The sequence below is a fragment of the Octopus sinensis genome, linkage group LG1 (assembly GCF_006345805.1).
Source record: "Octopus sinensis linkage group LG1, ASM634580v1, whole genome shotgun sequence".
NCBI lineage: Eukaryota > Metazoa > Mollusca > Cephalopoda > Octopoda > Octopodidae > Octopus > Octopus sinensis.
In genome coordinates, this window is record NC_042997.1 from 119,870,728 (window position 1) to 119,942,816 (window position 72,089).

General features: G+C 34.9%; 2 protein-coding genes across 2 annotated transcripts; both read right to left on the bottom strand.

Moving 5' to 3' along the window:
• Positions 1 to 5,530: 5,530 nt before the first annotated feature.
• On the bottom strand, positions 5,531 to 34,430 carry LOC115215406 (beta-1,3-galactosyltransferase 5-like). The gene is made up of 3 exons (XM_036504319.1): positions 34,119 to 34,430; positions 6,149 to 7,456; positions 5,531 to 6,053 (listed from the first exon to the last, which is right to left on the bottom strand). Exon 2 carries the CDS (start codon positions 7,389 to 7,391, stop codon positions 6,177 to 6,179), a length of 1,215 nt encoding a protein of 404 aa, XP_036360212.1. The 5' UTR covers positions 7,392 to 7,456; positions 34,119 to 34,430; the 3' UTR covers positions 5,531 to 6,053; positions 6,149 to 6,176.
• Positions 34,431 to 63,668: 29,238 nt separating this feature from the next.
• On the bottom strand, positions 63,669 to 71,477 carry LOC115221433 (beta-1,3-galactosyltransferase 1-like). Its single transcript, XM_029791649.2, has 2 exons — positions 71,293 to 71,477; positions 63,669 to 65,393 (listed from the first exon to the last, which is right to left on the bottom strand). Exon 2 carries the CDS (start codon positions 65,324 to 65,326, stop codon positions 64,145 to 64,147), a length of 1,182 nt encoding a protein of 393 aa, XP_029647509.1. The 5' UTR covers positions 65,327 to 65,393; positions 71,293 to 71,477; the 3' UTR covers positions 63,669 to 64,144.
• Between the last annotated feature and the right edge of the window lie 612 nt (positions 71,478 to 72,089).

Consider the following 72,089-nt stretch of genomic DNA (forward strand, 5'->3'; position numbering starts at 1 on the left):
AAATAATAATAATAATAATGACAACAACCATGAAATTTGAGTAAGAAAATGCACTAACGCAACCTGGAAAAATAGAAAAACTAGGTATGAATAGCAATATGACACTAGATAAAGTTAATAAAATGATAGACTTAGACCAAAGCCAGACGTACAAATATTTAGGCATCAATGAGCTTAGTACGGTAACCACACACAGAAATGAAAGATACGATCAGGAAGAAATACTATAGACAAGTTAGATTGATATTTAACCAGGTCTCAATGCGATAACCAGCTGATAAGTATCAACTCTCTAGTTGTCTCATCCGTAATTTACAGTTACAATATTCTTAACTGGGCACTAAATTAACAAATTAAACTCGTCAGGAAAGTAACAAAATATCATGATATCATTTAGGATGCTCCATGCAATGGCTGCCATAGAAAGTTTATATATACAACGAATTGAAGATAGTAGAGGTCTTATACGACTTGGAAACTACCATAACCACCATAGGCTTACGATATACGTAATTGATAAGCAAGGAAGAAAATTAGCACAAATAATAAGACACGAGCACAATAAACTGTTCTCTGTCTTTAAGGAAGCCGAAAAATACAAGCAAGAAGTCATAATACTTAACAATTATGTTGAAAAATATCAAGCAACTGATATCTAAACTAAAACTGGTAAAATTCCGAAACTTTCTGAGAAGCTAAATATTTAAAGTAGAGATTAATGATTTTGATTTGTGCCCCAAATTCAAAGCATCCCTACCAGAAACCACTAGAAATACATAATGAAGAAACGTGCGCGTAACTGTAAAATATGTGGTGATAGGAATAAACAATAAATCGTATTGTCTCTGTCTTCCCAGTCAGGGTTAAGGAGGAATATATTCACAGACATGACAGGTTGGGACCTTTAAACATCGAAAGCTATACCAACAATGGATCTACGACTGAAAAAAAGGTGGTATAGACATAATGCAGAAATTGTGTCAGAAAAGATCAAGCAGCCAAACTGTGGGATATTCCAATTTACACAGATTTAAATATGACTCTTGCTGTATATATGCTTCGAAACAATCATGAACTTTGAAAATCTATAAAACCTTCTTTCGTAAAATCATTACTCATGTCCAGAATAGCTTTGGTGTCGACCGAAGTATACCTGGATATCAGAAGTGTTTTGTCGTTTGTTGGTGGTGTTTGTCTTAGCGTTTTTAAATGTTATTAGTTAATTTGTTTCAGAATAATTCTCTATAATTTTGAATAAATCATTACTAATTCTACCAAGAAAATTTTTTCTTTCATTGTTGCCTGGTTTTGAAATTTCGATTGTTACAGTTGATGTATGTTTGGCGAAGAGTATTTTGTCTTATTTTGACACAAATATCCCAATATCTAGTGCATATGATTTTAATTTGACAGCTATATCCTAACATATCTTGTTCTTTTTGGATGAATATTTTCATGAAGTGACAGCGCGAAGGGGAAATTGCATCTCTGTCACCATCACCAATGTCGTTGATTATACTTTAGTGTAATTTAAAACTCATTTCTTTAGTGTTTTCCACGATATAAATATACTTTTATGCAAATAATTATGCGATGTGTTGACAAAACTACAGCCAGATGTGCACTATTCATGACAAAGTTTCCTGCCAATCAACATTCCATTTGCCTTCCACGAAATATATAGTATGTTTTTGCAACGTTTATGGTGTGGTCGTCTCAGTTACATTCTATGATCGAATCGAGTTACTTAAGAGCGCTACTGAAATCCTCTTCTGAAGAATTAAAAATGTTATGGGAGTAATGCAAAGGCCTATTATATGCAGTCACTGTTACTGAGAATAATCCATGTTGGAGCGGATTTAAGATAATTCAGCTCTATAGAATGTCAGTTATCGGTTATCTCACCAGCAACTTGAATAGTTTAATGATTAGAATTTTACACATATGGATAGTGTGTCCATTCCTTGTTATGAATTTGAAATCATAGTGTAGAAGTATTGCTGCTAACGTGCTAATAGCTTGAATGCGGTTCTTGAATTTGAATTCTATTTTCAGCTCCAGCATTTTCTCTTCGTTAGCATATCTTTCGAGTGTTCACATTCATCTCTGCGTCCTAATTACCAGTAACTTCATTAATGCAAAAATTATTTTAGGTTTCTTCAGGATGCAGGTCATCTAGATTGATTTTTGAGTCAGAATGAATACATGATGTTATTATCAGATTTCTCCTCAAAAATATGCGCCTATAATTACTGTGATAAATTTTACCCGCACTTTCCATTGTCTTTGTAATTCGATAGCTACGTCCTGGTACTTTGCTATTTTTTCTATTCCTCTCATATTGAATTTCTCATCATTTAAGATGTAAAGTCAATTATCTGGCACTTTCTATTCTTTTTCTTTACTACTACTGGATCAGCATTTATCATATATTTTCCTCACAGAATAAATATAAAATAAGTTGATGTTATTTTCTTTATCTTAACTGTTCAGCTTTCACAAAAACTCTTACACAGAGAATAAGCATATGAGTAGTTCAAATGCATCATCTTCATAAATTTTTATCTCAAACAACTGTAACATCTATCATAGCAATTTATCTTTTTATGGCATAAATAATATCTGGTTTAATGTGTTCAGTTGGTATGTTTCACACCGGGCATACTATTATGGTCTTTTCCTACGGTTTACCAGAAATCCACCCCCACGTCCTCTGCTCTAATTTTTTCCTTCTGAGTGAAGATCTGCATTATTTCTTTCGCTGTTGTTTTCTAATGCACCTCCTTAGATATCTTGCAGCCCCACTACTGCCAGATAGCGTTTTATTATTAATATATTCTTACTTGTATCACGTACTTTCACTGTACTACAGAGCGCAGCTCTAAGTGCCATGGGTATGAGCTGTGGATTGTTTTGATATTAATTTTACTATACTGAAAAGCTTACCGTAAGATGTGTGCGTTCCTAATAGTGCTGCTTTCTGTATGCTATATATATTGCAAGGTTCTGTATACGCGATATATATTCGTACGCCGTGACGTATGTTTTTTAACCATACCTCATGCACTTATTACAGGAAATGTTTCTTTTTTCAGGATGAATGTTCGGGTTGTCTCTATTTCCAAATATTTGTATTTTGAGAGCTTCTCCGTTTCTTTTAAATATACATTGTCTTCTGTTGGGATTAATATATCGATTAGGCAGTACTTTTTCATTCATGATCTCTGACACCTATATCAGATCTACTAGCCTTGATTTAACTATTTGTGCATATTGGAATACACAGAATTTTACGGAAATAACCAACCTTTTCTTCCTTCATCTTCAGTTTTGTAATGTGTATTTAAGGGATTGTTGCTATTTTTAGAAATAGTGTCGGAGATTGGTTGGTGGGGGAGAGCATTATGGTGGGGAGAGTATATTGGAATATTGTATATTCCAATATACACATAAAAAATTCTTTTGATTCCACAATGCTCTCCCCCACCAAACAACGTCGCACACTATTTCTAAAAATAGCAGCCATCCCTTAAATACATGACTGAAGATAAAGGAAGAAAAGCTTGTTCATTCCCCTAAAATTCTCTATGAATGCTTAAATATGATTCTTTCTGCATATATGTTTCTATACAATCGTGATTTTTGATGAACTTAAAGTAATTATAAATTTATTTTACAACCTATTTTGAACACATTCATGTAAACTGTTTAAACAAATCTGTTTAAACATTTCCTTTTCTTATCATTTTAAAAGATTCTGTTTCTTAACATTTTTTTATCATTATTAAAGACTGTATAACTGCATTTTAATACATCTATGATAACCATATTTTTAACACAACAAAGGTTACACAAAGCATTACATTTTACTTTTGATAATCATTTGTTTTAAGAAAAAGTGAAACCGGTGAAGTCAATAAACATATTTAAAATACCTCTGCATTTTCAAATCTTCTTTCCTATACATTTTTACTCGTGCGGTACCTTGCATGTTCACTTTGTTATATATATATATATATATATATGTGTGTGTGTGTATGTGTGTATGTATGTGTATGTGTTTGAGTGCGTGTGTGTGTGTGCGTATGTGTATATAAATATATAATTTTTAAAAGGCACAGTACACGTATTTAAGCGCTACTAATATTTTCATATGTTGAGAAATCCTCCAACATATTCTTCATGCGCAAACCTCATAACTTAACGAACTAAAAAGAATTGAATAATAGACGTAACGCGAAAAAAGTCTGAGAAGGCAGCATATTGAAAGCGTAGAAAGTAAAAACGGAAGAGGAAAAACCGAAAACAAAGCGAAAATCGGAAAACGGAAAGCGAAAACACAAAAGCTAATATGTAAAAAGAAATAATAAGTAAAGAGATAAAAGAACTATCTTCCTTTGACCTGAAATGATTAGGCCGGAAAAACATCAAGTTCTCGAGAATAGGGAGAATTTCCAATTCACCAAAATATATTTATACATATGCATGCACTTAAAATTTCTGTCCTAGATTTCAATAGAGTCGGGGATCTTAGACTTGAACAGAATGTACGCTTTTACAGCCAAAGAAGCTTACATTTATTCGAGCCATTCATAGAAGGTGTAGATTCTTCAATAACTTTCCATTTAATCACTTGCTGTGTTTCGTTATCTTTCAGAGTCCATATGTATCTAGCCAACTGAGTCGAATTAATTTTGTCTGTATGTCGGAAGGTGTTTATGTGATTGGCATAGCGATTTTTAAATTCACCTTCACAGAATCCAGTATAGTTCTTCTTTTCAGTTGTATTACTATTTAGAGTTGCCTCATATGTGATAGATTTAAACATACATCGTCGGTGCCAGGGACAGGATCATGGGGCGAGACAGTGGCAACTGGATTTAGGCTCTTGGTATTGATACTTTTCATATTGAGGCATTCTGTTCATATTTCAGAGAACAGCTATTGATTATTTTCTTGTATCTGTGAGCGGCTGGAAAGTGTTTCTTTAGGAGAGACAAGAATATTTTACGTATATTAGTTTTTATATTAAGAGCAAAGGGAAGGATGGACCAAATTATTTTACTTCGCCTATTTTTAGGTTTCTTATTATTATTCTGATTAATACTAGAGTGGTATTACGTCATCTTTATGCCACTAGATCTCTTATTAATATTTTGATTATCATTAGAGTATTTTTACATTAATGTATCTTTAGAGAAAATGTTGGCGAGGGCATTGTTATAATAGGGAGCAGCTTTCTCGAAAATTTCTTTAGAAATGAGGTTAAATACTTTTTTATTGATATTAGCATTCAGGTATTTGTTTTACATATTACATGAGTGTGGGAAGGGACTTTATGTATATATGTGAGTTTCGTATTGTGTTTCTGGAAAGTTTTGTGCGAGGAGGAACTTAGATCTAATTTTTTTATTCGTTAGGATATGTGGTTTGCTCTTGAAAATTATGTCTGAGTATTCCTCAACATATGAAAGTATTACTAGCACTTAAATAAATGCATTGGTTTCAAATTAGGGAAAGGATAGAAGTATTGGGATTGACAAACAGGTTATTACATGTAACTTTATTTTCTCGATCAAACATATCAGAGCGAATATATTCCCAACAAGTAGATTCGTTTTAATCAACAACTGGTGTATGCAACATGATAGTCGTTGTGCAATATTAAAAGAGGATGAAAATTAACCTAAACAACTGAATTAGAAAACCAAAATGGTTACACGTTTATTGGAATTTCTCTATAGGTATTATACCGAAAGGAACAGTAAGTATTCTTTGTATATCTTCATTAATCAATCCATTGTAAATTTGAAATGTTGTATTCATCGTTAATATATTCAAATTATTATTAACAAGTTAACGCGGCATTTTGTCCGTCTTTACGTTCAGCGTTCACACTCTGCCACAGTCTACTTTACTTACCTTCTTCTCAGGGACGATGAAATAACTACCAGTTAAGCACTGGAATCGGTATAATCCACAAACACTAAACCAGAAAATTTCAGGCCTTATTTTAATAAATGATTGTATCTGACGAGGCGTATATAAAATAATAACTAACACCCTGCCATTAAATTTCAGGTATTATTCTTGAAATTGGTACTAATCGTATGTACTAATAATTGTCTCACGTGGTCTATATAAAATAAAATTTTCAACGAAATCCAAAAGTTTTGTTATTTCAAAATATTTCTCGTTGCACCGGAATGATTCATGCGTTCATTTAATATGTTCCAGAGTTTGTACATAGTTTCGGTATGAGGTATGTGGTAAATAGCAGTCTTTCTTTTGTTGTCCTTCAAAATCTCATCCAATGAATCACTAACGATAAATGTATAGGCCGAATTATAATAGGTATGCTTTATACCTAATGCATTGACTAGCATACCAGTTACATAAACATCATCGACCCAAAAACGAGGAATTTTTAACGAAATTTTGAGTAACCGGACAGGCATGTCAGAGCTCAAGATATAAGCAGAACCCGAGCAATAAACTTCATAAGTTTTATTAGGATATTCTTCAGGTGAAACATACCACTTACTCTTTTTGTTTCTGATGATTAACATTAAATCCCATACATTACACAATATAAACTTTTCCCGAGCATACTTGTACAGTTGTAGATATCTCAAATATTTTACCACTTGAAAAATGTCGACTAATATATCATCATCTGTTTTCATTATATATGAGATATTTTGGCAGTTTGTTGCGATCCAGCGCAACGCTGCCATTGCTTTGGAATTTAAGTTCCGATATGTGTCGTTGAATTCAGTCTGTAATATGTCATTGTAACGGGCAGATTCTACTTTGACCATATCCATAACATGACGGTTGTTGACGACACCCATCACAAATAGTAACTTGATTTTAAGTTTGCCCAACACTTTCTTGTCGCCCCATGTTTGCCGTATTGCCATACGTCGCTTAGAGTTCTCTGGTGCTGCGTGAATATAAGCAATCATAAAATCATCTGGGGCGCAGAGTAAAGAAGGGTTAATGATGTGACGTGTATAATAAGGCAGCTCTTCTGACAACAACGGCAATGATGAGCTGCCCAAAAGTGAATTTTTAACTTCCAAAATTTCATTTTGTTTTGACTGTAAACCACCATTGACTCTTAGCGATAAACCATGTACTAATGAATTATCTTTGTTTTTCTTATTAATATTTATATTCATTGTACTATTGTTATCTAGTGTATTATTCTTCATATTTTTCCTTTCAAACTCCTGTAGATCCTGCCACGAGAACCATGAAAGTATTGCCGGTTTCATAACTTGTTTCGTCCTAGAAGATAGGTGAATTTGAACGAAAAGTAAACAAAAGGTCAGGAAGACGAGAAATCTGGACAACGTGCGGTATATTTTGCGTCGGCACAGCAACATTGCTGCCGTTAGTCATAATATGTGCAACCGATTTTAGAAAGATTCACTTCAAATACCAGTCTGATCTGTAATAACGAAATAAGAATATTAGAAAAAAACTAAATCAATATTTTCGGGTGTACGTATAAATAGATATATACTTACATATATACGTATAGTTACATAGAAGAATCCATACATGCATATATACACGCACGCATACATATATATTTGTTAAAATATATATGTCAATCATATTCTTGTTTAAGAAAAGTAAAAATAGATATGCGTATACGAGGTGGTATCAAAAATTTTCCACACTACTTAATTTTCATGAAGAATATATTATTTCGGTAACTTTTAACATCATCTTTTTCGAAATAGTCAACTTCGAAATAATCACACGGGCCTCGGCGTTCCTTCCACTTTTGGAATTCGGCCTTGATTTTCTGTAAGCGAATCGAGTACCTGCTGCGATTCAGTCTGCATCACAATAAATTTGCTGAAATGGCAACCTTTGGGCTGCATTTTTATATTGTGGGGAGAGATGGAAATTGGCAAAGTGCTAAATCTGGTGAATAAGTCGGTGTTGAATTGATACCGTGTTGTTTTTCGCGAGAAACGCACGAGGGAGGAGAATTCGTGACAGGGTGAATTATCGTCGTGAAGAATCCGATTCTTCACGCTCCACGGATCCGTTCGCTTTTGCCGAATGTCCTCTCTAAAACGCTTCAAAATGTCGAGGTAGAACTCTCGATTTTCAGTCTGATACTAGGAGACGGATTCTCGAAGCACAATATCACATTTCCGGGAGCAACGCTCGTTGCTGGTCTTCCATAGTGCTCATCATCTTCCAGGGATGTTCTTCCACTTCTAATACGCCAGTGCCGCACGAAACATGACGTACGATGAATTATTTCGTCACCGTAAACTTGGCGACGCACGCTCAATGTCTTTGTAGCAGACGTACCAAGTTCAATTAAAATTTCACGTTGGCTCTTTGTTCCAGCTTCTTGTCCATGATAAACTCGCAAACTACAGCAAAAACGTGATTACAAAAAAGAAAACATTAATTTCACAACTCGGGAAAACAGCGATGTAACTCGGTATACTTTTTTAGGAGGGTCACTGCTAACTCTCACTCGCGCGCACAATCATGTACTGCCGTCTGTTGCCGTGCTATAGAACTAGTCCGGGAAATTTTTGATACCGGCTCGTGTGTGTGTGTATATATATATATATATATGTGTGTGTGTGTGTGTGTGTGTGGTGTGTGTGTGTGTGTGTGTGTGTGTGCGCGCGCGTGTGTGTGTGTGTATGTATATTTATATATGTATAAGGTGAAGAAATTGTGGAGTTGTGTACCGTAGTGGCTCTTAGTCAGATTTCATGTTGCGTCTAACCATATCAAGTAATATTAAACATCAGTAATCGCTTGGCATGAGTAATCCCGATGTAATACTCCAGTTTCGATTCGCTGGATTATGAATAATATAAGAATGCAATTTTCAGTCAATTATAAACAATGCAGAGATTAGTACATCGTTAAATTTTTATTTTCAATTTTACCATCAGTCATAGAGCAGAATTAGTTTGTTAGATTGACCAACACGAAGTTCTGTTGCACAGGACATATGCAGTTGTACAAGCAACTCAGCACAGTCCCCCATGCACCTTCTTTCAGAATCTTTCAGAATCTTTAACAAGTCTGAATCAAGGTGCACAGCACACTATGGTATGTTGTCTGCGCTACTGCACCAAAACTAGGGGGTGGGTGGCAGAAAGAATTTAGAAACCGGAAACATTCTGGGGAGGAGAAACACGTGGCGGTCAATCATTTATGTTGCATGACCAACAGTAAAGGTAAAAAAAACTGACGAATACAAGCTCCGTATTTTTTGTAATTGTTTTATATGTATATATATATATGTATATATATATATATATATATATATATATATATATATATATATATATATATATATATCCATCCATTCATGCATGGATGCATATAACTATCTATCTTGTATCTATCTATCTTTCTATCTCTCTCTCTCTCTCTCTCTCCTCATGAATATATATATATATATATATATATATATATATATATATATATATATAGTGATAATTTACAAAAAAAACAAAAGCCGAAGACGGTGCGTAAACAACAAACAGACATAGTAGTTTAATGCTCGGGAATTAAGAAAGTCTTTTACACTTCGCGCCTACGCTCTTCGACGGAAAGGATCACAGAAATAAACAGGGAGAGAAAGTAGAAATAGGTTTAATGGCTAACGAGCTATCATGGCAAATATATATATATATATATATATATATATATAAACAAGAAAAAATCAACAAAATTGGATCAATATTTCGGTACAATTGTTTCGTACGAAGACCAGCTTTATTAAGGCTGCAAATATTGCAGCAAATACAGGTGACCCGTACTTATCAGCCGAAAAAAAAAAACATCTGAGTTCTCCAAACATCTAAGGGGTGAGGCTACACTCCTGAAACATCAGGGATAGTTCTATAAAAATCAGATTTAGATAATAAATGGACTTCCAAAGTTCTTTAATGTTGCACAATCATACAACAGGTTTTAAAAAAGGATTTTAAAAAACCTCTTATTTTCACCGAAAATGAAAATATAAAACCATCCATAATGAAGTAGGTTTGATTTCTGGAGATATGAGGAGAGATTTCATACTCACAGACGATGTATTTATCCATAATTAGTCCATAATAAAGTGGGTTTCCTTATGTATGATGATATACTGGTTACATTTCTGATTATTTCTCAAAACTGCTATGTTAGAATTCTATTAGTTGAAGGAACATTAGTGGAACGTAGAGACAATCACTCACATAGGGTATAATGGGGTAACTGAGAGGAGAAGGGGTTGTAAATATCCAACTACGCAGATTAGTTTATTTCAGTGGAGACAAACTGACTGGTACAGAATTTGCAAGAATCTAAGAGTTTTAAAGAGAAATGCTATTCTTGACCAGTATACCGTTGTTAATTGCTATATAAAGAGGACACGGGAAGGTAATGTCGAGTCAAAGGTTTATTGTCTAAATCTGATTTTTATTGAACTATCCCTGATGTTTCAGGAGTGTAGCCTCAGCCCCTTAGATGTTTGGAGAACTCAGATGTTTTTTTTTCGGCTGATGAGTACGGGTCACCTGTATTTGCTGCAATATTTGCAGCCTTAATAAAGCTGGTCTTCGTGCGAAACAATTGTACCGAAATATTGATCCATTTTTGTTGCTTTTTTCTTGTTTATAATCACCCCGCATTATCTTATGGTTAATACCATATAGATTTCTGGTGCATCTAAGTTAAGTACCGCATTCATGTGAATTCAACAGAACTCACTTGAATCTTAATTGCTTTTACTATATATATATATATATATATATATATATATATATATATATATATATAATATATATATATATATTTATATATGTGTATGAAAAAGAAAGTCAAGATAGAAAATGCTAAAACAAGTTTATAAGAAACATTTCAGTACGCTTTCAGTCATTGAGACTCTTTCAACTGTAAGTATGGAATATATATATATATATATATAGAGAGAGAGAGAGAGAGAGAGAGACTGAGAGAGAGAGAGTAGGATCAGATGGGCACAATCTATAAGAAAAACAGTACAATGTCACAACTCACCAGAAATATGGAAACGATATGTTATACTGCTTGGCAGTTGCACCAGAAACCCCAATACGAACATTTCAGAGTGTATGGGTGTTAGTCTGAGGACAGTGCAGAGAATTTAGAAAGAGTTGGATGAGTCTAATGGTGATTACTAAGGTGCGGCATCTCGGAAAAGCGACTCAGATTGTTCTGAATAGAAAAGTACTCGTGAATTTGTTGGTGTGACCCAGGCCATGATTGACAACAATTCCTCCACGATAATAAGGTCTATCGCCACGAACATGGGAGTTTCTGAGTTCCTTATCAAAGAGGTTATGCATGAAGACATTCGGTATTCCTCATACAAGTTGAGAAAGGGTCAATTCTTATCGCACGTCATCAAGTACAAGAGGAAATACCACGCTACAAAGCTTTTGAAGAAACATCAATGCAAGCCTTTGGTTTTTTCTTGGAAGAGAAGAATTTCCGCCAGGATCAGATGGTGAACAGCAGAACAAACGTTAGCTTACCGTGACCGCAAAACATGTACCGAGACTGATAAATATCAAATATCCAGTCGTCATCATGCTGTTTGGAGTGATCAGTAGTGATGGAGATGTTATGCCTCCATTGAACACCCCCACACGGCCTCACACTTAACATGGAGGCATGTATGAAATGCCTGGAGGAGGTCGAGCTGGTCTTGGTCAAGAGGGTGGCTGCTGGATGACTCTATATCTACCAAAAGAATTCTGCACCATGACACACAAGTAAGTGAAGCTCGTCATGCCTGTCAGACAATTCCAGCGACCACATCACCCCTAACACTTGGCCACATAACTTACCAGACTTCAACGCCCCTTGATTATTATATGAGCGGTGCAGCTGAGTGTGAGACAAACAAAACTCCTTGTAACACCAAAGATGAATTGAAGGAATATATTACGGGCCGATTCACCAACGTAGACAAGAAGAGCGTCCATAAGAACAACAGGAGATTCCGAAGTCCTTTGGAGACAATGGTCAAAACTAAGGGTGATTTTATTAAATAGATTTACTCTTTAGTACTTCAATATATTTTATGTAATTTTTGTAAATATACGAGGGGCGTTCAATAAGTAATGCCTGACCCACTTGCAGTTGTTTGATCTAGCTGAAAGTTTGCATGTGCAATTATTTATATCTCTATAGATTAAGTGACAAATTACAGCTCTGAATTAATTGTGGTGTCCGATTTACAGGTGTTTGAACTGAGTCAAGTGTGAAATGGAGCATGTTGAGTGTCGAGCAGTGATCCGGTTTTTGTATTTGAAAGGACGCACACCATGGGAGACTTTTGATGAAATGAAAGTAACTTACGGGGACGATGCCCCATCATATGACCTTGTAAAACGCTGGCATCGTGAATTCAAGCATGGTCGGAACTCTGTGGAAACAGCTCCCAGATCTGGTCGCCCCTTCTGCCATTGATGAGGCATCTGTCCGTCAAGTTGAGGCTGACATTTTGGAAGATCGACGCATAACTATTCGCCAAATAGCCCATGAGGTCAAGATTAGTACCGGGTCTGTGGAAACTATCATTCATGACCATTTGCATATGCAAAAGGTGTCTGCCAGATGGATTCCCAGGTTGCTCACGCATTTCCAGAAGCAAGAACGCGTCGATTGCTCCAGGATGAATTTGGAGATGTGCCAAGAAGATGAGTCAAAATTTTTCAAAAGACTGATTGCATAGGATAAAACCTGGGTCCATCACTATGACCCAGAGACCAAAGCTCATTCAATGCAGTAGAAGCACCGTGACTCACCTCCTCCAAAGAAGGCAAGAGTGCAGCCCTCCACTGGCAAGGTCATGCTTACAGTCTTCTGGGACCAGGACGGCGTAGTGAAGACAGATTTCCTGGCAAAGGGTGCCACAATTACAGGAGTCTATTATGCTTCAATTTTGAGGAAATTAAGAGAAACTATAAAAATCAAGAGGCGGGGCAAGATCAGCAAAGGCATCCTCCTCCTGCAGGACAACGCTCCGATCCACAACTCGCGTGTCGCCAGATCAGAAGCACAGGCGTGCGGCTATGAACTCATCTCCCATCCCCCCTATTCTCCTGACCTTGCACCCTCTGATTTTCACCTCTTCCCAGCCATGAAGTTGTTTTTGAAAGGAAAACGTTTCCCAGATGATGCAGCCTTGATTTCTGAAGTCACGTCGTGGTTGGAGAACCAAGCTGGGTTCTTCTACAAAAACGGTCTTCAGAGCTGCATCAAACGATGGGAGAAATGCGTAACTCTGTGTGGTTCCTATGTAGAAAATGACTAATAACTGTTCCAAGTTTCGTTGCTCTACTGCTATGGGAAGTGGGTCAGGGGCATTACTTATTGAACGCCCCTCGTATCTATTAAAATAAGATGTCTAAATTATTATAAGTTTTGCATAATGTAGACGACAATTTATTCACCGTAACCTATCTATCTTTATTTATATATATGTTGTGTGTGTGCATGCGTGTGTATATGGAGGTGCGTATGTGTGTGTAAGCATGTATGTATGTATATAAGTACTTATATGTATGTATGTATGTATGTATGTATGTATGTATGTATGTATGTATGTATGTATGTATGCATATGTACGTGTGTGTATGAGTGTGCCCTGAAAATATGAGAAGCAGAATTTGTAGTTGGTCAGGCACTTTCTTGAGAACGATCGTTTCCACACTCATGCATCCATACCTGACAAGTGCGATGGTTTACAACTAATTACAATACATCTCCACAGATGACGCTTCAAAAAACTAACCTGCTTTAACGGGCGCTTCCCTTACTTATATATAAACATTACATTTTGATTAGTGTAGCATATTCTCCGTCGCCAACGTAAACTGAGATATAATGAAAGTATCAATGAATCACAAGACATAAAATTAGTAAACATGGATAAAAGAAACAAAGAATGATGAAAATAGAATGATAAAAGAAAATAGAATCGTATACACCGATTACATTGATATATCTTTTGAATGACCATATAATGTGTCTATGTTTCACAAACTTCCAAAATATTGATATCTATCTATCTATCTATCTATCTATCTATCTATCTATCTATCTATCTATCTATCTATCTATCTATCTATCTATCTTTCTATCTATCTATCTAGCTCTCTCTCTCTCTCTCTCTCTCTCTCTCTCTGTATATATATATATATATATATATATTTGTTGAAATGGAAAGATGAATTATCTCGTTACGGATTATTCAAAAGTTTAACCGATACCTGGGTAGCAAAAATCACAGCAGAGAAAACACGGTTGGAGTTATGACCATAGGGTGTTGCAACCGTGCGTTGGCGCGGATAATTGAAGTTTAATATAATTAGTGAATGGAAGAAATGGAGCTGAACGAAGATTCTACAGAATTCCTTTTATTACATTCTACACATGTTTCAAAGGCCACAAATTTCCAAATTCTGATTGAATAAGGATACCATATTGCAGCTTTCTCTTCAGGAAAATCCAGGAATTACGATGTCCAAACAAAACAAAACAAAGGCGCTGCAAGCAACTCGAACAAGAACGCTCCCTAGGAGCCCATGGGGTAAACTGTTTCTTAATGTACGTTGAAATCGGGGTGGAGGCCGACAAAAAAGTCCGTTGGAATAAATCAAGGTCAGGCCGCGGTCAAATCTGGTAGGTGAGGAAATAATGAAAACAAGGGGTGTGAAGATATTCTGTGTAACCAAAATTAATGCTCTGAATATTTTAAGAATTCAGGGTGTCTTATTTAGGTGCGAGAAATAAGCCGTATGGTGGCCGTATGGTGGCGAGGGGCGCGAGATAGTGAGCACTGCTGAAAGAAGCCGGTCAGGCGGCTGAAATAATTCTGTGCTCGTGTGTCCGTCAGTGGCCTGCTTGTCTAAATTAACCTCGTCAAAAATCAGGGGGGTATAATTCCTGCCCTTGCTTCTGAAAAACCGACCAATCGCCCAAGGGGAGTAATATCCCCTTGCAAACTTTATTCAGAGATTTTTTTCCCAAAACTTTTTTCAAAAGTTTTTTTCTTTTATTAGGATATCAAGGTGTTAATTGTCTTAGGTGTCATTTATATGTAAGAAACGTATGACGCCGCCAATGGGGACATTGAAAAGCAGTCTGTAAAAGCCCGTTTACCAAACGGCCTCTGGCGAACAATATGTGGAAAAGTTCAGAGTTACAAAGATTACATATCCTTCTGCCTCTATCAAACGGAAGAGACACCGATAAAATCGACCATTCCAGTCTAAATGCTGAATTCGCGTTCTTCAAACGCCAGATAAGTTTACTAAGTCCTGTCGCTTGATGTTTATTAACGTCGCGAAATGTTGTGAAGTGGTTCGATATTCTCACGGCCAATTTTGACGATGAAGCTCCGACATACAAGTAGACATCCGAATCCGCGTAAACCTTGCATTGGTAAATGGCATTTCTAATCTTGGAATACTAGACAAAAACCTTATTCTATCGGGATTTGCTTCTGATATTAATACTGCGTTCTTATTACTATAATGACTGTGAGAACTGCAGCAGCCTACTACATTAAACTCCTCGTTATCAATACTATTTAACGGACTATCCCCTGTGTATTCCCTATCACTGAGAACGCTTCCATTCACTAATTATATACATATATATATATATATATATATATATATATATATATATATATATATATATATGTATTTATGTATATACCTCTTATGTGTTTAAATGTACGCTGTATTTATTTGTATAAGATATAGTATATTGACTAATTTTTCTACACGCTAGGCGATTGGTAGTTAAAATTTCAAAAATTATTTATTACCCTGATATTATTAATTATATGTATCTATAGAGCAAATAAGAAAATTGAGAGGATATACAATCGACAAATTTCTCACCATTAAACATTCATTTATATCTATTTATTAATTGATTAAACACATGTGTGAGTGGTACAAATTAACGAATGGAATAAGTCAATAATTGCATAAACATATACATATACACACACACACACATATATATATATATATATATATATATATATATATACATATATATATATATAATATATATATATATATATATATGTATATATGTATATATATATATATATATATATATATATATATATATATATATAATTTATGTGAAATAGAAAGATGAATAATCTTGTAGCAGATTAATCAAAAGTTTAACCGATACCTTGGTAGCAAAAATCACAGCAGAAGACAGCCGGTTGGAGGTACAACCATATGGTGTTGCAACCGTGCGTTGGTGCGGATAATTGAATTTTAATATTATTGGTGAATTGAAGAAATGGAGCTGAACGAAGATTGAACAGAAATCGTTTTATTTCATTCTACACGTGTTTCGAAAGGCACAATTTACCAAAATCCGATTGAATAATGAGACCATATTGTGTCTTTCTCTTCAGGAAGAAATAGGAAATCCGTTGGAAAAAACAAAAACAGAACAGAGGCGGAGCAAAATAAATCGAACTAGGCTCCTAAGAGCCCATGGCAAAACTATTTATCAGTGTATGTTGAGAACCGGTTGTTGAAGATTTTAACGGGTCAGGCAGCGGTCATTCCTGTGGGTGAGGGTGTGTAGATGTTCTTTGTGACCGAGAATAAAGTTCTGACTATTTAAGGAATATTGGATGTATTATAAGGGGCGAGAAAAAATCTACTTAGAGACATGTGTGTGTTTACTGTTCTATATATGTGTGCTGGCGCAGGTTGGCAAGAACTCCGTCAAGAGGTAGAGAACATTTTTTGTGTACTTGTGTGCGTTTGATCGTTCGGCTGTCAGTTGTTAAGCAGCTCTACACAATGGCTACTGCAGTAAAAACCGTTGGGTGGCAGAAAAATATTTTATGTTTTATGTGTGCGTGTGTTCGTCTAATCATGCCTTGTCAAAGAAACCCCCCGTCGTCAAAAACAAAACCCCTTTTATTTTACAGGAGTAATTCCCCTTGCAGTGGTTAATCGTAATTATCTTAAAGGCTATTTCAGAATTTATTACCAAGGGCTATGGGTGCAGGTATTATTTATAAGCGTTATTTATAAGCCAGATAAGTGTAACGCCGCCAATGGGGGCATCGAAAAGCCGACTGTAAAAGTCCGTTTACCATCCGGTCTCTGGCGAACAATATATGGAAGAGTTCGGAGACACAAAGGTTGCACTTCCTTCTGCCCCTATCAAATGGGAGGGACACCGACAAAATTGACCATTCCAGCCTGTAGCTTGAGTTCGTATCCTTCAATCGCCATATTAGCTTGCTGAGTCCCGTGGTCTGGCGTTTATTCATGTCTCGAAAAGTTGCGTAATGATTGGAGATTCGCAAAGCCAATCTTGACGATGAGGCCCCTACATAAGCGTGTTAATAAAGCAAAGGCATCCTCCTCCTGCAGGACAACTCTCCGATCCACAACTCGCGTGTCGCCAGATCAGAAGCACAGGCGTGCGGCTATGAACTCATCTCCCATCCCCCCTATTCTCCTGACCTTGCACCCTCTGATTTTCACCTCTTCCCAGCCATGAAGTTGTTTTTTAAAGGAAAACGTTTCCCAGATGATGCAGCCTTTATTTCTGAAGTCACGTCGAGGTTGGAGGACCAAGCTGGGTTCTTCTACATAAACGGTCTCCAGAGCCGCATCAAACGATGGGAGAAATGCCTAACTCTGTGTGGTTCCTATGTAGAAAAATACTAATAACTGTGCCAAGTTTCGTTGCTCTACTGCTATGGGAAGTGGGTCAGGGACATTACTTATTGAACGCCCCTCGTATATATATATATTCAGGAACAAATATAGGCAATTTTGTTTCTATAAATGAATTTATATTTGGAAAACTTGTAATTGTTTAAAATATATTTATTTACATCTTTACCAAACTAGTTTCACCAATATGTTTTGTTTATCAATAGTAAAGATTTAGAATTATGAATTAGAAAAACATCTTTAATAATTTCAATCTTGACAAGTTTAAATGTTCATAACAGACAAATGTAATTTAGAATTATGAATTACAAAGTCATGTTTAAAAATTATGATGTAGACAAGTTTAAATGTTCATAACAGTCTATAATATTAAAACTGTGCATCATATTGTTTGAATGTACAAAGGACATTGATGTTAGTAGTGGTGGTCAAGAAAGGAATATCATCAAAATTTTAGTCATAGTGGGGGGAAAAAAACAAGGGAGAAGTGAAGATAGTAAAAAAAGAAGGGATTTGGTTTACAATTTCTCTGATCCTCTTTCGGTCGTGTGTAGGAATCTTTGCTTGTTATGGTGTGCTCTGAAATGTGGAGTGTGGTTAAGACTACATAGGTCAAACTAGCTTAACCTTGACGGACAGACTAACGATCTTCAGGCACCAAATCCAGGACACGATGGCTAAGAAAATTCCCGTAAACAAACACTTAGACCAATGCCCTGTAAACATAAGCCCGAAATATCAAATCTTCCCTCACTATCAATGCACCGGAAAAACTTCAACACATTTCCGCTTAAATAAGGAAAGCATACTCACAGATGGACCTTGCACTATGTGCATCATGTTTTAACTTTCTAGCTCACTTCTGCTGTTTATAGCACTGCTTTGAAGGAATGTTTGTAGCTCGTGATCGTCGCAGCTAACATGCAAGTTGAGCAGACAATCCGCATGAAATTTGACGAAAATCTTGGTGATACCTGCTCAGATGTCTGTGCAAATATTTCAAAAATTTTTCATATTTTGTGACAAAATGAAGATCTTGCGCAACTGAAAACTGAGTGCCTTTTTGGTCAGCTGAAAGCAGTTTTCGCACAAACTTGGCAGACATGCGTCACATACACAAATCTTCAGTGATGATGGACTGAACTGAACCGTAACTAAACTGCACATCCTCTGATACCTCATGGATGGTGATTCGACGATTTGCTCTCATAGCTGCAGGCAAATTAGCGATGCTATTGTCAATTCTGCTGGTTGCGCGTCTCCGCAAACCTTCGTCAATGTCGACATATTTCGGCTATCTTAGAAACGTTTGAACACCTCCTATACATGTGTGCGGCTCATACACCCCTCTCCATATATTTTCTCCAAGTTTGTGTAGGCTTTTGAACTGGTATCGCCAAGAAAACGTTCTCTATCATGGTCAATGCGACGATCACACGCAACACACCTTCCTTCCAAGCTCTGATGTAAACAGCGGAAGTGAGCTAGAAAGCTCACTTAGTGCACGTGCTCGGCAGAGATCAAAGTTAGATCTCAAAATTTAACTATTCTATCTTTGAACGTAACTGCATTAATATCTGAGATATAAGATCCACCCTGATGATGTTGATGTACATATCACGGCCATATATTGTGATGAACCACATCTACCAATCTAACGATGTATGTGATCTCTGAGACCACAGGAGCAACTGTTGGACTTATAGCACCTTTCTTCGAGCCTTTTAGTTTTCTCTGTCATTTGTACACTGTGTATGTTGGACATATTAATATTTATAACTATATATCTATACCTAAAACATCATCTGAAAGTCTACACATTTTGCTGTGTCTTGTTTTGCGTGTATGCTTATCATATATCCATATTTTCTACTTCTTACCCAAACTGTTATATTTGATTTATTTAATACATTTGATATATCTAATGTTTCTAATTTGTTTATCTGCATAATTACATATATATATATATATTCATGCGCACATACATATATGCGCGCGCGTGTGTGAATATGGTTATATGCTAAATTACGTCTGTCCGACTGTTGTGTTTTGTTTATTCTATTCTGATCACATATTTATCGTATGTTTTATTCTCACTATATCTTATCAGTGTATTCCATTTCCTTCTATTTAATTTTTTTTCCCTTACGCTCTACTGCTTGGCGCGAAATTTTCTGCTACACTAACAAAAACATTGTTAATAAAATAAGAAAAACAAAAGAAAAGGAGATCAATATTCCTTTTGAAAAGTTACCTGCTACAATGCTTCTACGATGAATGAAAATGGATTGTACATCATCTCACCTGTGCATGATGAGTTGAAATTATCACAGTGCTTCTAAATTGAAAGTCTTGGGAATTCCATTCTCTCTCATACTTCTTTTTATATAAACTCCGCGGACAGAAAGGAATCGTGAAGTAAATCAAGTGTTATATAACTTACTAACGCTTTTGAATTCACCTCGCTGTATATTTATTTCTTTATTGTACGCAAAGGACTAAACACAGAGGGGACAAACAAGGAGAGACAAACGGTTAAAGTTGATTACATTGACCCCACTGCATAACTGGTACTTAATTTATCGACGCTTAAGGGATGAATGGCAAAGTCGACCTCGGTGGAATTTGAACTCAGAGCGTAGCGGCAGACGAAATACCTATTTCTTTACAACCCACAAGAGGCTACACACAGAGAGGACAAAGAAGGAAACAAACTGATTAAGTCGATTATATCGACCCCAGTGCGTAACTGGTACTTATTTAATCGACCCCGAAAGGATATATATATATATATATATACACACACACACATACACACACATATATATATATATAATATATATATATATATATGTGTGTGTGTGTGTGGTGTGTGTGTGTGTAATTATGCAGATAAACAAATTAGCGCCCTATACCTCACTGTATACTGTATATGTGTTGTAAACGGCATAGTACAAGTTGTGCAAATGAATATAAATCTATTACTATCCATGTATGTGTGTGTGGGGGGGGGTCTTAGACGAAATACCGCACTGGTCACCAATACACAAATATGTTCATTGAAAATCTTATAATATATATGTATGTGTATACATGTGCTCCCGTGTGTGCATGTACGTATTTGATCTACCATTTTCAGTGGTTACTGGATGTTACATATACGTTTGTGTGCGTTTGTGCGTAGGTGTGTGCATGTCTAAACTTGTGCCTAAGTGTGCCTGTGTGCTCGTATAATTGCTGTGAAAGAGTCGGACGGAGGAAGGACCACTTGCTTATTTAGAGAATTTCTTGACTCCTGCAAAAATGCTAATACCTGTGCGTTTCTCCACATATATTACATATCTCAGACATAGGTGAATAGACACATGAATATGTGCATTCCAAGGAAAGTAGTGATTTGTTTAGTAACGTCAAAAACTAAATATCTCTAGAGATATGTTATAAAATATATACGAATAATGTTACAGAATGATTAATCACATCGAATTTGAAACAATATTTGAATGAAAAATATTTTCTTCATAAACTGAAAATATTTCGCCCTGTAGCCATACGTCGTCACATGAATATCGTCTGAATTTATAAATGTTTTATAACCCTATCCATACAATCATTGTTCTTGCAGTTAATTGAAAGGAAACGTAGGGCTTCATAGGGTTTCTCTTTCCCCTCTTTTAATTCTGCATTTTGTGCACAATCTTTCCAAATGGTTACCACTCAGTTTGCTATAATCAAACTATAAATACTCTTTCCATTGATTTTGATTTTTGATTTTTCCAGTTTCAGCTTATGAGCTGTGGCCATGCTGGGGCACCGCCATTCTTCGTATAAAATTAAATACTCTTTATTCCTCATTTATTTAAGATAATGGCGCCCATTTGCGAATTATGCTTCAGCCTTACGAATGATATGAACATTGTATGTAGAAAAATGTGCACTCCCAGTATTTCCACTTGCATCGTAGTATTCATGGTTTATATCCTTAAAAACATAGCATTGTAAAGTAATTACTGTCTGATACAGAATTTCAATCGCTTCTACGTCATCTCTGCATTGATGTCTACAGATGCTTTGAGTCTATAAAAGAAGATTATCACATTCAGTATTTTCAACGTACACAAGTAAGTCGTCGGAGAGGCGAATATTAAATCGTACAAGAAACAACCTGCTGGAAAGCAACATGCAATACATAATTTCTCATTATAACACTTACGTTCATATCCCACAGGTACCAATAAAATATATAATTTATGATAATTTATTTAAGCTACGCGGAGAAATTACTCAACAAAGGCTTCTTTTCATATTGCGTTACATTTGCTACACCTTGACAATGTCATTATGCGTATTTCATTGAAACCAAACTTTATAATTAGCATTTAAAGATGACAACACTACTTCCTTGTTGAATTTCAAATTGAATTTGTAATAGACCGTGGATAGAACTGAAATAGCCGCTCGTGTAGAAGAATTTATTAAGTTAACGCTTTTACTAGTATAACGAATCAATGATGAACATCAGTGTTAATGTGCACATATAGGTTTCTCCATACATTTTATAGTATGTATTCAGAGTAAGATTATCTTCAACCATCCTCCTTTCAGTATATTACAACTGGTGCAGTGCCGATACTGTACTGGTGATTAGCTGACTCTAAAACATTAAAGAAAGAGACGTTTCTATAAAAAAAAAGACTGAGCATCAACAGGCATTATAACGCAAAACTTCATATGAATAAAATAAATTTGTAAATATAATTATTGCTGAAGTCCCTTCCGTAACTAAGTAGAACGTTTCATCAAGCAGAACCATGTTGAATTACCCCGCCATTTAGTAATTAAAAGACGCATGAGTGTAATTATTTTATAGTATAGCATTTAAATAATTAATTATTTGACAATTTTTGTTCATGACCCCAGTTTTCAAGAAACATCACGATTTCCATTACGAATCCGATATAAATCAATTACGGTTTTCAATTTTACACATCAACACTATGCACAATCCTTAACGGATCCAAAGCTATTGTTTTATCGATCGGAAATTGTGTACATTCACACATGGCTTATATTACAGGCGGTAATTTATGACATCTTTCCCATAGAAAATGGTGATACGAGATATTCATTGAAAATTGATGGAACTTTTGTTGCAAATATTTCAATGACCTCTTAAATTTAGGAGCATTGAATGATCATAGAATACAAAACAGTATCAATAATAAACATAATAGTCGGAAGTTTCATCTAATAGCACGCTGCATGAAAATGTTGTGACTTAAGAGCGATTTTTATCTAATCGGTGGGACGGCAACATATCTTATGAGAAATCTTGACACAATCCTTGAAGATATTTTTTTGCATCAATGATAGGAGAGTCATTTTATTTTAAAATTGGTGAAATACGGATTTGTAGGTGTAAAGAATATTCGAGATTTATAGTGAAACTGTGTATCACGGAAAACAAACATGCAGTTGATATTTGTTAGCTGCTTTTACATGTAAAAATTCCTTCGTCGTCGGTGTTATTTGCTGTTTTTAGGTATAAGATGTTAGATATACAAACACATTTATATCGATGGAATTAGCAGAATAATTGAAATTAAAAATACATCATGAATATATGTAATTCTTATGTCTTACGAATAAAGATATTTTTCAGGATAATACGCGGTAACGTTTGTGATAGGGAACGTGTGGAATGGTTGATACTAAGAGTAAAGCCATGTGCATGTCTCCGCATGATGAGCATGTCTCACCAATTTCATGGCTATATATAGCAACCAACGTTCAGTGAAGCAATGACCTGATAGTGAATAAATACATTCTTTTCTACATTAGGCACAAGGCAGGAAATTTTGGGGGTAGGCGGGGCAGTTGAGTAGATCAACCCCAGTACACAACTAGTAATTAGTTTATCGCCCTCAAACGGATGAATGGCAAAGTTGACCTCGGCGGAATTTGAACTCAGATCGTAAAGACAGACGAAATACCGCTTAGCATTTCGCCGGGCGTGCTAAGGTTTATGCCATCTCACAGCTTTTAATCTTTTCTACTCCAAGCACAAGGCCCGATATTTTTAGGGAGAGTGCTAGTCGATTAAATTGACTCCAGTATGCAACTGATACTTAGTTTATCGACCCCGAAAGGATGAAAGGCAAAGTCGACTTCGGCGAAATTTGAACTCGGACCATAAAGACAGACGAAATACCTATTTCTTTACTAACCTCAAGGGGCTAAACACAGAGGGGACAAACAAGGACAGACCAACGGGTTAAGTCGATTATATCGACCCCAGTAACTGGTACTTATTTAATCGACCCCAAAAGCATGAAAGGCAAAGTCGACCTCGGCGGAATTTGAATTCAGAACATAGCGGCAGACGAAATACCGCTAAACATTTCGCCCGGCGTGCTATAGTTTTCTCCAGCTCGCCACCTTGTGAATAAACATATTATAAAAGGAATGCTGTTTTGCGGAGGCAAAATACATCGTAATCTTATATGACACAGACTGAACTTAAGTCATCACCAATAAAAGAAGAAATTTCTGGCATAGAATTTAAAATGAAGTTACACAGAAAAGAAGATATACATATATACATATACGTATCACCCCACCCCAACACAAATACATACATACATGCACATATACAAGCATACGCACACACATCGAGATTATCATACATTTTATAGCCAGTTATCCTTATTATATCTAAGAAGCTCATTGATCTTCTCTGATCGAGATTAGAGATTTTAGTAAAATGCAAACATACCTACAATTTTCTACAATCGAACTAGAGAACCCCACTCTATCTATATAGAAATATAGATTTATATACTTCGATAGTTTCTCTACGAATTAACTCCCATTAAATATTGTTAATTCAAATTGTAACAAGCTAAAGAGAACACAAATCTTTTCACGGTTTCTTCCAAAATTTCTTTTTTCTCGTTCATTTTATAAAAAATTCTCTTTCTTTCCTTCATTTCTTTCATTCTTATTTTTTCTTGCCTCATCTCAAAGAGCAGTCATATTCATTTATATTTGAAACAGGGTAACTTTTAGTAGTTCACACCTTTTGTTTATCCAATAATATCGTTATATGTATCTTTGTATGTAAGGTTGTATGTATCTATGTGTATAAACAGACACACACATAGGTCCTTATACACATATATACATACATACATATATATATATATATATATATATATATATATATAAATGTATACACACACACTCACACACATATAAATATATATATACATATATATATGTATGCATGTATGTGTGTGTATGTGTGTGTAATTGTAATTCATTTGAATTACACACTTAAATTGAAGCACCAAGCCAGTCCGTTTTTGTCCGAAAAGTTCAGAGTTAGATGAATAAAACGCAAACAACGATGTAGTTCTATACTTAAGAGATGCGGAAGTATTTACATTATTTACATTATTTACATTTGCGTATATTTGTCCTTAGGGATGAGAACCCAGATTCGAAATTGCCCTCAAGACACCTGATAAAGGCTGGAGGGTATATCCGTCAAATATCCGTCAGATGTCCTCTGCCACCCTAAATTGTAGTAGGCTTTAGGTATACATTTTTATCCGAAATGAATTCTTCCACAAAACTTGCAAATTCAAACAATGTAATTATTTTAGTTTCATTTACTCATGAAATTATACTAAAAAGTAACGGTTCATCCTTAATGTTGGAAATGTATGTAGCCGTCCACGTCCGGGGAGAGTGGTTTATTTCAAATTGATATCATGATCAATTAAATGGAGCCGCTTGAAACGGCCGTGATTCACTGATACATGGACATCCTTGTTACTTATTTGCTTTTGATACACACACACACACACACACATACACACACACACACCACACACACACATATATATATATATATATATTATATATATATATAAATGTATACACACACACTCACACACATATAAATATATATATACATATATATATGTATGCATGTATGTGTGTGTATGTGTGTGTAATTGTAATTCATTTGAATTACACACTTAAATTGAAGCACCAAGCCAGTCCGTTTTTGTCCGAAAAGTTCAGAGTTAGATGAATAAAACGCAAACAACGATGTAGTTCTATACTTAAGAGATGCGGAAGTATTTACATTATTTACATTATTTACATTTGCGTATATTTGTCCTTAGGGATGAGAACCCAGATTCGAAATTGCCCTCAAGACACCTGATAAAGGCTGGAGGGTATATCCGTCAAATATCCGTCAGATGTCCTCTGCCACCCTAAATTGTAGTAGGCTTTAGGTATACATTTTTATCCGAAATGAATTCTTCCACAAAACTTGTAAATTCAAACAATGTAATTATTTTAGTTTCATTTACTCATGAAATTATACTAAAAAGTAACGGTTCATCCTTAATGTTGGAAATGTATGTAGCCGTCCACGTCCGGGGAGAGTGGTTTATTTCAAATTGATATCATGATCAATTAAATGGAGCCGCTTGAAACGGCCGTGATTCACTGATACATGGACATCCTTGTTACTTATTTGCTTTTGATACACACACACACACACACACACACACACACACACACACACACACCACACACACACATATATATATATATATATATATATATATAAATATATATGTATAGGGGTGAAAAGGAACACACGAGTTGACATATATGAAAAAACAAGTCAAAAATAGAAAATGCTAAAATAATTTTATAGTGAACATTTCAGTACCGGTTTCGGTCATTTTGAGACCTTTTCAACTGTAACGATTAAGTAATTAAATTTAGAAAAATTAGAAGAAAAGTTTTTTTAAAAAGAATATTTCTATAGTAGTGTTCAGATTTAAGTGGCATTCTGCCTTTCTCTGACTCCCTTGTTTGCACTTGCGTGTTGGAGGTCGTTGTGAGTTCTTGGTAGGGTAGTAGAGGAAGAAGGCTGGTGAGGAAAGGGGTTGGGAGAATCTGGGAGTGCCCTGATGGTCGTATTTTGAATGGTCAGTGGCGGCTGGCAGCCTCAGTTCAATTCAGGAGAATATTTATATTGACAGGCTTGTTTATAGAATTTGCGTAGGTGTTATACTAAAAAACATTAGTGACAAGTTAAGGGGTAGGAGGTGGAGAAGTAGAAGAAGAAGAAGAAGAAGATGACGATGTTGATGATGATGATGATGAAGAAGAAGAAGAAGAAGAAGGAGAAGGAGAAGATGGCGATGATGGTGATGGTGGTGATGATTATGACGACGATGATGATGATAATGATGATGATGAAGAAGGAGAGGAAGAAGAAGAAAAAAACAGAGAAGGGAGAATATGAATGGGTTAAAGTAGTGAGGTGTTGTATGACTTGAAGTTGGTATGTTATGGATTATAGCTGTGATTTTAGCTGTGATTAGTAATGGATTCTTTGGAATATAATATTTGTGTGTGAATATTTCTTTTATTCTAAAGTTGAGGTATATTAACTGTTTGTCGTAGACCCGTTAAGAAGTGGCCTGTATTTTGCAATAAAGAGAGTTTCTTTACTTATTCGTTGTCTCAAGGTTGTATCGTCCCTAAATTGGTAGAGGAGGGAAATCCTGAAGCTTGGTGTTTTTTTGTTGGCGCAAGTATCTATGTGTTGGCTAAAAGCTATTTTTCTGTTTTGGGGAATTTTTATCTGGGATCTGTGCAGGGCCATTCGTTTACGCAAACTATTTTTTGTTTAGCCTATGTACTGCTCTTGACATCCGGAGCAGGTTAGTGAGTATATTAGGTTCTCCGAAGCACATGTGAAGTTGTTTTTCACTGTAAACCGTTGTCCCTGTTTGAAGGAGAACTCTGATCCCTCAATTAGATAGTCGCATATCCCGCAATTGGGTCTTCCACATTTTTTTACTGTCGGCTTCTGTGTTGAAGAGTGAATTCGGGCTTGTGTTAGGAGACTTTTCATGGATTTAGGCTGTCTCTTGCTTTTTATGATCGTGTGTGTTTGGAGGATTGTGTTCATTCTGTGGTCTTTTTTTAGGAGGGGTATGTTGTGGAGGATGGTGCCGAAGGCTTCGTTATTGAGAGGGTTGTGTGTGGAGATGTATGGTAAGGCTTTTGGTTGTAAGTTTTTCTTTGATTTGGGATGTCTCAGTTCCTTGATGTTAAGTTGAAGGGCACGTTGAATGCACTTGTCAATAAGTGAAGGTGGATAGTTCCTGGTGATAAGGGTATCTTTTAGTTCTTGTAGTCGTGTGTCTTTGGTGTTTGCGTTCGAGACTATAGTGCATATCCTTTTTGCTAGGTTGAAAGGGATATTCATCCTGGTGTGTCTGGGGTGGCATGAATTGAATGGAAGATATTGCTTAGAGTCTGTAGGCTTATAATATATGTCTGTTTCTATTATATTATTAGCTTTCTTAATGAGGATATCGAGGAAGGGGAGTTGTTGCTGGCTATATTCCATCGTGAATTGGATGAAAAAGAAGAACTAAAATCTCTCCAACGCTGGGAGAAAAGCGCCACTTGGTTCTCAGACTATGAAGCCGTCTTTCAAACAGAGCACGCCTCCAACAACCCTTTCCAGAAAATAAGAAAACCAAAACAACACCCAAACACCGATACACACCTGTCTAAAAATCGGAACCTTCACTACTATCAAAAAAAGAATACAGGACCTAACCCTAACTCTGTAAGCAGCCAGCGATACAATATCAGGAATACCCCCACTTCAAGCAGAGAAAGGATAAATCAACACCCACAGCATAGACACTGCAACCTTATCCCCACCCAAAGGAGTTACCAACGAAATCTACGTCCCATCAACCGGTTAAACAACCAAGCACAACAAACCCACACCACTTTCAATGATTATCCTCATTCGTTTGGGCCCTCAATTTCAGAAGTTCTATTTCCATTTTCATTTTTCCAGTGCCATTCTCTCCCTGAGGTGTCTTTGTGTTTCAGGTTCTTCTGTAATAGCTTTGAACTGGAATTTACGTGGGAGGATTAACGGGGTCCGGTTGAGCCATTTTTCGTATATATCCGCTTTGTTGTTGTTTTGGATCATCTTCCAAAAGGCGAACTTTCTATCTCTGAGTGATTTGTTCCATTGTGGTATTATGTGGTGTTTCATTTGTTATGTTGTTAGAGTATTGATCCCATATATTGACGCGTTTGGAGGTCCTTGGTTAGCGTTGTTAGAGAAAAATGTTCTAATTGTTTCGCATAAGTTTCCAAGGTTTTCGACAACACCCCAACTACAATGAAATGAAAGAAGACATCGCAGAATTCTGCAGAAAATTAAGACTTACTGAGAAGCTATACGATAAATACAACGAGGACGAATCGTTAGCCACAAATAGGAGTAACTACACCCCATCGAAAGGTAAGAATAAAACACTTGATGATTTCTGTGACCACATATCAAATTACCCATATCAACATATGCACAAACAAAAACACAAACCAAACTTCAGCAAAAAAGAATGGGCTGAGTTGAACAAATTAAAACTAGATAAAACAATAACAATCAAAGAGGCCGATAAAGGGAGTGCTGTTGTCTTAATGGATACGACATTTTACATAACTTTGGTACTTTCTATGCTGGAAGACACACCATACTATGAAAAGGCACAAAACTACAGTCAACAAAAAAATAATGAGGGAACTAAAATCCATATTAAACCCATACAAAGCAGGGCTCACCGACAAAGAATATGATTATATGACCAACTTCACAAGCAAAACCAGCCAATTCTACGGTATACCTAAGATCCACAAAAGTGAGAAAATAAGCAACGCATGCAAGATAGCTACAGACAAAATAATTAAAGTCCCTAATCCTAATGACCTCAAATTGAGACCCATAATAGCAGGTCCCGCATGCGAAATCCACCGCCTCAGTAACTTTTTAGACACCCTGTTAAAACCACTCCTAAAACATGTCAAAAGCTATATAAGGGACGACTTAGATATGCTCAATCACCTACCGAATACTATAAACAAAAACACCATACTGGTATCCTTCGATGTAGTCAACTTCTACTCCAATATCCCCCACAACCTAGGACTAGAGGAAATCCAATTCTGTCTAGAAAATCACGCCAACGAACTACCACATCGCATCAAAAAAGAATTCGTGATAGAAGGGGTTAAATTCATCCTGGAAAATAAATTCTTCGCCTTCAATGACAACTTCTACCGACAAAAATCGGGGACTGCGACGGGTACACGAATGGCACCCTCCTTTGCCAACCTAGTCATAGGATATCAAGAGATCAGTCTGTATCGTAAGGTTCTAGAAAGATATGGCAGCCCTTTCTCCATCTACATAGAAAACAACTGGAAGAGATATCTAGATGACTGTTTCATCCTTTGGCATAAAAATATAGAAAAACTCATAGAATTCCAGAAAATCTTAAACGGACTGGACGTAAACATCCAATTCACGATGGAATATAGCCAGCAACAACTCCCCTTCCTCGATATCCTCATTAAGAAAGCTAATAATATAATAGAAACAGACATATATTATAAGCCTACAGACTCTAAGCAATATCTTCCATTCAATTCATGGCACCCCAGACACACCAGGATGAATATCCCCTTCAACCTAGCAAAAAGGATATGCACTATAGTCTCGAACGCAAACACCAGAGACACACGACTACAAGAACTAAAAGATACCCTTATCACCAGGAACTATCCACCTTCACTTATTGACAAGTGCATTCAACGTGCCCTTCAACTTAACATCAAGGAACTGAGACATCCCAAATCAAAGAAAAACTTACAACCAAAAGCCTTACCATACATCTCCACACACAACCCTCTCAATAACGAAGCCTTCGGCACCATCCTCCACAACATACCCCTCCTAAAAAAAGACCACAGAATGAACACAATCCTCCAAACACACACGATCATAAAAAGCAAGAGACAGCCTAAATCCATGAAAAGTCTCCTAACACAAGCCCGAATTCACTCTTCAACACAGAAGCCGACAGTAAAAAAATGTGGAAGACCCAATTACGGGATATGCGACTATCTAATTGAGGGATCAGAGTTCTCCTTCAAACAGGGACAACGGTTTACAGTGAAAAGCAACTTCACATGTGCTTCGGAGAACCTAATATACTCACTAACCTGCTCCGGGTGTCAAGAGCAGTACATAGGCCAAACAAAAAATAGTTTGCGTAAACGAATGGCCCTGCACAGATCCCAGATAAAAATTCCCCAAAACAGAAAAATAGCTTTTAGCCAACACATAGATACTTGCGCCAACAAAAAAACACCAAGCTTCAGGATTTCCCCCCTCTACCAATTTAGGGACGATACAACCTTGAGACAACGAATAAGTAATGAAACTCTTTTTATTGCAAAATACAGGCCACTTCTTAACGGGTCTACGACAAACAATTAATATACCTCAACTTTAGAATAAAAGAAATATTCACACACAAATATTACATTCCAAAGAATCCATTACTAATCACAGCTAAAATCACAGCTATAATCCATAACATACCAACTTCAAGTCATACAACACCTCACTACTTTAACCCATTCATATTCTCCCTTCCCTGTTTTTTTCTTCTTCTTCCTCTCCTTCTTCATCATCATCATTATCATCATCATCGTTGTCATAATCATCACCACCATCACCATCATCGTCATCTTCTCCTTCTCCTTCTTCTTCTTCTTCTTCATCGTCATCATCATCAACATCGTCATCTTCTTCTTCTTCTTCTTCTTCTTCTTCTTCTTCTTCTTCTTCTTCTACCTCTCCACCTCCTACCCCTTAACTTTGTCACTAATGTTTTTTTAGTATAACACCTACGCAAATTCTATAAACAAGCCTGTCAATATAAATATTCTCCTGAATTGAACTGAGACTGCCAGCCGCCACTGACCATTCAAAATACGACCATCAGGGCACTCCCAGATTCTCCCAACCCCTTTCCTCACCAGCCTTCTTCCTCTACTACCCTACCAAGAACTCACAACGACCTCCAACACACAAGTGCAAACAAGGGAGTCAGAGAAAGGCAGGATGCCACTTAAATCTGAACACTACTACAGAAATATTCTTTTAAAAAAACTTTTCTTCTAATTTTTCTAAAGTTAATTATTTAATCGTTACAGTTGAAAAGGTCTCAAAATGACCGAAACCGGTACTGAAATGTTCACTATAAAATTATTTTAGCATTTTCTATTTTTGACTTGTTTTTTCATATATATATATATATATATATATACATATATATATATATATATATGAATATTTTGAATTGATAAAAGGTGTTTGTTTTCTAATTTTTTGTATATATATTATATTGTGTGAAATTTTAACGATTATGATTATGTCATACAATCGATTATAAATTTAAATATTAATTTTTAAGTATTAATTTTTAAAGTAAGAATAGATAGAAAATGTATTTTTCTATTGAGATATAATATGGCTTTAAAAATATAATAAGCCCACAAATAATCTAATCTTAGTTATAGTCAATGTCTAATTACCTAAATATGTAACAAAAAAATAATCAAAGTTTCTAGTTTGATAATAGATTTTTTTATAAGAAAAATTATTATTTTATTTATTTTTAAAAAAAATATTGTTTAAATATATATTATTTATTTAAATATTATCATTAACCTGAAGATTGACCATAACCATAATTCGAATTATTAATTGAATTTAAATTATTATTATTCGAATTAGGTTATAGGCATGAAACGATCTTAGTGGTTTTACTTTTTGTCGTATATTAAACTTTTTAATACTTTTTAATAGTTATATATATTTAATATAATATAAAAAATCAATTTAAATAAATATATAATTAAATAAATACAAAGTAAAAATGAAAATAATAATTAAAAAAATAATTATATATATATATATATATATATATATATAAATTTATAAGTATAAATTAATAATTTAAAAATTAAAAAAATCTTAACTTTAATTTAAATAATTGAAAATTTTGAATTTTATATTTTATATATTTTGTATATTATATTAATTAATTTTGTTTCTATATTTTGTTTTAAGTTTTTCACTGTTTGATTTGCCTAATAGTGGTTTTATCTCTAATTTAATATATATATATATATATATATATATATATATATATATATATATATATACATACATATATACATATATACTGTATACACACAATGGTATTTAAAGTCAACTAATCTAGCGGTACTCATAAAGTCAACAACCAGAGTCGTATATTTACTATACCCTACGGACTCAAAAAAATGTCTTCCTTTCAATTCATGGCATGCGAGACATAACAGAATGACACTTGTATCCTAACCAATTGGTTTTGTACAATAGAATGTGACACAAACATCCGTGGCATAAATCCCTAGAACTGAAGTATACTCTTCTAATTAGGAATTACTCGCTTCCTTGAATCCATAATATAATTCAACAAGCACAGAAATTCAGTATCGAGGGACGTATAGAGCCAATACAAAGAAATAACTCGAAAGCAATATCCCTTTCCTACATCGATATGTCTATAACATCATGTTTCATAACTTAATTAAAATGAACCCCAGGATGATCCAAATCCTCCAGAGGTACACCACCAGAAGCAGTAAAAGACAATAAAAAAATTAAGGAAAACAATACTAACACAGTTTTAACTCCATCCAACAAAACAAAAGGAAAAACAAACAACTGTCATAACTTAGTATAGGGATCAGAGATCCGTTTTAACATGGCAGTTTATTACAGTAAATTAACATGGGCGTCTGAAAGTCTAATCTATGATCTATGCATTTCGTCAACGAACGCTCCTGCATAGATTGCAACTTAAAAATCGGGAATAATACAATATATAACTCAGTGAACACATGTGTAGATATGAAACAACGCAATTTGCTCTGACTTCTATACATCATATCAATATGTGACGGGGAGCTGGTAGAAAAATTAGCACGCAAGGCAACATGCTTAGCCGCATTTCGTCCATCATTATATTCTGAGATCAAATTCCGACGAGGTCAGCTTTGTATTTCATCTTAACGGGGTCGATAAAATTATTCCTCCTGAGCAATGCGGTCGGTGTATTTGACTTAAACCGACCCTCAAAATGTCTAGCCTTGTACTAATATTTAAAGCAAAATTTAATATCAATAAATTCTCGTATCAATGAAATAAGCAATATATGGAGCAGTACAAATTTGCAGATGTAATGTGGATATCGAACTGTAAGAGTCTAGCTTCGGCCTTCTCGCCTCTGAAAGAAAATTTAAGACTGGTAACACATTATTTAGAACGAAACTAGCAATAAAAATCATAATATTACAACATAAATTGTGACTTACATGTGAAAAACAATCTCAAACACAGACGCTGCTTCTGGATCTCAAACTTCCCGCTAAGGGTGAGTCGAATTTTATTTTATGAAGCTGATTCTTAAATCCCGTTCAGAGAGGAATGAAATACAATCGCCAATAATGAAATCAAAATAAGTCTTTATATGTTTGAGTTATTGTAATCAGAAGGATACACGATGAATGATATTCTGAGATATATATATGTGAGGTTAACTTTGTAAGATGTTTCGCATCAATGTACATGTAATTGTATGGTAGCTTCTTTCTTCTAAAACTCGGGGATAGGATGTTGTATATCTGATAGTTTGTGATCAGTATTAGCAGCTGTTTCGCAATATTAAACATACACAAATTTGTTTACATAAAATCTACATCCAACATATTGTTCAAATAAGTTTCAAGTATAATGTTCTGTAGCATGTGTTACGTATTTAAATATGTTGTCCAAGGAACGAAATATGTTATCAAAGTTTGCTTCGAAATATATCGATTCGTAACCGAGATATAACACTTCAAACAAAGGCTCGCATTTACAATTTTAAAGCAAATCCCCGTTATTGAGAGCACTGGAATATATAACTCACGGTATAACTATCACTCTTCAGAGATTAAGTTTTTCAAAAGCAGAAAGGAGAAAATTGATTCGAAGTCTACAGATCGAAGCCATCAATGTAACTGAAAAAGTATCTATAAAACTTACCAGAATTTTATCATTTAAGTATATACGTGCATGTTTTACATGCAGTCATATCCATCAGAATACATACATAAAACAAAACATGCAAATATGCATATACACTAACTCTTCACATATATACACATACATGCAAAAATGCTATCTTTGCCAATGAAAAAGCATTAGATAAAAGGTTTATATCCGACATTTTTGAATTGGCAAGAAAGCTTAGAATAAACCTAAAGAATAACATATATACATATGTATGTCTAATTCCTCATCTTAGGACTCATAGCCCCATATGTCCACACACATTATAATAATGCTCGCTGGCGATGCAAATTCTACTATCAAATTAACACTAATACAGCCATCCATGTGCCTAAACATATCATATTACTCACAATTCATTTTGCACATCGTCTGACCTTATATATTGCGTCATAATCAAATGTCGTGGGCCTCCTTCCCATTGGGTAAACAGGCCGTTGCCTTGCAGAATCACTTTAGGAACATATACAAAGCATAGTACTATGTATTCCTGGCCAACCTATCGCCAATCACATCAACGTTATAGGTGATACTATCACGCACTAACCACTGTGCTGCATCGCTACACACCATGATTTCACTTTCTCAACGAAATGGACGGAACAACGTTCTACTTTCGAAGGTGTCAACGACATTTTTCCCTCTCGACGTTTTCTGTTACTCCTCATTCCATTCCTCCTTCCTTCCTAGTTCCTAGTTTGCTTATTCTGCCACGTTTTACTCATCTATGAAGCTGACGTATTCTTACGCTACTTGCTTGTTGCAGTTGTTTTTTTAATCAGTAGATATAATACCTGCAGTCTCCCATTAACGCCTCTCCTTTCAGTTGTCCTCTTGAAGGAGGACAATGTCCCAAAAGTTGAATCTTCTGCTCACGGCAAGCACACCACAGTACTATTTTTATCAATTTTATTACATAATATGTTGCAGATGCAGTACACCAGGCTTATTGGCAATTGCGTAATTATATATAGAGAAACACACATAATATTTTCACTTATTTTTCAAAATCTAACCACATGGGAATTGTTGACGATTTTCTTCCTCTTCCTTCCTCTTCTATTGGACTATACTCTATTTCTGAAGAAGAGCTCTGCTCGAAACTTCAAACCATTGCCCTTCCCTGAAACTCTGCTAATACTTTACATGTACCACGTTCTTGCGTTGTAGTATTTTTGTGTTTATACTTCGTGTTTTGGGTTTTTTGCTATATATATATATATATATATATATATATATATATATATATATGTTTATATATATAATTTCAACAATTGAGGGTAAAATTAATTAATTATTAATCAATTTCACCAAGTATTCAGTATGCAAAGGGACCATTTAAGGCGAATTCAAATTATTACATTATATAAAAGGGCTTAGTAAAATAAATTACTTTGCCACATACTGAACTCATTAGAAATAGTAGCTAAAAAAACCTTTTTAGAACTATTTCTAATACTTAAAGAAAATCTCTCTCATATAGTGTTTGCTCAATTCAACTCACGAAAGTATGGGGGTAAAGACATTAAAAAATCAAATGCAAAGGTTATTTGAGAACGTACGTTTCTAGATTAGTCAACTCGACATTTCTATCATCAGCTCAGAACTCCTTGGTTTGGATTTGAAAATCTCTCTCATATAGTGTTTGCTCAATTCAACTCACGAAAGTATGGGGGTAAAGACTTTAAAAAATCAAATGCAAAGGTTATTTGAGAACGTACGTTTCTAGATTAGTCAACTCGACATTTCTATCATCAGCTCAGAACTCCTTGGTTTGGATTTGAAAACACTGAAAGTGGGAGCATACCCTTTCGGCTTCTTATCGCTTCTGAAGATCTGCTCGAAACTAACAGTGCCAGCAAACTCAAAATATGCAAGCGAAGAGTTTCTGCTCTCCCCTTTCCACCAGCGTGGGTTAAAATCAGTAAACACTATGCTTTTTCGGTAAAATCCGAAGCATTAAATAGAGAGAGATGAATTATAATTTCAACAATTGAGGGTAAAATTAATTAATTATTAATCAATTTCACCAAGTATTCAGTATTCAGTTCTAAAAAGGTTTTTTTAGCTACTATTTCTAATGAGTTCAGTATGTGGCAAAGTAATTTATTTTACTAAGCCCTTTTATATAATGTAATAATTTGTTTATATATATATATATATATATATATATACAAACTTTAGAGGACTGACCACTAAAAGTGGACAGCCTATATGCTAAACATAGACGTCAGATTGCCATTACCACGAAGAATGTGTTCTCAAGTGAAATTTCAGCAAAAAAACAAAATGTAAATCAAAGAAAGACAAATGAAAGTATAGGAAATAAAAAAACGATTACCTATGTACTAATTGGTTTCACTTGCTAATATTTACGTATATGGACACGCAAACACCTGCAAGATCATCAGGATAGTCTGCCGTTTACAAAACACAATTCCCAGTACTAGGTGCAGAAAGTTTGCTGAGATTTTACTTGAGAACACATCCTTCGTGTTAATGGTGATGGGACGTCTATGTTTAGCATATAGGCTGTCCAGTTTTAGGGGTCAGTCCTCTAAATTTTGTATGTAAAATAAATTATAATCTTCGGAATTTTTTTAAATATGCTAAGCCACTGGTTTTAATTGATTAATATCAATTTCTACCCATATTTAATTTCATATATATATATATATATATATATATATATATATAATATATATATATATGTGTTGTATGAAAAATATATATGTATATGTTCATATATATAAATTTATATATATATAAATGTATATATATATATAATTATATATATATATATATATATATATATATATATATATATATATATTATATATATATATATATAATTCATAAATAAGGGCAAATCACTGACGAAGGGAGGGTTGTTATAAGCTAACCCTGAAATCGGTCCGATATGGTAATAATGGAATTTTTAGAAATGTCTGTCCAACTTTTTTAGAGTAGCGTGCGTATTGTGAAAACATTATATGGTTAATGGACAATATGTCCAATTTTTCTGCATATTTGGCATTAGAAAGTTTTTCGTTTGCCCTTATTTATGAATTGTTTATAATTTTAACCTTTAAAGGTACTTTTAATATGCTGGCCATTGATAACATTTATTTTGGAAAAGAATTTTTTTCGAAAAAATATTTATCCTAATTAGATATATATATATATATATATATATATATATGTTATTATTATTATTATTTTTGTTATTATCATTATTATTATTATTATTATTATTATTATTATTATTATTATTATTATTATTATTATTATTATTATTATTATTATTATTATCATTAGTATTATTACTATTATTATCATCATTTATATGATTGAAGCCACGCATCCATTTCGAAGTAAGTTTATCGGAAAACTTTTGATGTGACACTGTATAGTTTTGTCTCTTCTTCCACCCTGGTTAACGCAAAACGGAACATCTTGCTAGTTCTTGATATACGCAAAACTGCTTATAACATTTTCGCTGAATCCAAAGTGCAAATTCTTCACACATTTTGCTAAAAAAAATTCCACAAGTAATCATAGATATCTCACACAATTCAAATTAAATGTTATTTATGATATGCAGCCTCTTGTACGATATGTCAGTTATGATTCGACTAGTCGCTATTCAGTTATTCAATCCTCCTTCAGATATCATACAGCAAAATCTTACGCATAGCCCGCATGAGTTAACTGTAGTTATTGAATTGAAAATATGTGACGAATTTCCATTCAATTCGTCGTCCCATTATACATCCAATTGCTCAATCACCATCTCACTCACTCCATTTCACTATCACATTTCCCTCCTTCCCTCTCTCTCTCATGCTCTTGCTGTCTTTGTATTCAATCATCACCCAATGCCGAATTCAATGTGGGAAGGAAGTTGATGTTGCAATTTGTGTAAGAATACAAACGTTCTTGCAGTTTGTGTAGCACGCTGAATCACATTCCTTTCTCAATGACCATAAGTACCTTTCTTCAGAACCTAAGCCAACTGTAGACTTACTATACAATCCTACGTCAGTTGCCAGTGGACGCAGGTATTAGGGATATTCCGTAAAAAATCAATTGTGTTGCTATACATGCAATCTTTCTGAAATAAACATCTCGAGAAAGGCCACAAACACAGTCCAGGATGCAGCCCATATGTGAGATTCTCTTTGAAGTTGGCTGATATTTTCCATACACCACTCAGCCTTTCCGAATTAACCTTTATTTCTTCCACGTGTAACACTCATTTTATCAAATTCATACAAAGATTTACTCCTTGAACTTTTCTAACCAGAATATCTGTTGTTGTCACCTTCTACCCGACTGACCTTTCCCGCAATTGGTCGATATTTGATCAGGATATTAACTGCTTCAATCTCACCGGTCGCAGAATGAAAGGACTACTTGAGCTTACAGATTAGTAAATATAAAGACCTGCTAATAGAAATTGAAAAAATGTGGCATCACAAGGCGACTACGGTGCCAGTGATTGTAGGATCTTTAGGAATGCTAAAAAAAAAAGTTACTGAGACCTATTTGTACATGATACCAGGCTTACCATCCCTACAGATAGTGCAAAAATCGTATTAATTGGAACGACTCATGTACTGAGAAAAGCATTATCGCTGTGAAAACAACATCCATTCATGAATTTATTTATTTATTAATTTTTTAAATACATACTTTACCTGTGAATTTGCGTGTGTAATCAGCGAATGCATACAATGAGCTTCTCTGCCCTAGGTGCATGGAAAACACTCGGCGAGAAACGGAAGAAAATTTGAAATAAAGAAGAAATAATAATAATAATAATAATAATATAATAATAATAATAATAATAATAATAATAATAATAATAATAATAACAATAATAGTAATAATAATAATAATAATAATAATAATAATAATAATAATAATAATAATAATAATAAGTAACTTAAAGTAACTTAAAAAATTATATGAGAATGATATCTGGCTTACCATCCCTGCAAGAAGTGCAAAAGATTGTCTTAACTCGTACATCACACGTATTGAGAAGAGCATTGTCGATGTGAGAACTGTTGCTGCTCATGTATTTTAATTTAACTTAAAAAAAAAGAAAAAAAAATGAACGAACTATTGAGTTTGGTTTAATGGCCTACCAATGTATACTATGAGTTTCTTTGCCCTAGGAGTCGGGAAGACACTCGGCAAGAAATGGAAGCAAATTTGAAAGAAGAAAAAAAGTAATAATAATAATAATAATAATAATAATAATAATAATAATAATAATAATAATAATAATAATAATAATAATAATAATGATAATGATAATAATAATAATAATAATAATAATATATAATAATAATAATAATAATAACAATAATAGTAATAATAATAATAATAATAATAATAATAATAATATAATAATAATAATAATAATAAGTAACTTAAAGTAACTTAAAAAATTATATGAGAATGATATCTGGCTTACCATCCCTGCAAGAAGTGCAAAAGATTGTCTTAACTCGTACATCACACGTATTGAGAAGAGCATTGTCGATGTGAGAACTGTTGCTGCTCATGTATTTTAATTTAACTTAAAAAAAAAGAAAAAAAAATGAACGAACTATTGAGTTTGGTTTAATGGCCTACCAATGTATACTATGAGTTTCTTTGCCCTAGGAGTCGGGAAGACACTCGGCAAGAAATAGAAGCAAATTTGAAAGAAGAAAAAAAGTAATAATAATAATAATAATAATAATAATAATAATAATAATAATAATAATAATAATAATAATAATAATGATAATAATAATAATAATAATAATAATAATAATAATAATAATAATAATAATAACAATGATGATAATGATGATGATGATGATGTGCGTGACATGGTGATCTCATATCAAGCTAAACAGCACATGACCTTGCAGGTGGGGCCCAGTTAGAATTTTCTTCTGAGCGAGGAACCCATCCCGCTCAAAACGTCCCTGAATAAAGGTTGTTTAAGGATGTTGAACGAAACACCCATGTTTCCAAATGTGAATTATTAAAACCCCAAAGAATCCCTCTCAACACGTGGCTATGATGCTCCCCCACTACTTCTACTCGTGATCAGAGTTGCACATGCTGTAAGCCACAGAGGGACGTGCTCAACTGGTTAAGGTCAAACAACTGACAAACAATTCTGTGATATTGAGCAGAATATTTGCTGTAGCCCACCTTTTATACCTACAGCAAATATTCTGCTCAATACCACAGATTTGGTGTTTTAATAATTCACCCCTGGAAACATGGGTGTTTCGTTCAACAGCCTTAAACAACCCTTATTCAGGGACCTTTTGAGCGGGATGTGATTCTCGACAGAAGAAAATTCTAACTGGGCCCCACCTGCAAGGTCAAGTGCTGTTTATCTAGATATGAGATCACCATGTCACGCACATATGGTTTCGATGCATGTGCCTAGTGTACGCTTATCAGACGTGTAGTCAGAGATAGGTACACTGGGCTTTGTATAGCTTACCCCAGTGTCAATTTGATGGCATGCACTGCACTCTCAGTCAATAATAATAATAATGTTAATAATAATAATAGTAGTAGTAGTAGTAGTAGTAGTAGTAGTAGTAGTAGTAGTAGTAGTAGTAATATTAATAATAATAATAATAATGATAATGATAATAATAATAATAATGATATAATAATAATAATAATAATAATAATAAAATAATAATAATAATATAATAATAATAATAATAATAATAATAATAATAATAATAATAATAATAATAATAACACTCGGCAAGAAATGGAAGCAAATTTGAAAGAAGAAAAAAAAAGTAATAATAATAATAATAATAATAATATAATAATAATAATAATAATAATAATAATAATAATAATAATGATAATAATAATAATAACTGGACATACAAACATCTCTAGAAAAGTTAACTTCAACCTCCACAATATTACCTTACAGGAAATATACAAACACTTTTTATTGCAATAACACAAACGCACATGGAAAAAAACAAAAAAAAATGATGATGCTAAGATTCTCTCTGGTCGAACACAACTTCTCTATTCACAAACAATACAGAACAGCCCTTCCTTTATTTTTCTTAAGCCTAATAGTAGTAGACATCTGAACTTTCTTTGACCGATAGGACCCCACCTAAAAAAAAAAAAAATATCACTGATGGTGATGGTGATGATGGTGATGAGGATAATAATGATAGTAATAGTGCTGATAATCTATCTATCTATCTACACACACACACACTCAAAGAGTTCAACCAACACAAAGAAAGTATTATTTGACAGGCAAGAACTCTGGTGTTGAAGACAGTCAGCCAGCCAACCACCAAGCCAGCCAACCACCAAGCCAGCCAACCACCAAGCCAGCCAACGAGACAGACAGATACTACTGTGATGGTGATAATGATAAAAAAAAACAAAAATAACAATAATAAGATACTGCTGTGACTACACATAAAACAATATCATTGATGATGATGGTAATGGTGGTGATAATGATGATAGTGATGGTAATGGTGATGATAATAACAATAATAAGCCGACTGCGGCTGCTATAATGGTACGATTATAATTGTAACGGCAATGATGGCCGTCTCCCCACGAGCCAATCAAAGCTGAAAAATGATAACATTATCGTAGCACCAAAATGTTTTTGGAAACTAAAAGGAAAACTAAATCAGTATACCAAATCGCTTGTCCTATGGTTAATCTGGAAGCGCGTCCCCCAGGGAAGAGCCAGCCTGGGATCGAAAAGTCATCAACTGGCAGAAACTCTTCTCCGAATACGGACTTGGATGGTCACTTGAACGGGAAATCCCCCAACTCGAGCCCTCCAAGTTCACCACCACAACCACAACAGAAAGAAAAATGTAAGCGGAACAAATGGACCCGAGAGGAGTATAAAGAAGTAATATACGCTTATTACTATGCATTAGGTAGGCCATCTCAAGAGAGACACACCGCAAACTCTTACAGTATATGGAGAACACGGAATCAAGACAGTAGGCCCTATTTGGACGAGAACAAATTAGCAAATGTGAGGAGGGATATCCTTAGAAATAACAGACTCACAGACAGTGAAAGAAGCGCGATCAAGCACGCAACGGAAAATGACATAAATATAAGACACAAAGGAAATGAAGAATCAGATGAACAGTATAGCCCGCCACGAGGCTTAATTGAAAGACTGCCATCTGACCAAAGTACGCAAAGGCCTGAAGATACAAGAAATTCTATTGTACCTGTTAAAGATAGCCAGGAAAACGAAAAAACAACAGTAACTGAAGGTCTCGCATTTGCTGAAGAACACAGAGAGTCTATGGCAGAAATGAGGCAGAAAATCCTGAATACGCTTGAAGTTGTAAGACATACAAGTATGAATGATAGAGAACCACTTCATAAACTCTCAAATACAAACCAAAATAAAAAACAAATCCAAATTGGCAACTATGTAACAAATGAAATAATACGAGAATTAAACCTGATTTTACTGAGTTAAATGAAATTATTTACGCTTCTGCTAGAGCAATTGAAACCAGCTGTATGCCCCCGAAAAAACAAAGAAAACAAAACCTGGGAAGAAATCAAACCTGGAGAAGTAAAATTGAAAAAGAGATTGAATTTATGAGAGGGGAAATATCAATATTAAATGAACTAATATGTGGAAATGATGTAAGATCCAGAACAGGAAGAAAGATGAAGAGAAAATTTGGATCCTCACCAAGAGAAGAACTGATATCAATAAAAGAAACGCTGAAACAAAAAGTCCAAGCAAAAGCCCAAAGAATACGAAGATTTCAGAAGAGAAACAAGTTTTACAAGCAAAATAAGCTGTTCACATCCAATGCCAAAAACTTCTACAGAGAAATAGGGAAGGAGAAAGTAACCGTTAAAGACCCCCCTGCCATAGAAGAAGTTCAAAACTTTTGGAAAAGGATTTGGAGTGACAAGAAGACGTACAACATAAATGCAGACTGGATTATACAAACTGAAGGATCCTACCAAAATTTACAACAACAAGCATGGGAAGACATCACAATAGCAGACCTAAGAAAGGCACTCACGAAGGCCCATAATTGGAAATCCCCCGGTAAAGATAGGGTGCCGAATTTCTGGCTCGCATCGCTCCCATGCGCACACGGTAAGCTAGTTTAGTTGCTCAATGGAATTATGAGAGACCCAAAGAAAACACCTGAATGGTTAGCAAGTGGCATTACTTACCTACTCCCAAAGAATAACGAAACCAACCTTCCAAAAAACTATCGGCCTATAACCTGTCTATCCACCACGTATAAAATCCTAACATCTATCCTGGCGGAGAAAACATATGCATTCATGGAGAAGAACGATATTTTCCCCATTGAACAAAAAGGGTGCCGCCGAGGCTCTTACGGATGCAAAGATCAACTGCTAATCAATCGTATGATCCTTGAGAACTGTCACAACAAGCGCAGAAATCTCAGCACCGCATGGATTGACTACAAAAAGGCCTTCGACAGTATACCGCATCCATGGATCTTGAGATCGCTGGACATCTTCAAAATTTCCCCTGTGATCTCAAACTTCCTGAAGCACAATATGTCGTTGTGGAATACGAATCTCCAATTATACCACTCTAATGGAGTACTTGCCTCAGAAAATATAAACATCAACTGAGGAATTTTTCAAGGTGACTCACTTTCACCTTTAATATTCTGCATAGCCCTAATACCCCTTACAAGTGAATTAAACAGAACAGGGTATGGGTATAAAATTGCCAATAAAAAAATAAGCCATCTATTTTATATGGATGACTTAAAACTTTATGGTAAAGACAATAATGAACTTGAAGGCCTATTGCGCACCGTGAAAGCATTCAGCGATGACATCGGGATGGAGTTTGGACTTGAGAAGTGTGCCAAGGCCACTTTCCAGAAAGGGAAAGTGAAGACCACAAATTCAGTCGTGTTAGATGTTGACACAGTCATAAGAGAGCTTGAGCAAGAACAAACATACAAATAGTTAGGGATAAATGAAGGCTCTGGTATTCAGCATGCAAGCATGAAAGAGAAAATCAGGAAGGAATGTTATAGGAGAGTTCGTGCAGTCCTGAAATCTGAACTAAATGCACGTAACAAGGTGTTAGCTATAAATTCCTTAGCAGTTCCAGTTGTTACTTATAGCTACAATGTGTTGAACTGGAATATGAGTGAAGTAAAGAATATAGATAGAAAAATACGCAAGCTGCTGAGTTGTAATAGGATGCACCACCCAAAGGCAGACGTAGATCGCCTTTACCTTCCCAGAGCCCAAGGAGGTCGAGGCCTGATCCAATTTGAACTAGCTTACAAAACAACCACAATTGGACTGGCCAAATATCTCGAAATATCGAATGACTGGATGCTAAAGCTCGTGGAAAATCACGAGAGACGAAAGAAGCTTCATTCTATCATAAAGGAAACCAAAAAAATTTGCTATTGATCTCGTGCAGGATACCCAAACTGAACAACCCGAGGGAAGTACGGCAACTATTGTTGCAAAAAGGTGAAAATGATGGCAATGAAGAAAGCGCACGAGCAATTGGCTGATAGGTGGGAGGAGAAACCTCTGCACGGCAAATATGTGACCCGCAGCAAACAAGCTGATGTTGACCAGAAGCAAACCCATCAGTGGCTACGGAGCTCAGGGCTAAAAGCAGAGAGCGAAGGTTTCATCCTGGCTGCTCAAGATCAAAGCCTATTACCCGGAACTACCAGGCCAATGTGATGAAAAATGGAGCAGACCCAAAATGCCGATTCCGCAACGACATGATTGAAACAGTGGACCACCTAATCTCTGGATGTAAAGTCTTAGCACCAGTGGAGTATAAATTAAGACATGACAGAGTTGGCCAATATCTCCACTGGCTAATAAGTCGGCATTACAATATCAAAACTGCCGACAAGTGGTATAATCACCACCCTGAGGCTGTAACTGAAGGAGAAAATGTAACCATTCTGTGGGACTTTCCAGTACATACAGACCGAACCATCAAGGCCAATAAACCAGATATTGTTGTGAAAGACCAAAACAATAAAGTTTGCTTATTGATCGACATGAGCATCCCCTGTGATCATAATATCTCAGCGAAAGAGTTTGACAAGCTCAGAAAATATAAAGACCTACTCATTGAAATTGAGAAAATGTGGCATCTCAAGGCGGTTACAATACCAGTGATCGTAGGAGCACTAGGAATGATCAAGAAGGGAACCGAAACTTATATGAGAATGATCTCTTGCTTACCATCCCTGCAAGAAGTGCAAAAGATTGTCTTAACTCGTACATCACACGTGTTGAGAAGAGCATTGTCGATGTGAGAACTGTTGCTGCTCATGTATTTTAATTTAACTTAAAAAAAAAAAAAAAAAAATGAACGAACTTCTGAGTTTGGTTTAATGGCCTACCAATGAATACTATGAGTTTCTTTGCCCTACGAGTCGGGAAGACACTCGGCAAGAAATGGAAGCAAATTTGAAAGAAGAAAAAAAAGTAATAATAATAATAATAATATAATAATAATAATAATAATAATAATAATAATAATAATACTAATAATAATAATTCCCTAATGAACAGAAAGGTTGTAAACCTGGATCCTATGGTTGTAAAGATCAACTACTCATCAATAAGATGATCTTAGAAGATTGTCACAAACGACACAAAAACTTGTCAATAACCTGGATAGACTATAAAAAGGCTTTTGATAGCCTACCACATAGCTGGATTAAGAAATGCCTGAAAATGTATAAAATAGCACCTACTCTGCGAAACTTTTTGTCAGTAAGCATGAGATCATAGAGAACCACATTAATTTTAACAGCGACAATGAATCTCTAAATGCTGGTAATGAAGAATTTCATGTGGCATTTTCCAGGGTGACGCACTATCACCACTCCTCTTTTGTTTAGCCTTAATACCTCTCTTAAAACTGCTCAATGACGCGCAGTACGGATATAAAATGTTTGATAAAAATATAAATCATCACATTTACATGGGTGATTTAAAGCTCTTTGCAAAAAATGACCAACAACTCAAGGGCTTACTAGCGATTCTTAAACAATTCAGTGATGACATCAGAATGCAATTTGGCCTCGATAAATGTGCAAAAGCTACATTTATCAAAGGAAAAATGACAGAAGCATCTAACGTTAACCTTGACCAGCAGATTGTCATAAAGGAACTTGACCCAGCAGAGAGCTACAAGTACCTAGGGGTAATTGAAGGGGACGGAATAAGGCATTCAGTGATGGAGGAAAGGATCAGGAGAGAATGTTATCGCAGAATGCGAGAAAGAGGCCCGAAGCGATCAATGCTTTAGCCATACCAGTCGTGACTTACAGTTTCAATATCGTTAACTGGTCAATTACTGAAATATGTAATCTTGACAGAAAAATACGAAACCTGTTGACAATGCATAGAATGCACCACTCTAAGGCAGATATAGAACGACATTATCTGCCAAGAAAAGAGGGAGACCGTGGTCTTTTGCAACTGGCAATAACAATGAAGATTGCTACAATTGGCCTAGACACCTACCTGAAAAACTCTGAGGACTGGATGTTAAAACTTGTCTCAAAACATGAAAACAAGAAAGCATCATACTCAGTCACAAAACAGGCAAAGGAATATCTAAGTGAATTCCGAATACAACAAATTTCGGAATTAGACATACAAGAAACAAGCATAGAAAAAGCTAGGCGCATGAAAACCCGTGCTAAAACTGCTGCCTTAGATATTCTGAATGATAAATGGCAAGAAAAACCTCACTATGGCAAATACCCAAAGAGAGCGAATAATGCAGATGTTGACAAAGCCCTGACCCATCAATGGCTAATGGCCTCTGGTTTAGAATCTGAAACAGAAAGGTTTATCATAGCAGCTCAAGATCAATGCCTACCAACAAGGAACTACCAGGCCAACATATTAAAGATCGGCAGTAACCCAACATGTCGTGTATGTCAACAACAAAATGAATCCATTGATCATGTTGTCTCCAAGTGCTGTCTTCTAGCGCCTACAGAGTATCTCAACAGGCATGATAGTGCTGCACAATATATTGACTGGGTAATCTGCAAAAACCTGGATTTGCCCCATGAAATAACTGGTGGAAACACAAACAACCTCCAGTTCTTCAAAATGATCACATCTCACTCCTCTGGAAATTCCCCATTCAAACTGACAGAAAGATAGCTGCAAGTAGCCTAGACATCATATAGAAAGAGTTCAAACAAAGAACATGCATCCTCATGGATATGACTGTCCCAATCGGTATAAACGTATCTGTCAAGACCTACCAAAACTGAGCAAATATAAAGATCTTGAAATAGAAATCAGCAAAATGTAGAACCTGAAGACTAAAACATTATCTGTTGTCATAGGTGCCCTGGGAATGATAACAAAATGGGCTGATCGCTACCTAACTCATATACCAGGAAACCTCCAAATGGCAGAAATTCAAAAGATAGTGCTCATAGGAAGTGCTCATATCCTACGCAAAATACTTTCTATATAATCTCAAGTTTTAAAACAAACATAATTTTCGTTTATTTTGTTAGACATTCACTAGTACAACACTAAATACAAAATCAAATATATGGCACACTAGACATAAAAACAACACGAACTTCCAACCTGTTGTCTCTTGAGGTCTCTGGGTGAGACTTGGAGCCAACTTGTACAAATATAAAGCAAAAGTCAAACATAGAATAATAATAATGATAATGATAATAATAATGATAATAATAATAATAATAATAATAATAATAATAATAATAATAGTAGTAATAATAATAATAATAATTATAATAATAATAATAATATTAATAATAATAATAATAATAATAATAATAATAATAATAATAATAATAATAATAATAATAATAATAATAATAATAATAATAATGGTAACTGATTGGAAGTCTTATCATGTACATTGTTTTGTCTTGGTATAAATGATGGGCTACAGCAAATATTCTGCTCAATACCACAGATCTGCTTGTCAGTTGGTTGACTTTAACCCGTTGCTGATGATATGTGCATCTCTGATCACGAGCAGAAGTAGCGGGGGAGCATCATAGCCGTGCGTTGAAAGGAATTCTTGGAGATTTGGATAATTCACCTTTGGAAACATTGGTGCTTCCTTTAACATCCTTAAACAACCTTTATTCAAGGATCTTTTAAGCGATATGGTCTATTCGACCAGCCGAAAATTGTAACTGGGCCCCACCTGCAAGGTCATGCGCTCTTTATCCTGATATATTATCACCTTGTCGTGCACATATGGTTTTGAGGCATGTGCATAGTGTACCCTTATCAGACGGGTAGTCATGATGGATATACTGGGCTTCGTATATGTTTCCCCAGAGTCACTTTGATGGCATGCACTGCTTTCTTACTCAATAATAATAATAATGAAGAAAATTATGAAAATTATTTTTAAAATTATGAAGAAAATTATAACTAGTCCCCACCTGAAAAACCAAGTGCTGCTTATCTTCATATGATTGTGATGCATTTGCCTGGTATACCCTTATCAGACGGGCAGTCATGATGTGTATACTGGGCTTAGGTATAATTTACCCCAGTGTCTGTTCGATGGCATACACTACCCTCTTTCTCTATAATAATAATAATAATAATAATAATAATAATAATAATAATATTGAACTGACCAAAATGAACTGACCAAAATAGATAGGAAAACAAGAAAAATAATGACAGGATCTAGGATGCATCACCCAAAATCTGACATAGAAAGACTATATATACAACGTATAGAAGGTGGTAGAGGCCTTATACAGCTGGAAAACTACTATAAAATAACCACCACAGGACTGCAAAAATATCTCCTTCAGAAGGAAGGAAAACTGATCCAGATAGCGGCAAAACACGAGCAAAACAAAAAAACTGTTCTCAGTATTTAAGGAAGCTGACAAATACAAACAAGAAATCATACCACCTAATAAACATGAAGAAGAAGAAGAAGATGAAGAAACAACAAAAGCTATAAAACAAATGAAATCCAAACTAAAAATAGAACAGCAACGAACCATGATAAAACGATGGCAAGAAAAGCCCCTTCATGGTAAATACTGCACTAAACTAAACGCAAAAGAAATAGACAAAGAAAAATCCCAGCAATGGTTGAGAAGCTCAGGACTCAAAGCAGAAACAGAGGGATTTTTAATTGCAGCACAAGACCAAAGCCTCCCCACCAGAAATTACCAAAAACATGTAATGAAAAGAAATATTACAAGTAACTGCAGAATATGTGGAGATGGACAAGAAACAATAAATCATATTATCTCTAGCTGCCCAGTCTTGGCTAAGAAGGAATATATTCACAGACATGACAGAGTTGGAACCTACATACATTGGAAGCTATGCCAACATTATGGAATAACAACAGAAAAAAGATGGTATAGGCACACACCAGAAAAGGTCACAGAAAACGAGAAAGCAACCATACTCTGGGATATGCCGATACACACAGATAGAGAAATTAAGGCCAACAGACCAGATATAGTTGTCAGAGATCATGAAGAAAAAAAATGCTTTCTAATTGATGTATCAATACCGGCTGATGACAACGTGTCTCTAAAAGAAATGGAGAAACTCTCAAAATACAAAGACCTGGAAATAGAGGTAACTAGAATGTGGAATCTGAAAACAGAAACAATTCCTATCATAGTAGGTGCAGTAGGCATGATAAAAAAATATTCAGACAAATACATAACAAAAACACCAGGACTTACAAACACATATAACATACAGAAAATTGCACTACTAGGCACTGCACACATCTTACGCAGAACACTTTCCATAAAATAACCATCAGAGCATCACAACAAATCACAGCACATACCCAAGGCACACAGAGCTGTGCTCGGTAGTGAAGTGAAAGCACACTATAAAAATAAAACTACTGGATAATAATAATAATAATAATAATAATAATAATAATAATAATAATAATAATAACAATAATAATAATAATAATAATAATAATAATTACAATAATAATAATAAATAATAATAATAATAATAATATTAATTATAATAATAATAATAATATAATAATAATAATAAAAGCATATGTCTGGTGTTATGATGGGTATATTGGGCTTTGTATATTTTACCCCAGTGTCACTTTGATGGCATGCACTGCTCTCTCACTCAATAATAATAATAATAATAATAATAATAATAATAATAATAATAATATGTCACTATCATCTGTGATATTCCAGTCAATAACGACAGAGCGATCAGGCTAATCGGCAGACATTATCATTAAATACAGAAAAATAATAATAGTAGAGCAAAATACCTGTAAAAGAGATAACGAAAGTGTTTATCAAAACATATATGGCAACTATAAGACACAGAATCAACCCCTTTCAAAAGTTCAGTGTTATATCGTAGAAAAATCAAGGACATTTAGGAATGGATCATGCTCCTCTTCTGTAAAATGCCTGTTGTTCTTAACTGAGATATTATTCATTCTGGTTCAAGAGCACTCTTTCTTGAACCAAACATTTGAAAGTTAAGGAGTTATGGGAACTGTGCGAGGTTTCTAATTTTAATGCTTTTCCTACTGAACGATTAATCATATTAACGTAACCGTCACCACTTCTTTCCATTCCATCTGCCTATTTTTTGCATAAGGTATTGTAAATTATCGGGTAGTAATTTGTACTTTTGTATTCCTAAACATAACTTTCCGATTGTCGTGTTAAATCATTATGCTCGCATTTACTGGTGTTTAAATTTATCAGCTCCTTAATAGATAAGTTTATCGATCATGAGATAATTTCTACACATGTTGTTGAGCTATTTTCGTTACTAAGATTTAGAATTATCACACCTAGTTTCTATGGATTGTTATTTATTTACTTAGTCCTATTCATATATATTTGCGTTATGTCATTTCCTATTTCCAAACTGACTTTATTTCAATTGATTTCTTTTGTGGTTGAGTGTTCTTAGTTTGTTTTTTCATGAACTAAACTCTGTGTCAATTTTATGGATCAACTGTATGTTTTTTAATCGGCTCCGGTTCTCTTCTCTGCATTTGTTTAAGAGTTTTCCGTATTGACCTTAGTATTTTTTAATTAGGTTGAAATTCTTTCCTTTAAAATTAAATTATTTTTTCTTTCACTTGTTCTCTCCATGTCATTCCTTCTCACCCCTTCTTCTTCTTTCTCATGTTTTTTGTAGATTCTATGCGCTTGTTTGTAATCATTATTCGTCTACGATTGGTACGACCACATTTACAGTAAAGTCACTTCTTAAGATTTTACTTAGAAATTATTTTCGCCTTAGTGAGATACTTAATTTTAATTTTTATCGCTTACAATATTTTTCAGATAATGAATTCGAGAATGCGTCTTTACATTCGCTCTATATATTATGAAGCCTAAAATTACTGAAGTCGCCAGTGTACAATCCAATCTACATCAAACCATCTCCGTCTCTAACCACCCAACCCAAAAGAACAGTGAAAAATAAATTAAATAATACCTGTATTAATGAGCCCAAGGATAAAAACCAGTAGTACGTAATTAAAACTTGTTACACAAAAAGTACGATAATCTACACGTTCCAAACCATTTAATACCAGAAATGAACAGACCGGTACCCTACGAAAATGATGACAATTAAAATAAAGGGCCGGACGTTATTCCTGATGTCCTGCAAATAAAATTTAAAAAAAACATCAATGGACAACTGAAGAATATATTTTAATCCTACAGGCTTACCCACAGTATGAAAACTCAAGAAAATATACATATAAAACATGGAGAAGCACACTGACTTTGAACAGTAACGATGAATCTGTCAGCGATGAAGATGTAAGGATTTCATGTTGAATTTTCTAGGGTGACACTCTATCACCAATCCTCTTTCTCTAGCCGTAATATCTCTCTCGAAATTGCTCGATGATGTATAATATGGCAATAACATATTTGATAAAAATATAAATCACCTTTTTTACATGGATGACTTAAAGCTCTTTGCAAAAAATACTAACAAATACAGGGTGTACTAGGAAATGTTAAACGATTCAGTGATGACATCAGCATGAAATTTGGCCTCGATAAATGTGCAAAAACTACATTCATCAAAGGAAAAATGACAGAAACAGCCGACGTTAATCCTGACCAGCAGAATGTCATAAATATGTTAGAACCAGAGGAGAGCTACAAATACCTGGGGGTATTTGAAAGTGATAGAATCAAATATTCAATGATGAAGGAAAGGATCAGATGAGAATGTTATCGCAGGTTAAGAGCAATACTCAAGAGAGAGCTGAATGCAAGAAACAGGATCGAAGCTATCAATACTTTAGCCAAACCGCGCGTGACTTACATTTTCAATATGACTAATTGGTCTGAAATATGCAATCTTGACAGTAAAATGCGAAAATTGTTGACAATGCATAGAATGCACCACCCTAAGGCAGATATAGTACGACATTATCTTTTAGGAAAAGAGGGTGGCTGTGGACTTTTACAACTGAAGTTAATAATGAAGGTTGACACAGTTGGCGTGAAGACCATCTGCAAACTCTAATTACTGGATGATAAATCTTGTCTTAAAGCATGAAAACAGGCAAAGGAATATATAAGTGAGTTCCAAATACAACAAATCCAGAATTAGACATACTAGAACCAAGCACAGAAAAAGCTAAGCATATGAAGACTCGTGCTAAAATTGCTGCCGTAGATACTCTTACTGATGAATGGTAAGAAAAACTTCTCAATGGCAAATATCCAAAGAGAGCTAATAATGCAGATGTTGACAAAGCCCTTACGCATCAATGGTTAATGGCGTCTGGCTTAAAATTAGAAACAGAAGTGTTTATCACAGTGGTCCAAGATCAATGCCTACCTGCAATAAACTACTAGGCCAACCTATTAAAGTACGGCAGCTATCGTGTATGTCAACAACAAAATGAAGCCATCGATCATGTTGCCTCAGAGTATCTCAACAGCCATGATAGAGCAATTCAGTATATTCACTGGGTAATTTATGATAACCTGGACACGCCCCTTGATAAAAACTGGTGGAACACAAACCACCTACAGTACTTGAAAATGATCACATCTCACTCCTCTGGACTTCACCGTTCAAACTGACAGAATGATAGATCTGAATAGGCCAAACATGGTACTGAAAGACTTCAGAAGAAAATCATGCCTCCACATTTATATGACTGTCCCAATCGAAATAAATGTCATCGGGACATTCAAAATCTGAGCAAGTATAAAAATTTTGAAATACAAATTGGCAATATGTGGAACCTCAAGACTAAAGCAATACCTATTGTCTATAGGTGTCTTAGGAATAGTAGGAAAAGGAGATGATTCCTACCTAACTCAGATTCAAGAAATTTAGAAGATAGTGCTCATGGGAACTGCCTATATCCTACATAAAAAAAATTAAACCGATTTATATTTTTCATATGTTTTCTTTAAAATTCCCTAGAACAATTCTATATGCAAAACCAAATATATGACAAACTAGGCATAAAACTAACATGAACTTCTAACTTGTCTGTTAAGGTCTTTGGGTGACACTTGGAGTCAACTTGTAGAAATACAAAGCAAAATCAAACATAATAATAATAATATTAATAATAATAATAATTGCCCTGATGCAGTACCAGGCAGTGGCTCTCATGGCTTCTGATCTTAACTGATTGGAAGTGTTATCATGTACATTGTTTTGTCTTGGTATAAAAGATGGGCTACAGCAAATATTCTGCTCAATAACACAGATTTGCTTGTCAGTTGTTTGACCATAACCAGTTGAGCATGTCTCTTAGTGGCTGACGATATGTGCATCTCTGATCACGAGCAGAAGTAGTGGGGGAGCATCATAGCCATGTGTTGAGAAGGATTATTTGGGGTTTGAATAATTGACCTCTGGAAACATGGGTGTTTCGTTCAACGTCCTTAAACAACCCTTATTCAGGGACCTTTTGAGCGGGATGGGTTACTCGATCTGAAGAAAATTCTAACTGGGCTCCACCTGCAAGGTCATGTGCTGTTTATCTTGATATGAGATCACCATGTCGCGCACATATGGTTGTGATGCATGTGCCTGGTGTACCCTTATCAGACGGGTAGTCATGATGGGTATACTGGGCTTCGTATATTTTACCCCTGTGTCACTTTGATGGCATGCTCTGCTCGCTCACTCAATAATAATAATAATAATAACAATAATAATAATAATAATAATAATAATAATCCTTTCTACTACACACACATGGCGTGAAATTTGGTGGGGAGGACTTAAATTGATTACATCAACCCCATCGTTTCACTGATACTTACGTTATCGACCCTGATAGATCAAAGGCAGATTCGACCTCGGCGGCATTTGAAATCAGAACGTAGCTGCAGACGAAATATTGTTAATATATCGCCTAGCGTGCTAACGATTCTGCCAGTTCGCCTCCGTAATAATACTAATAATAATAATAGCCTCAACAACACAATCTAAACACACGGTCTGCAATATTTCTATACTAAGACTGCATAACTATGAGTCAAATTTTAATTACATGTTCAACCATATTTATACAAGTCTTCCAGGCGTAGGAGTGACTGTGTGGTTAGTAACTTGCTTAGTCCACACATAGTTCCGTGTTCAGTTCCACTGCGTGGCACCTTGGGCAAGTGTCTTCTACTATAGCCTCGGGCCAACCAAAGCCTTGTGAGTAGATTTGGTAGACGGAAACTGAAAGAAGCCCGTCGTAAATATATATATATATATATGTGTGTATGTATGTGTCTGTGTGTATGCGTGCGTATCTGTGTGTCTGTGTGTTTGTGTGTCTGTGTTTGTCCCCCCCAAATCAATTGACAATTGATGGTGGTGTGTTTACGTCCCCGTAACTTAGCAGTTCGGCAAAAGAGACCGATAGAATAAGTACCAGGCTCACAAAGAATAAGTGCTGGGGTCGATTTGCTCGACTAAAAGGCGGTGCTCCAGCATGGCCACGGTCAAATGACTGAAACAAGTAAAAGAGTAAAGAGTATATATACACATTGCTGTTTCTTCTCGGTCTCTCGCCTATACATCAATTATAAATCAAGAAAAAAGAACGTCGACACTTGTCCATCGGCGGTGTTCTGTCAGAATTATACGAATTAAAAAGGGAGTCATAAAACCAACCAAAATAAAAGAAGAAAAGAACGATGGACAGATAACTATGAGTACTATGAAATTGTTGATTTCTGTTTTACACATATACTATGGAACACTTCTCCAAAAACATACAGGGAAAAGCTCATTCAGCAAGTACGCAATACAATGAACAAAATCTCCACATATCAAGTCAAGTTGATCACAGAACTTGAGGCGATCCAACGAAGCTACACGAAGAAGATAGCCTCTGTGCAGCATATAAGCTACTGGGAAAGACTCAAGAGATTAAAACTCTATTCCTTGGAGCGTAGGCGAGAAAGATATGCCATAATATACATCTGGAAGGACTTGTCCCAAACTTTGGCATCGAGAGTTACACAAATGCCAGAACTGGGCGCCACTGCGTGGTACCAAGGACTCCAAATTTGCCATCAAGATGTAGGACAAGATACTGTGATAGCCTGGGCTTCAGAGGCCCACAGCTCTTCAATATCCTCCCGAAGAACCTGAGGGACCTGCATGAGGTGGATGCGGATGTCTTTAAAGTAGGATTGGATCTCTTCCTGTCAGGTGTCCCGGATGAACCAATTTCACGGCAAGAGGTGCAGATGAGGGCAGCTGCATCGAACTCTCTCATGCACCAAATGACAGTTGCTAAAAAGCATTCGTGAAGTAAAATCATGTAGCAACACCAAATGGCGGTGCCCCAGCATGGCCACAGCTCGTGAGCTGAAACTAGATAAAATAAAATAAAATAAAAAATATGCCATAGAAGTGCGATGCCCAACAGAAAAGTACAACCTGCATTACACAAAAAACACACAATACAAAATGTAATACAACAGATGATCCAAACCAAACATCATAACGAAACCTAATGATGTAAGACAATAGAAAATGGATGCTAACACTTTCGATAGAGAAGAGTTTGTTCAAAGTGACTGAGTAGAGACAGGTATATCAGGCTAATGCTATTAGGAGAAGAATGACAGAATTGGGGGTGGAAGAGACGACAAGAGAACTGGAAAAAAAGACCGGTCAGTAGGAATGACGAACAATAACGTAAGAGATACAGCTCAAACTAAAGAAGAACTCAAACGAAAAAATAATAAGAGGACTAACAATCACGAAGTAACAAAGGGGAGCAGCAATTTAAGCGATATAGCTGAGGAAGACGAGAAGAGTTTAGATATGTTCCAGTGAATAACGAATAAAGAAGTAAGAAAAATATTGCCAGCATTAAAAGGTACCAAGAGAAGGAACCTTCTAGATATGACTAGGAAAGTTGATTCTATTGTCAGAAGAATAGATACAGTTCTATTATTTTAATTTCATCCCACAGGGGAAGGTGGTCTCCATTTTTTCCATACACAACCAGCTATACCCGATTTATCAATATCTCATCATGTCACAGTTTTACGATGTTCCTTAACTTTTATTTTGAAGGGGCGTTATGGTTCGCGCCTTTGTATATCATATCACAGCTGCATGGGATGGGGTACACGCAGTTTTTGGTCATATTCACTTCTATTGGTGGTTTTACTCGAAGTAGACATTTGCGAAGTGTTGTATTACTCTTGAATACTGTCCTGATGTCATATGGGCCGCATACAATTTTTTCGCATACAATCGTTTCGGCGAGGTCTTTCACTTGGGGTAGACAGACTGTAGACAGTTTATTGGTTATTGGCTTCATCCTCTTTTCTTCATAATTGGAATGGATAGTATGTTTTTGGAGTAGTTGTTGATTAATAGATTGTTATTGGGCTTGGTCATTCCTTTGTGGTGGGTATCACGATAGCTACTTATATTCTTTGCCCGATGTCTTAGGCACTGAGCAGTCCCTCTCTTTACACTGTATGGATGGGCGAAATTGAAGTTTAGGTATCTTCTAGTGACGGTCGGCTTGCAGTATACAGATGTCCTGAATCCATACTTGGTGCGTGTTATTAATACGCCCAGGAATGCTAGCTGATTGCCTTTTTCCTTTTCCATTGTGAACTGTATGGATGGCTTTATGGATGGCTTTATTGAGTTCACATGATCTAACAGCAGTTGGACATCTTCCTGGTGGGGCCAGAGTATAAAAGGTATCATCAACATATCACAGTTATAGGGTTGGTTTTAGTGGTGTTGATCCTAAAGTCAAATTCTCAAAGTATTCCATGTATGCATTGGCTATTATCAGTGATAATAGCGAATCCATAGCTAAACCCTCTTGTCAATATATATCAGTGTCCATCCTGAAGTAGGTGGTTTTTACACAGAATTTCAACATTTCCATCAAGTTTCTTATTGGTATACAAGTGCGTTATTTTAGATGTGTGTCCGTTACTAGTTTTTCTTGAATCACCGATAGTGCTTCACCAGTTCGAACTTTGGTGAACTGATTTATCACATCTTGACACGCCATCTAGTTGGATTCAATGTGGTAATTCTTGATCCATTCTGTGAAGTAGGTGGAATTCTTCACGTACGATGTTGACTTTCATACTGGAAAGATTTCTTTGATGGAAGAATAATGCCAGACTAGATGACTAGTGGGAAGACAATACTCATGAAAGATAAATCACGGGTAAACAGCTATCAATTATTGACTAATCACTTGTTTAACATTAGTTTTGAGGCTTTTAATAGGATTGCTTTCAGAAAGCTTTTAGAAGCAAATTGACTGCCAGAATCTACTGCCAGAAGAAGAAAGAGATTACAAGAAGAAGGCTAGAGGAAAGTATGATCTATTATATATAGAAAAGCCAGGTCTAAATGAATTAAGACCGAGAATCAAAGGCTAAGATTAGCATGGATAGATTATAAAAACGCCTATGACATGATCCCACACTCATGGATAAGTGACTCTTTGAGTAAATTCAGTATAGCAGACAATATAAGAGAGTTAATTAGCTTTAGTGGGAAGAAATAAAAAGATCTCTACTCATGTGACATTGTCTTAAAGAAAGTTAATATAAAGAGAGGAAGTCTCCAAGATGTCTCGTTATCCCCTTTATTATTTTCTCTATGTTCGATACCCACAGTTTAATAATAAGGATTTCAAAGGCGGTTTAGTATAAAGGAAGACAGAAATACTAAGGGAAAAATTACATATTTGCTCTACATGGATGATGTGAAGCTTTTTAGTAGGAATGAATATGTGATAGATTCCTCAATACAAACTGTAAGACTCTTCTGCAAAAATATAGGCATGCAATGTGGCATATATATGTGTGCAGTATTAATCATGAGAGGGGACAGGTAGTCATCAGCGAATGCATCCAATTACCAGATGGGCAGACATTAAAATCATTGCCAGAAGAAGAGATTTAAAACTGTCTAGGAGTATTAGAATCTGAATGTGTACTAACTATAGAAATGAAAACGAAAATTGAGCGAGAGTACATCAGAATGGTGAGGAATCTAATGAAGTCAAAGCTAAATGATCCGAATCAAGTGAAGGTTGTAAATACTTCGGCGGTATGATTACTTAGATGATGAGCAGTATTTGTAGATTGGACAAGAACTGAATTAGCATATCTATGTCGGTTATGAAAATCAAAAGAGGAAATGTTCCTCATATAGAAAGTGAATGTAGCATGCTGGCGCGGAAAGAATACAACAAAAAATAAAAATCTAAGGCGAGTAATCTCCTCGGAGTTATGTAGAAAACTGGGACTTTATCCTATTGATAGATAAATGATATGAACGTGAACATCGTCGTCGGCTCTAGCTCGTATCCGAACATTGGGTTCGTCATTCCCAATCCAGTCTGCTCGGCAGATGTTTGTGACTTTGGTGTGTAATGTGACTTTGGTGTGTAAGTCGGTGATGAAAGAGTCGTGGGCAGAATTCGAACAGGATGGTCGATACAGGTCGGGGACGTTGAAAATGCTCCTTTTCTCCTGCGTTTTAACTCCTCATTTCTCCTGCGTTTTAACGACTGCGTTTTAACTCCTCATTACACAGGGAAATAAAAAAAATAGGGACCAAACTCAAAGTTCTACAACATCAAGAAGCACTCTCCCAAAATAGAGGTATACAACTCAGTAATGAAAGAAATACAGATCGAAAATTATAAGGCTCTCACAACTATAAATAACATATTATTCTCAAAAAATAAGCTCTGAACGTGCAAATCGGTCTAAAGTTAATTCAAGGAAAATATACTAATCAATTAAACAGTGAGCAGTTAAGCTACAAGATGAAATAGAATGTCAAAGTGTAGAACTCTCAGTTGTTGAAAAATTATCAAATCTGAATGGGAACTGAAAAGGAAATATCAAATTACTAATGAGGATGCTCTCCTTATTATCAAGGCTGACAAGTAGCAGCGAATTCAAATGACATCACATGTTAAAAGATAACAGAAGTAAGTATTAGAAAGAAGCGTGTTCTATTTCTGCAGAGAAGTAGGGAAACAACAAGTAGATGTAAAGAAACTACTAAACAGAATAATCAGGGAAATCCCGGAATTTTATTTGTAGACAACAAGTGAAGACATTGAGGAAGCATCCTGAATCAACAGACGATATAAAAGACCGAAGCCAGTTGAACAACAAGGATTGGAATCCACTGAGACTATCAAACTTTAAGCCGGCTCTCACTCAAAAATCCTATCCAGAATAGAGCAACTATCAAATTACTAGTTACAAGCGTTCCCGCGATGCAAAGTCGCTTATAAAGCTTATTATAATCGTTATTAAAAAACGTAATAAAGCTCTAAAATGCTCGTTTAAAGGAATCATTAATCTCGTTCCCCATACAAAATGGAAATAAAACCCAAAGGACTGTACTCACATGAACCAACTTTTCGAAGAAAGGACGATCTTGACACGAGGATAAATGTGATAATAGAAAACAATCCATTTGTAAAGATCACTTACGAATTAATAAGATGCGGCTTGTAAACTATCTCAAAAAAGAATAAGAATTTTCGCACAGTAGGGCTCAACAACGAGATAGCATTTTACAGTGCAACTCATGGATGCATACTGAAAGCTTTAGACTTATGCAAAATCATTCCAGACACCTCAGATTTTTCTCCCATTTCAAATGACATTGTGGTAGACATGGCCTTCACTTAACCCAACAACAGAGTCATAAAATCTAGCACAATAAAAATAAACTCTGCACTTTTCGATTATAACAACGTCTTATCACTCTTGTTCTGTATTGAAATCTTTATTAATTTCAAATGAAATAAACAACACGAAGTATGCATATAAAAGCATTCAGTAGTGTGATTAACCACTATATGAACGATTAAAGGCTTTATAACTAGAATGACCAATAATTAAAAGCACTTATATGAATGGTAAAGCAGATGAGTAATGGTATGGCTAAGTATCTGTTCCTAATAAATGAGCAAAAACATCTTTGAGATGGAAAATATGTCAATAGCATCGTGCATTCATTTTGATCTCAAATTCACATCATGATTTACACGCACTAACGCACGAACGTCCACACACACACACACACACACACACACACACACACACACACACACACGCACACACACACACAAACACACACAAGCGCTACGAATTGTGCATACTTAATTAATTATAACATGAAGTGTCATGCGAAGCCTCAATTACAATAGGTGCTTCAAAGTCTAATCTTTTCCAGTACATGAAAAGTGGTATTGGTGTCAAGTTTTAGAAAATTACTAAAAGCTACTTAGCCAGACATACGTCACTTAAACAATCGTAATTTTAAATTATAACAACAATTAGACAGAAATCTTTGGGATTGAAATAACTGATTTATTCAAAATTACGGTGATGAAAAAGACGAAAATCTACCAATGATATTTCAATAATTGTAAGATAATCTTCTCAAAGAAATACCAGCAAAACGTCCTATACCCAGGTATACTACGGTTGAAAACTACAGCATTCTGGGTGTGAACAATGGTGTTTCCAAATAAGGATTTCTAGACTCTTCCACATTGTACTGTTAAGTAAACTCTGTATTAATGATGGCAACAACTTTGTAGAGATTGTACATAATGTAACTGTATTTATATAAATGCGACTTTTATGCAAATCCACACACACACGTGAATATATATGTAGGAATAATACACATATATACCATTATACCTATGAAACGGATTTATGAACTCAACAACCATACATATCTTACATCTATTTTCTTTCCTCCACCTCACTTTCTATTTATATCACATCGAAACTATTTCCCTGCTTGTAAACTTTATTCCTATTCACCTCTTGCACCATATTTCTCCGCTTTTAATCTGCTAATTTCTTTCTCCCTCCTTCTCCTTTATAAATTGACTTTGACGTCGTCTATATATATGAAACTCAGAATGTGTGTCTTTCTCTCTGTCTGCCCACAGCAATATCATATCTCCTCCACTATTTCAGTATTACGTGTCAAAAGTGAAACAAAAACATCTCTCTATTGTAATGTCAGATGCTTTCACTTTAACAGGTTCACTTTAATACCGAAACTATTAAACTGAAACTATTATATAAAAGGGATGATCTGTTAGTGGACATCCATTTTGCTAGAAGAAGATCCGCTATGGTCTTACCACTAACAAAGGAATGGTAAGACCAAAGTGGATCTTCTAGCATAATGGATGTGCACTTACAATTGGGTCACGCTGTTCCAATTGCTATAGATTCGTAATGCATCTTACGGCGGTGCCTGTCACCTGCATGGTGAGGAATACTACATTGGGAGTAGTAACGACTAGGTAACTGTAGCTGTCTGCTTATTGTGATCATTCGTCTTTTGGTTTCATGTAGCTTTGCTCTCTTTTACAAACCCAGTTAACATATATATTTCCTATTTCAAAGAAATTCAAACAAGAGATATAAGACCAAAGTTAAAAAGATTCTCACCAATTCAACTTCTCTGGTTGACATTAAGATGCCCACCCCCAATTGGGGCGTTAACCCTCACATTTAGAGCTCCATGACCTCTATTTTTCAGGGCAAAATCCTTTTAACAGGGTCTATCAGACTGGAATTTTGGAATAAGCGCATAAAAATCAGTGGTATGGGATACATGTGGCACGATTACAATTTTACTAGGGGGTGTAAAGCGGGAAAAAACCCTCATCTGCAATTTTGATGAAATTCGAAGCATAGGTATTCCAGTTAATTATAGAAAATATAACAGAAAAGTCTAATTATTCAAATGTATGTAACAGAGGAAACGCCGGGTAAGTGTGCTAGTATATTTTAACGGTTTTTTAAAAATAAATTTCCAGCGTTCCCTTCATCTAATATCATGTAATAACATTCAGTTAAAATGTCCAGTTGCTGGGTTACGTTTCAGTCTTTTCCCCTGATTTGTTTACATATTTTCATTCCTTCTCGAATAATACCAATGTTTTCTCCGGAATATATTTCGGAAGTATAAAGATTTGAATAGCAACAGCGTTTAATACCATTCACTTATGTAGCTATTTTAATCAAGAACATTTCGCCAAAACCTAGAATTTCTATCTGTATAAGTAGGCTGTTACATCGTTGGTACATGTGTGAAATTTTGCTAACCCGGTAACTGTTTATATAATTTTCCATGTTATTTGTAAACTTCGAAACTACACGCACACACAAATATATATGTATGTATGTATGTATCTGTATCCACCTACTGACATATAAAGTATATCTCATTTGGGGAAAACCATGTATTTTCCGTAAATATTAATTAACCAATCCAATGTAAATTTGTAAATTATCTTAATCACTAAACTTACCCCTTCTTACACTGCCCATAAACCCTCTTTCCTCATTATTATATTCAACTTATTATAAATAATCTTTACTTATACTCGGTGAGCATGCAAAATCATTAGCCCGTGATGCGAATACGCTATACGGCATTTTGTCCGTTTTTAGGTCTGGGTTCAAATTCTGCTATAATTTGAGTATCTATTGAAATAATAAAACATGAAGCCCTAGGATCGATATCATCAACTAACACCCTGCTACTAAATTTCATGTATTGTTCCTGAAATTGGTACTAATCTTGTGTATTAATAATTGTTTCTCACGTGGTCTATAAGAAATAAAATTTTCAACGAAATGCAGAAGTTTCGTTATTTCAAAACTTTTCTCGTTGCAATGGAGTGATTCATGCGTTCATTTAAATCGTTCCACAGTTTGTACATAATTTCGGTTTCAGGTAGATGGTGAATAATTCTCTTTCTTATGATGTCCTTCGAAATCTCATGCAAAGAATCCTCCCTAACACCAAATATATAGGCCGAACCATAGTTGGTATGTTTTATACCTAATGCATTGACTAGCATACCAGTTACATAAACATCATCGACCCAAAAACGCGGAACTTTTAACGAAATTTTGAGTAAACGGACAGGCATGTCAGGGCTCAAGATATAAGCAGATCCCGAGCAATAAACTTCAAAAGTTTTATTCGGATATTCTTCAGGTGAAACATACCACTTACTCTCTTTGTTTCTGAGGACTGGCATTCCTTCCCATACATTACACAATATAAATTTTTCCCGAGCGTATTCGTACTGTTGTAGATATCTCAAATGTTTTACCACTTGAAAAATGTCGACTAATATATCATCATCTGTTTTCATTATATATGAGATATTGTGGCAGTTTGTTGCAATCCAGCGCAACGCTGCCATTGCTTTGGAATTTAAGTTCCGATACGTATCGTTGAATTCAGTCTGTAATATGTCATTGTAACGGGCAGATTCTACTTTAACCATATCCATAACATGACGGTTGTTGACGACACCCATCACAAATAGTAACTTGGTTTTAAATTTACCCAACACTTTCTTGTCGCCCCATGTTTGCCGTATTGCCATTCGTCGCTTAGAGTTCTCTGGTGCTGCGTGAATATAAACAATCATAAAATCATCAGGTACACATAATAAAGGAGGCTTAATTATGTGATGTGTGTAATAAGGCAGCTCTTTTTCTGGCAACAACGACCATGAGGAGCTGTTCCTAAGTGAATTTTGAACTTTCAGAACCTCATTTCCTTTTGATTGTAAACCACCATAGACTGTTAATGATAAAACATGTACTAATGAACTATCAGTTTCCTTCTTATGTATATTTTCATCAATCGTGATATTGTTATCTCTGGCATTATCCCTCATTTTACGCATTTCAATCTCTTGCCGTGAAATCTTAAGTCGTTCCTTCGTAGAATGTACGTGAAGAAGAAGGTAAATTGAAGAGATGATTAGCAAGAGGAGAAGCATGCGGAATCTTCTGGATCGGCGCAGCAACATTACTGCCGTATTTCATTATATGTAGAGCCTTTTGCTTTAGAAAATTCACTTCAAATACCAATTTGAACTGTAATAAGAAAATGAAAAGAATTTTTAGTGAAACAAATCAAATTAATATTCGTGATTATAGGTATAAATACATATATGCTTATATATTCACATATATATGCATACACACATACATGCATACACACATACAGGTATACATATATATTTTTATAACTTGGTGCATGCTCGATGTCGCTCTCAACCACATTTTTACTTTCAAACAATATATATATGTGTATATATGTATGTGTATGTGTGTGTATATGTGTGCATGAAGATATGTATGCATACGTATGGTACCAATGATAGAAAATGTATTCCATTCAAAGAGAGATACATACTACACTGCGGAAGAATTTCCATTTTTGTCTATTGATTTAAATTTAACAGCTAATTCGAGGTAATTCGTATGCGCATGCTCTCTCAGTTCCTGATTTTGTTTAAATACACATTGTATCGAGATCCCAGATTTCGACACTGCGACGACATCTGCGGCATTCATGTGAAATCCCTATTCCGCATGCCACTTGTAGAGGTAGATCAAGATATTTCAGAGAATGTTGTTATGATCTCTGAGACGTGTGACACTGATTTTGATCTGAGCGGGTTTGAAAATCAAAATGATCCGCAAAAGCCTAACTACGCAGTGTTGAATGATCTTCTAAAGGATCTAGATTTTCTAAAAAAGCTGCGGTAATTTTAGCTTCAAAATTTAGAGAGAAAAATGTGCTTAATTCAAACATATACATTACGTTTTATTGAAAAATTATTAAGAGTTAAATAAAAATCATCTTTGTTTGGTAGTATATATATATATATACACAGTAGGAGATATATTGAATAGTTTACAAATAATAGTTTCGTACAGAGGAGAGTTTCGTATATTGCGACAAAGTACCTGGTTTGTTACTGGAGATGGGGGTTGAGTCTTACGATACAAATGAGGGCATCTGTTTGTAAAGGAAAACAATTCTGAAGTGTGCATTACTGCATAATGGCAATCTATATGGCTCGTTACCGATTGGGTACTCAAAAAATATTAGAGAAAATTATTCACATACAGAGAAGTTTTTAAATCTTATTAAATATATGACCGGATCGCATGTGTTCAATTAAAAATTGTTAGTTTTCTGCTCGGACAAAAGCAGTGTACATTAAATATCCCTGTTTCCTTTGCTTATGGGTCAGCGGAGCCAAGGAAGACTATTATTTCTAACAAATCTGACCAGCAGAAACATCGCTTACTCTCGTAGAAAGAAAAAAAGAGTACAATATGTAAAAGCTTTTGATACGATCGGCTTGTGTTTCAAATTCTTATGGTATCAAAGAAAGGTTGCGATTTTCCTAATGTCATGAATGAATGCGAACAAAATTCATGGAATTGATAGAAAACTTTAGAGGGAAATCAAAGGGCAGATAACTACAAAGTAATCATGAAAATAAACGAAATCACTTTTTAAATTACTACAGAGAGTTAGGGTGCAATATATTTTAGATAGTCTTCTTGACGAATTCCCAAGTAATATAAGCTCTGTAAATGACGGACAACTGGAAAGATTCCACCAAGATATGAGAATTGTGGAGTAACAGTATAAAGGATACTGGGATTCCAGCATGATGGCTGATTACTGTTTCATTAGTATGTTTGGTTAGATTGCTTGATAAGTGAGCTGCCATCAACAATCACATGCGCTAGAAAGTTTTATGAAAGAAAATTTTCAGCAGAGTGAAAGCTGGATGCTGACATATTTTTCCACTTTGTATGAATATTTTATCCCGTTTCTGCTGTTCTATCCGCATTTGTGCATTTGAAATATATTATTATCTTATTTTTAACTCACAATAAATACTTCAGCGCTTCAAAGGCGAACGTGCTTTCTATGTAATGTCCCAACAATGTTTTTTACCTCATCATACCTTCTATCATATAATTTTTATATATATTTTATGTATATTTTTTATATATTTTTTTATGTATTTTTATATAACTTTTTATGGCGAAAAATGCGAGTGAAGATGTGTACGTTTACATAGCGATGTAGTTACAACACAGTAATCTCCCTTTGTATAACGGTTTTTTTCATAGCGTTTTCAAATAGCCAGATAACCGAAGAGATGGCGTTGTGGATTCCCACTTCGGCATCTGAAACTCAAAGTTTTATCTTGACTATCGAGTAATGTAACATATTATTTTATAGATAAATTTCCTCTATTTACATAATATTGAGGTCTCTCTCTTTCTTTTCTTATCTTACCGTTTTACCAATATATATATATATATATATATATATAATATATATATATATATATATATATATATATACATATACATTATTTACATAATTTACATTTGACGGATGTTTGTACTTATCTTGTCTCATGTTAACACAAATTTGCGACTGATACGGCTGATATATCCTCGAGGCTTCGTCAGGTGTCTTGCGGAAATTTCGAACACTGGTTCTCATACATAATGTATTTTTCGATGTTATAACATAATAATAATAATAATGATAATAATAATAATAATAATAATAATAATAATAATAATAATAATAATAATAATAATAATAATAATAATAATAGAAAAGGTCACAGAAAACGAGAAAGCAACCATACTCTGGGATATGCCGATACACACAGATAGAGAAATTAAGGCCAACAGACCAGATATAATTGTCAGAGATCATGAAGATAAAAAATGCTTTCTAATTGATGTATCAATACCGGCAGATGACAACGTGTCCCTAAAAGAAATGGAGAAACTCTCAAAATACAAAGACCTGGAAATAGAGGTAACTAGAATGTGGAACCTGAAAACAGAAACAATTCCTATCATAGTAGGTGCAGTAGGCATGGTAAAAAAATATTCAGACAAATACATAACAAAAACACCAGGACTTACAAACACATATAACATACAGAAAATTGCACTACTAGGCACTGCACACATCCTACGCAGAACACCTTCCATACAATAACCATCAGAGCATCACCACAAATCACAGCACATACCCAAGGCACACAGAGCTGCGCTCGGTAGTGAAGTGAAAGCACGCTATAAAAATAAAACTACTGAATAATAATAATAATAATATAATAATATAATAATATAATAATAATAATAATAATAATAATAATAAATAATAATAATAATAATTTTAATAGAACTAGTAATTCGAAATTTTCCCAAGACCCCTGAATGCTGGAATGTATTTCAGGATAGGGATAAATATACTTTAAATGTAAAGAATGTAAACAATGTACCTAATTCCTCATCTCTTAAATATAGATCTGTGATATATATATATATATATATATATATATATATATATATATATATATATATATATAAGACCTTTTATATCCAAGACCGGAACATGCAGTTAAATTATGATAGAAACACTCAAATGCCAGCACATTCGAAATCAGGAAAAATATATATATATATAAACTCCAGCGTAGTTTAAAATAACAGTTCACAATATATAAATATCTGATAACGGCAATTGACTTTACCCTCTAAACTACACATAAACTTAAGAACACAAAAATCTACTAACTTCTAAGGACAACAGTGTTAGCTAATTAAAATATAAAAGAATTAAAAACCAATATACAATCCCCTAAAACTAATATGGCTCACAATATCAGATAAATTTCAATGAAGCCTCTAAAGATATGTAAAAATTAAAATTTAAATTACCCTAACACTAACCCTAACACTAACCCTAACCCTTCTTCAATTGTCCCTGTTTCATCTACTCCACGTTCGAAGGTAAGGACAAGAAGCGACTTCTTTGAAACAGTCCTTCCCGCAAAGCAAATTGAATAATATTTGGGACTTTTTGCGAAGGGGTAAAAGTGGTAACAAGAACAGGAGAGTAAGAAAAAAAACAAGACGGTAAAAACAATAAAAGTAAAAACAGTAAAAGTCAGAACAAAGAGAATAACACTGTGTCAACTCCAGCATCGGGACCAACTTCAAGCGACTATTAAGGCACGCTAGAAAACACTGCTCCTCTAAAGGGAAATCTTACCTGTCATTGAGGTTTGTCAGACAAAGACAAGCAGTTGGCCACTCTAGAAAGCACACAGTAAATGCTCCACAAGCATCCAAACAGAATCAGTCCTCAATTCCTTTCATATGGTAAAACGTTTTCAAGGCACCAGCACGCCAGAAGAAACACATTCGTGTCCATAGAACATGAATAAGGCTTTATTTTACCTAACCCTCATTTGTCTTTCACGAGATGAGAATCCATCATATATATATATATACATTTCAGCATTTCAGCATGTGTACCTCGTAAACACCTGTCGCGTTTTTTTTCCCTCTTTCGCCCACATCGGGACCTTTCTTCTTTCTTCCTTCTCTTATGTTTCCGCCGAAGAGCACCGCTCGAAACGTCATACCTTCCTTCTTCCATTTTCCTGAGCGCCTAATAATAATAATACTGTAATTGTTTCACGTGTTGTGTTTTTTTCTGTTTTCCCGTTTGGATTAACCTTATATATATATATATATATATTATATATATATATAAAGTTAATCCAAACAAGAAAATACAAAAAAGAGAAAAAAACACAGCAACGCAGGACGTGGAACAATATATATAATATATATATATATATATATATATATATATATATATAATATACGTGATATATAAATATATACATATATACATACATATATGTACATACATACATGTATGTTATTATTAAGTAGGTATGTATATATATGTATGTATATAAGCATATATTTATATATTATATGATCGAACGCCACGCATCCTTTTCCATATCTATCTATCTATCTATCTATCTATCTATCTATCTATCTATCTATCTATCTATATATATATATATATATATATATATGTGTGTGTATGTGTGAGTGTGTGTGTGCGTGTGTGTATATGTTTGTCTCTATGTATGCATATATATATATATATATATATATATATATGAATATATATGCAAAGATATATATCGACCTGTACATTACATTTACAAAGAAACGTATCATCGCAGGCAGGCATTGGCGTTGAGATTCATTAGAGAGAGATAAAATTAGAAACTGAATCGATGAACTAGAGGAAGGCGGGATTTTAGCATACAAGTAGATGTTGAGTGACCAGAACTAGGCATTAAATAGATCTGATTTACATTTATTTTTTCTTAATAAGTAATTATTGTAACTCTCCATTGTCAGCAATTTTAATTATTCTTCCGGTTTAATGACTCCGACAAACCTTTGATTCAAAACATCGTAAGTTCCCAACAGTGTCTGATCATGTGTGTGTGTGTGTGTATGTGTGTGTGTGTGTGTGTGTGTGTGTGTACAATGTTCAAAATGAACACACGAGTTGATATATATGGAAAAATGTCAAGATAGAAAATACTAACATAATTTTGTAAAACATTTCAGTACCGGTTTCAGTCATTGAGACCTTTTTAACTGTAAGTATGGAAAACAAATAAATTTTATAATACAGAATTAAAATGTTGATGACCTACAATATATTTTTCCCATGTTTATAATTCAATACAGTATTCTACTGTATTAGCATTCCTGTTACATCATTTGTTACGTATACTATTACAGATTTTCTATAGAAACCATAGCCAACGCAGATTTTGTTACGACCAACCATATCAGGGCTTTCGTACACGACTCGTAGCAACAAAGTCGGTGTTGGCTGAAGAAAATATGTGAAAATACGTTAACAAACAATAAAAGAAAACCTCTATTAATAATGGTCACAAACAAATAAAACTGCTTGAGTTTCATACACAACGTTCATATATATAATATTATACATGTATATAAACTTTTCAGATGATGAAAATATCTTATAAAAAGGAAATAACATTGGGGATAATAATGATAAATATCATAAAGAGTGACTTACATTTGAAAAAGAAATTCAAGCATTGGCATTGCGGATCACAAATTTCCTGTTGAAGTTCATTCTGCTATATTTTGCTACGTTTTATTTTGTGGGGCTGTTTATTTTTCACGGATAGAGATGAATGAAGAAGTGCATTCCCCAATAACGAAATCTAAATAACTTGATATAGGCTGGTGTTATTGTGATCGGAACAATACAAGCTGAATAATATTCATAGAAAGATTTATGTGCGGCAAAACCCGTAACTTGCTCTCTGTTTAATATGTGCGTAAATGTAGAGATCGCTTTCTTGAACACCCAACATACTGTCTGAAATATTCGCTATAACACATCACCTTATAAATATAACCAGCTGTTTCGCCAATAAAATTTTCGTTTTATGTAATATTTCATAATAAGTTTAAAAATTGGAGCAAATATATAAAAGAAAAATAAACAAAATCTGTTACCCATGTTTAAATGCTTTAACTGACCAATGAAACAATTATGTGATAATTGTAAACGTGGTAGGAAATTTTATAAAAGGCACCCGTTTACAATTTGTAAGCAAAACATTATTATTTATCCTCCACGATGCTGTGTGGTAAGACGCTTGCTTCTCAAACGCATGATTCGAGGTTCAATCCCATTTCGTAGCACCTTTGGCAAGCGTTTTCTACTGAAAGAAGCCTGCCATATATATAGATATATATATATATGTGTGTGTGTGTGTGTGTGTGTGTGTGTGCGTGTGTGTGTGTTTTTCCCTCTCTTGCGCCATAACGTGCTTTCACTTCACTACCGAGGGTAGATCTGTG

What these genes read in the sequence shown, in the direction of transcription:
- LOC115221433 (XM_029791649.2), bottom strand. Translation starts at nt 65,326, where the DNA reads ATGTTGCTGCGCCGATCCAGAAGATTCCGCATGCTTCTCCTCTTGCTA.
- LOC115215406 (XM_036504319.1), bottom strand. Translation starts at nt 7,391, where the DNA reads ATGTTGCTGTGCCGACGCAAAATATACCGCACGTTGTCCAGATTTCTC.